This window comes from Mytilus galloprovincialis, chromosome 4, assembly GCF_965363235.1.
Source record: "Mytilus galloprovincialis chromosome 4, xbMytGall1.hap1.1, whole genome shotgun sequence".
Lineage (NCBI taxonomy): Eukaryota > Metazoa > Mollusca > Bivalvia > Mytilida > Mytilidae > Mytilus > Mytilus galloprovincialis.
Window position 1 is genome coordinate 95479324 of NC_134841.1, and position 72089 is coordinate 95551412.

Below are 72089 nucleotides of genomic sequence, written 5' to 3' on the forward strand. Positions count from 1 at the left end.
TAGCTGACTATGTGGAATGGGTTTTGCTTATTTTTAAAGGCCTTAAGGTGTCCTAGAGTTATAGCTGAGTCATTTTAATCTCTCTTGGAGAGTTATCTCATTGGCAATCATAACACATTTTCTTTTTTCTATTCAGGAATGTTAGATAAATTCGAGATCGATACATTTCATTTGGATATTTGTAATTTCAACTTTCTATATCGAATTGTATTGTACAAGTGGTGTGTTTGATTTCCTCAATAATATACAAAAGCCATACTCACATTTTCATCATATTATATTTTAATGGTATTTTGTTTTCTATTTTGAGGCGTACTTTGCACAATATCATCAATATCGTTAGCGTTGTTTTTTTAATTCAACAAAAGTTATGAGTTTGCAAAATGTTCGTAGTAACTACACCATTTTATATCATCAATACCTTTAGCGTTGTTTTTTTTAATTCAACAATAATTATGAGTTTGCAAAATGTTCTTAAACCATTTTTTATACAACATGAATACGATAATTATTGTAAAATGACAAAGAATTATTACTTACTAAAAGACCTATAGATAGTTTGCTTGTCATATAGTCAAAGATTTGTCAGTTCAGATATTTTTTCTATTAACATTTTTATATTTTTTGTGAATAGCTGTAGGTAAATTTATTATATTAACAGTGTAATAAATAACACTACACTGTATATATTGTGTGGAATAATCTGCTATGTTTTAAAAAAATAAATCATTTCCAATGTCAAATCTTGGATTTATTTGACAATAGAAGTGTAACCACATGTCGAATAAATGACAACTGTAATGATTACAATGATTTATATATAACCATCACCTGTAGGTTAATATAAGTAACGTTATGTTAATAATTAACCGTAATCTAAGCCATTTGTCTTATTACTGTGCGAATTCGGATCAGTAGTAACCGTTTATAGACACATTTTTATGACACACTTTATAGATACAATAAGCTCAGTCGAGTAATGCGCTGTCTAGTAACACAGAGATCCCGGGTTCAAGTGAAATTCACGCTCTCTGGTAAAAACCAACACATTTGTGTATGCATGTGAAATTCAAATAGAAAGAACTGATTACAAAAAACAACGAAAATAGTTTTAAATTGTAAGTTGTTTTTAGTCTCTTTGGTGTTTGTGACGTTGAATGAAGACTTTCAAGAGAAAACGTTAAGAAACAAATATAAAAAAACATAAAAAAAACTGCAATACTCTACACAAATACATAAAAAGGTTACAAAAGCTTTAACATAAAAAACCAAACCTGAGATTCGCCATTGATGTCAATAATGTTTGGGGTTTTGATGTCAAACAGTACGAATAAGCAAGGTTAAAAGGTACCTCTGCGATATATAAGTTACATGCACCTTGAGAAAATCGTGTATCTAATGACAAAAAGTATCAAAGCACCAGTGTTTTCAACATATGATATATGATTTTTTCAACCTTTGTAAGATAATGAAATTTTACAAACAAGTGCTAAGCGTAAGCAAATACTAAAGCGGCTAAGAAAAATACAAATCGATATCAAACAGACAGCATCGATCATTGCTAAAGATATTTGGCTGTCCATAAAAAACTTTACAGAAAAGGAAATTTTAATATACAAAAAAAAAAAAAAAAATAGAAAATTTAATATACAAGTATTAACAAAAATACCGAACTCGGCGGTAAAAAAAAAAAAACCCACCCTTGAACGGAACGACTGGATATCAACTATTATTAAAAGTGTGTCTTAAACCATGTTAAACCAATTAAAGCTTCCTATGGTACTTTATAAATTTTTAATTGAAATTTCTAAAATATCCAATCCCTTTTTTAAAAACATAAATTACCTTTTTAGTTTACGGCACAAAAGTGTACAAACCATATATACAGATATAAATCAATATACATGCAGTATCCTCTTGCTCCTATCAGCAACATTTAGTAATGTATGCTTTTGTTATTTAAACTTATGTGCCGTCTAAGGTTGTATCGTTTTATTTTTAGATTGCTTTGTTTTATTATTTATGCCTCATTTGATAAGTTTTTTTTTGTTTTTTTTTGTTTTTTTTTTTATCTTTTTCATTCCATTACCTAAGTAATCGACTCCTCAATCATATACGTATCTATCATACCTAAAGTTTTTATTTCAATTCATTCATTCGTAACATTATTTACGAGTAAACGCAGACAAAATTTGATAAATATTTATTTCTTGACAGATTGCATCTGCATCAGGTGACCCAAGCGAAAAAGTAGTTTGTAGAAATTTAGATTAGTTTATCCCCAAATGTGTGTTATCTGAAACAATTTCTAAAATTAATAATTTTAATAAACCCTACGTTTACACACCAAATTCATGTTATTCCCTGCGAAATGTGTTATCGAAGGTCCGAAATATCAATTGGAAATACTTAAAAATTTTGATGGATTCAGTCGAGGATTATGCCAGGCAAAGGGCTAAGCGCGAGAAGGAAGCCACAGACACTCTTTAAGAATGGATTAAGGCTGTGAGGTCGTTGATACAAATCAGAATTAGGAATTTGAATGTGTCTATCAATGCCCATGCTACGTCAATCTTCAAAGTCCAAAATGTGACAAAACACTTATCCCCCAGATAAAGCCACAAGCAAGATCGTTTTTGTGTGTAAAAATCATTACATGAACTATAAACGAATAAGGTATTGACAATTCACTTGGAAACTCAACATTTACCCTCACGACACTTACCAAAGAGAAAATTCTGGATAATCATATGTCTGTTTCATGTTACTTTGCAATTTCAACCAAAGGTGAAAAACTAGATCTTCCATCCCTGTATTTGATACCTAAACTACATAAGTGTCCTTACAAACAACGGTATATTTCTGGGTCTTCCATGTACTCTAACCTCTTTCTTAATCATTAACATCTATTTTATAAGCAATTAAAGCCGGGCTTTAAAGTTATTGTGAAAACTGCCTATTCTATAAGTGGCGTGAATCAGATGTGGATACTAAAAAATTCCAAAGATCTTTTAGAGTACATACGATCTAACTCTCTTTCATCTTGCAATAGTATTAAAAGATTTGACTTTCCTACACTTTACACAAGTATTCCACATTCCAAACTGAAAAACAAATTGCAAAAGTTGGTATTGCTTTGTTTCATAAAAAAATGGCCCACGTAGATACAAGTATCTTGTACTAGGAAGGGATAAATCCTACTTTGTAAAGGATCACTCTGATTCAAACAAAAAAATTCTCTGAAAATGATATTATCAAGATGCTTGATTTCTTGATTGACAACATATTTGTTACATTCGGATGACGTGTGTTTCAACAGACTGTCGGCATTCCAATGGGAACCAATTATGCCCCTCTTCTTGCCGAATTGTTTCTTAATTATGAGGCTGACTTCATACAGAAACTTCTGAGGAAGATAGATAAGAAGTTAGCAAAATAAATAATTCAAAATTTGGTGACTATGTTGAACGCGTCTATCTCATCGAACAAGAGATAATGGATACAACAAATGCAGTTAAGTCGGCCTCATATCTTGACTTACATCTAGATATTGACAATGAGGGTCGGTTGAAAATAAAACTTTACGATAAAAGAGATGATTTCAGCTTTCCAATTGTGAACTTTCTATTTCTAAGTAGCAACATTCCAACAGCACCTGCATACGGGGTATATATCTCCCAATTGATACGATATTCCCGGGCTTGTATTCCCTATAATTATTTTCTTGATAGAGGGTTGTTGCTTACAAGGAAACTATTAAACCAAGAGTTCAAAATGGTGCAGTTGAAATCATCCCTTCGTAAATTTTACGGACACCATCACGAGTTGGTTGACCGTTATGGAATAACCGTTTCATAGATGATATCGGATATGTTACTTACGTCGTAATTACAATCCCCTTCTTCTTCATGAATGTGACCTACCGATTTAGACTATTTACCGGATTTGTTATAACATGAGGAACAAGACGGGTGCTACATGTGAAGCAGGCTCTGCTAACTCTTCCTGGGCACATGAGATCACCAAAGTTTTTGGTGGGGTTCGTGTTTCTTATTCTTTTGTTTTCTATGTTGTGTCATGTGTACTATTGTTTGTCTGTCTGTCTCTTTCATTTTTAGCCATGGCGTTGTCGGTTTATTTCGATTTATGAGTTTGACTGTCCCTTCGGTATCTCTCGCCACTCTTTATGATCGATAAAACTGTTTTGTAGTGTTTGTTTTTTCTGTTTGTCATAAAATGATACTGTTATTGTCATTTTGATATCTAGTTACTTTTGAGTTGTTGCACAGCAAAGAAAGAAAAAAAGTCAATAAGTTGGTTTCAATAGTTTAAGCAAGTTTATTACATGTACACGTTTAAAGATATTTGTTTTGAATTGAATAAAAACACTTGTTGTTGGTAAAAAGTAAACACTTAATTGCCAACTCCTATAAAAACCTTCAAAGACCGAGAAACTGCAGAAAATTTAAGCCATCAATAACCAGGCGTCTATAAAATATGTAAAGTTCAAGCCAGTCATAAAACCTAATTATACCCACCATTTGTTTTAATGTCCTGTTCCAAGTCAGGAATACGGCATTTGTTGTCAAAAAAGTTCGTTTCTATATTTGTTGGCGTTTGTTTTTGATGAACTTATGTGTTCCTGTTGTTCCTTTGTTTTCCTCTTCCATCTGATGTGTTTTCCTTGGTTTTAGTTTGTTACCTAGATTTGCTTTCTCTCAATCGATTTATGACGTTTGATTTTGAACAGCGGTATACTACTGTTTCAAGATCATCTCGAAAAATTGCGAAACTATCCAATTTTGATATTTATACCTAATTTCGCTAATAGCTAAAAAGTTAAATGTGACTTTTGACGAGTGTTGTCGAGTTTCCTTGTATAGGCAAATGTGAATACAGTTGTTTAAGTTTTTTCCGATCTCCATTTTCGTATTTGATTCCGTTTAAAAAAAAAAAAAAGAAGGTAAAAATATCGACCTACAGAAAGATACAAGAAAATCATTTATACGGATAACAACTGAAACAATACTACACATTCAAACAGAAAACAACAGATAAATCGGATCAAAGAAGGCCAATGGTTACTGATGTGTGTTAAATGTTAAACAGACGGAATTCCAACAAAACAATGCCGATAGGAATATAGATGGCAACGTTCATACTTGAAAAATAACCAAATAAGTGTCTATACAAAATGAAGCCTGTTATTGTCCTTGACTTATTTGTTGTCATGTAATGACTGCATTAAAGTCATATGAAACGAGTTACTGGTGAAAAAAATATTTATCCAATTCTTGAACCAATGCATGTATGTATCATAAACTTAGTCTTCTGTGCACGACTTTATCATATTTTACGCACACATATCGTATAATTGTCATTTTTTTTCTCTGTCTGTTATGTTGTAAAAATATGGCTGCTCATATTACATGTCGTGTTTTGAAGCCGAATTTTCCCGAATGTCACCTTACAGTAAACAATCATCAAAGAAGCATGCATATTGAGCACGTGTTTAACATGTACAATCAGAAAATATTTTATTTCAGTAACAGTCCTTGCGTATTGCGATCCCCGGATTTTTACGAGAATTTTTTTAGAGAATTTTCTTTAGAAAAAAAGTATATGTACATAAGTTTGATAATGAAAACTATCAATTTTGTTATAAAAAAATATATGCATCATTTTTTTAATCTGAGGCTTCATATGACTTTAAGAAGAAACTAACAAATATATGCCAGGGCCTCACAACAACAAATATATGATTCCAACATATTGTTTTCAGCAGTCTATAACTTCTTTGCAAACTTAAAATAGATTTGATCCCCTCGGGTTCTTTTTAACCAACTTAATTATTTTCAAAGGATTTATGACATTTAAATATCGATGTTTGAAAATTGTTAGCTTATTTTTTTCCATAAAGAGCTGAGAAAACCTCACCGATATATTTTTCTGTTACTTAAAATGCCAATTTTCATGTATAAGAGGATGCGGTATGAGTTCCAATGAAATAACTCTCCATCTAAAATCTAAAGTCCCAATAAGTAAAAGTAAACCAGCCTTAAAGGGCCCCGAAAAGTTTTAGTGTTAAACCATTCAAACAGGAATACCAACGGTCTAATCTATTTTAAAAAAGGAAACGAGAAACGAGTAAAACGTATGAACTACAACAAACGACAACCACTGAAAATCAGGTTCCTGATTTAGGGCAGGTGCAAACAAATGCAGGAGGTTTAATAGTTTTAATAGTTACCAACCTGATACAACAGTGTTACATCGCAACATAAAAAGACACACTTTAAAATATCAATTTAATTACTATACTGGTGGAGCTGTGATTTAGAAAATATCTCTACAGTTACTTTCATAGAGCGATAGTATTAAACCGTTTGACATTTAGCTTTTTCAATGCCTTATCACTTGATAAAACTTATTCAGTATTGTTGGTTTGGTTAGTATTGCTCATTCCTTATTTTTCCGTGTTGTGATTTGTAAACTGTATTTATATTGGTAATGGCTCGTTTCATGCCATGAAATGGTCAGTATGTAGGCAAATACTAAGTTTAATTATACCTATGGTATCTTCCGTCAACCTTTTAAGACAAACTTTTAGACTACATTTTCGATTGAAAGGACTCAAAACTAGATACAAATATTTTGTTGTAGAATAGAACTATTCTTTTTTTCCCTCGGCTAACTTCATACAACAACATCCCAAGAAAACGTAACAAAAAATGTTCACAATGAGGTCATTTTGTATTGGGTCCTGAGAGAGAACTACGATTTTCGGTAGGTAAGCTTACAATCCTAGTCAATTAAGATTGGAGTCGAGCACAATTGCCACTTGCGGGACTTGCACTCAAACCCTCATTGTTGGCAATAGTTCAACTTCTTATAACACTATGTCCGAGAGGCTTCACCGACATAAAGACTCTTTTGACTGAATTATTCGAAGTTGTGATATGATTATTCTGACTGCATCTATCTCAATGACCTTGAAATTAAAAGAGAAACAAATATATAATTAGTTTTATTTTTATATACAGTAACTGTTAAATTAACTTCATAGCTTAAGCTTGAATTACGTATACAATTGACAATAACGGTCAGATGACAACTTAATTGTTAAAATAAATGGTTAAATTTGACCATCGTAACTCCACATTTATAATGTGTTACATTCCTATGGGTTTTATTTATCATTTGTGAGTTGTATAGTGACTTCTAGGTACAGTGGAGATCACTTCTAACCTCTGATTAGAACTGTCAGAATATTCTGTCATAGAACTGTTCTAACCTGTCCTAGAACAGTTCTACCTAGAACAGTTCTTTTCTAGAACTGTTCTAAGTAGAACTGTCAGAATCAGTTCTAGGTAGAACTGACTAAATCAGTTCTAGGTAGAACTGTCAGGATCAGTTCTAGGTAGAACTATCAGAATCAGTTCTAGGGTAGAACTGTCCAAATCACTTCTAACCGTAGAACTGTCAGCAGAACTGACTAAATCAGTCAGGACTGTAGAACAGTTCTAAATGACGTTACTGCAGTAAGGGCAATATAGAATTTAGAAGAAATAAATCACTTCCAATTACTTTGCTATATAATAGCAGATTTTCTATATTTTTTACTGATCAAACGTTACATGTACAAATATCGAAGTGAATAGAAGGTTATCCAACTCATCGGAGAAATATTTTTATAAGATTGCATACGGAAACATCATTGTTTACGTTTCTTCGGTCCCCGTTTTTAACAGTCTCTTCCTAAATATAACTCTGGTCCGAGACCACAATTATTTCGTAGTGCATTTCTTTTAGAACATAAATAAAAAAATAAAAAAAATCTCACCTGCGCTTTCTCAAAGAAACTTTTACAGTGTGTTGTACTACTTTTGGGACAAATTATATCAAAATTATAGAAAACTTCATCGTCTCTAACTCAAAATATGGATAATTTTATGTTTAGGGCGTCTTTGACAGTTTCCGAAGTGCTAATTTTAAACCTTTTTCAGCTGGACCAAATCACTACTTTTCTTTAAAATTCTGGACCCAAATAATTTCAGCCCCCTACTTGCAATTTGAGGCATTAAACATAGAGAAATAAATTTGGAAGGGGTATAAAAATTAATGGCACGTAACCCACTGTCAACACTAGGGACTATATTTGTATACAACGAAAATCAAGGGACGACAATGGTGGTCTCGGACCCTCTGCATTGCATTTAATTCATGGAATTTTAATTGTAATTTACCTTGTTTGCCTTGGATTTACATTCATTTAAGATTCTGTTTTGACAAATGTTCAAACGAAAATTGTACAGTGAATGAATTATCGGATATTAATGAAAAAAGTGTTGTATAACGTAAAAAAACTATGTATACATTTGCACCATCTCGTCAATTTAGCCAGACTTATCCATAACGATTATAAATGATATCTGGGAGTCTGGAACTCAGAAAAATATACTCGATCTGAACATGAATGAATCATTTGCCTCTGGACGTTCGGCTACAAACAAAATCATGCATTTTTCTTTGCTTTCTTCAAATTATATTAACAGTTACTGTATACTATTCCAAGAAGAGAACTTCCCATACATGTACTTTTTATTTTATTTTTAAAATAAAGTATATGAATCAGTCATGTGAGTGTTGGATGACGCCGTTAAATATTTTTGTTCAACAAAAACCATCACAAACTACTGACTTAAAAAGTCACTTTAGTGACGGTTCATTATTATGGATACAGAGAGGAAATAACGGCGCGCTTAATTCTTAGATATGGTATAAATACACCTTGTCGCTATTTGTCTGCCATTACTGGATATCACACAGGTTTCCGTAAAATGTTGACGTCATAAAACAAAATATCTGACGCCATAATGGAAAAGTGATTGTTGTATGCTTCAAAAGTTCAAGAGGCCGGGTCAGCCAGGATAAGCGAAAAGGTGTATTGTGTTTCAAAGTTGGCGTCATTTTTATCATACGATCCGTCCTCAAATAGAAATATTATTGGTTTACAATGAGGCCATATATATTTACATGATAAAGTGTAAATAAGTTCAGTTTTGGTTGATGCGGTCAAATAATTTTGTTAAAACAACTCTGTAACTCAGTCTGATATATCGAAACTACTGAAATTTGTTTACAATTCAATATTTTGAATAAAAAGAGGACTTGCTGATACTCTAAATTGATGTGGAAATATTTTTTGTAGCCAATGTGTTCCAATATTCATTGATATTGCTGTCATTTGAATTATACAACCCATCGTAATATGTATTACTATAAGTGATTTAGTATGCGGCTATATATATATTAAGATTTACATAACAAAGTGTAAATATGGTCAGTTTTGGTTGATGCTGTCACATATGGTCAGTTTTGGTTGATGCTGTCAAATATGGTCAGTTTTGGTTGATGCGGACAAATAATTTTGTTTTATTCATGAGTCAGTCTGAGATATCAAAACTACTGAAATTAGTTTACGATTCAAAATTTTGATAAAAAAAGAGGACATGCTGGCACTATAAACTGATGTGAGCATAATTTTGTTTTCCAATATTGCTTTCATTTATATTAAACAATCCATCCTGATATAAAAATATAAGTGATTTACTTTGCGGCTATTAAGATTGACATCATGTACATAATAAAGTGCAAATATGGTCAGTTTTGGTTGATGCGGACAAATTATTGTGTTATACCAGTCAGTCTGAGGTATGAAAACTACCTATATTTGTTTATGATGCAATATTTTGAATAAAAAGAGGACATGCTGGCATTCTAAATTGATGCAAATGAAATTAGGTAGCATTGTGTTCCAATATTTCTATCATTTGTATTTTCATGATTTTAAAATCCATCCTTACATAAAAATATTAAAGATTTGCTATGCGACTATAAGAGTGACATAAAAAAAGAGCAAATATGGTCAGTTTTGGTTTATGCGGTAAAATATGGTCAGTTTTGGTTGATGCTGTAAAATATGGTCAGTTTTGATTGATGCAGACAAATAATTTTGTTACATGAGTCAGTCTGAGGTATGAAAACTACTGATATTTGTTTCTGATGCGATATTTTGAAAAAAATAGGAAATGCTGGCACTCTCAATTGATGCGAGAGAAAAAATTGTGGTCATTGATTTCCAATATTGTAGTTATTTATATACTACAGTCCCTCTTGACCAAACATTATAACTGAATTACTGTGCAGCTATTTAGATTTAAATAAAAAAGCTTACACGACTCAGTCTGAAGTATGAAAACTACTGATATTTGTTTATGATTCAATATTTTGAATTTGTTTTCCAATATTGCTGTTACTTGTATAGTACGGTCCCTCTTGACCTAAAATCAAAACTGAAGTACTGTGCAGCTATATAGATTTGCAGAAAGATTGAGCAAATAATGTCAGTTTAGATTGCTGTGGTCAAAAGATTTTTGTTAACCAGGTCCGTCCGAGGTATGAAAACCACTCGTAAACAGATATTACATTTGGTTAATGAGGTCAGATAATATTGACTCCCGGAATAACAAATGTAAAACAATTCAAATAATAACACCCCCTCAACCACCACCACCACCACCATAATACTAACGGCCTAATTTATGTACAAAAAATGAAAGAAAAACAAATAATTTATGTAACACATCATCAAAAGAAAATCACTGAATTACGGGCTCCTGACTTGGAACAGGCACATACATGCAGAATGGTAAGAATATGGCGGGGTTAAACATGTTCTCTTGCCGATTATAAATCTGAAATAAAACCGGCAAAAATAGTAAAACTTTAAATATTAATCGCTATTTTGCCGAAGCCTTTATATTTAGACAAAGATTTCTTAAAACTTATAAATCAATTCTAGCCGTAGAATTTATAAATCAATTTTAGCCGTAGAATTTATAAATCAATTCTGGCCGTAGAATTTATAAATCAATTCTAGCCGTAGAATTTGAAATCAATTCTAACCGTAGAACTGTTCTAGCTAGAACTGTCTAAAACTGTTCTAGGGTAGAACTGTCAGGATCAGTTCTAGGTTAGAACTGTTCTAAGCTAGAACTGACTAAAAGGTGTCAGGCTGACAGTTCTACGTACTGTCCTAGAACAGTTCTCCTGACAGATTCTGACAGATTTAATGAGAGGTTAGAAGTGATCTCCACTGCATGTTCAATTGTCTGTACTAAGTAAGGAAAATGACAGTGGTTTTCCCGTTCCATTAGCTGTTATTGTCTAACGACTGATATTGTCAGTTTGTATGTGGTTTACTCAGTTTGGAAATTATCATGGTGTGTTTTTGCACCTAGTCCCTGGTCTTTGGTTGATATTCATCTTATTCGTAACTGTCAAAATATTAACCTAATTTTTAAATAAGTAAGTTAGCATAGGTATAAACCATACTTTTTTTTTTTTGCTTTTAAAATTATGCAAACCAATTGCACCTTTGTTTTCTCTTCGATCACATAAACATTTAAAGCTGTACATTTACGCATCAATTTTGGAATAAACAAAGTCACAATCCGTCATTTTTATATTCTATCCCTACTATTCATCACATTAATAGTTTAATTAATGTTTAAAAATAAGTATAAAAGGGTTAAAGTTTTTATATTTTTCACCAGTCAGACCATTCCTCCAAAGACAAGGTAAGCTTCTTCTGTAACTTGGTTAGCTTATTGCTTTCGTTTCATTTTATTTTTGTAAATCGTTAAAAATGTTAAAAACATCTTAATTGGTAACAACTTAAAGGAGAAATAATCATTCTATAACGGTTTAAGGGATCCAAGTTTATTGATTTTACTATGCGGTGCAAAATATTGATTTGTGTAAAATTTGGTAAAAAGTAGTTTTATTTCTAAAAATGACATAATATTATGATCAGGTGTTAAATAACTTCTTCTCCAATCACTGAAATCCTGTGCTGATCATTGGTTGTTGTGAACAATGATTTTGGTCGTGTTATTGTCATTAAATAAACAGACTGCTTACTTTTTCTTCTTTTGTATTGTTTCACATTCTGTTATTCAAGTTACCTTTTATACTTATATGCGGCCAAGCTTAGCGAAAGGTAGTGCGACGTAATCAGTCAAACAAACTTTATTAGATTAACTCGTAAAGGAACGATCGTTTTCATTGGCCAATTCAAACCTTCGCCCTCAAACCTGCGAAAATAGAACACGCGTACTATAAGTTGAATGGGCTGATCAGTATTCACGTAGCCGGTCAAGGTTGTTATAACCTCCATCGTAGTATTCACGTACATTATTGTGTTCTTGATTATCCCATAGCAATTCTAACTTTTCAATGATACATGTATGTGCATGTAAAATTCATTGAATTTATAATTTTGTGCACTAGTAAAATTTTAAACTTTAAAATCTTAAGGTTTCACATCTAAATATTTAATTCAACTGTCTCCTCTCAGTTGTTTCTTGATTAAGAGATCTACCATTTTATTTTGATGGGAGAGTGAACTTTGATGAAACAGACAATTCTTTGTTCTAAGTTGTATTCTCTGTCCTGTCTTTTTATTTTTAGTCTATTTGGTCCTGCCATTTAAGCTTTTATTAGTTTGTCCAGTTTTTTTTTTTTTTTGTTTGTTTTTTTTTTTTTTTTTTTTACATAAATCGTAATTCGGCCTTTTTGCCAAGTTGCTCATCCTGCATTTTTATATCTTTCGCAAGTTTTAGGTATTCGACTAAGAATAATGTGATTTTTTTTTTGTAATTCAGTTTACTTAATTTTGAGAAAAAAATCCCGAAATTCTGAGTAAATTCAGAACATGTAACCAACCATACTTTGTTAAGAGAAAAATATACTTTATAAACTCCAGCGATATACTTAATGAATTTCATTCTTACCTGTTTTGCTATTATCGGTTGAAATTCGAACGTAGATTGTATATTTGTAAATATCTAAATAGTTACAGAGAAAAACGACCAGTTTTTAAAAGCGTGTTTATTCTTTAAATGTATTGATAAAGTGGTTGACCCCTTCTAGTACATGCATTCAGTCATACTTATTAATAATTTCTTAATATTTCGTTTATCAGTCTATCTTACATGTATGATTTTGTATTTCATTTTAAATACGCATGCATACTTCACTTCACTTTGGCGGATAGTTCAACAATGTTATGCATATCACTTTCTTACGGTATTAAATTAAAGGAGAGGTTTTTAGCCAATTTAAATCGAAAACAGTAAATTTATATTGTTCCTTATAAACTACGATAAGTTATTTTTTTTAGTTCCACACACACAAAAGAAAAAAATCTTCGCCGATGTAACATTTCAATCCTTTTTACACCAAAATGCCTTCAATGAATTCATTTGAATTTCGTGGTGATCATGATAGTACATTGCATACTACGTCTCGATTCACGTGCACAAATGATATGATTATTGTTTTTTTTTTGTTTCTATATTTCGGGGACAATTTGCTCCGTTCATGATACGTAAATTCTTAAACCAAACGCTTAGCTCCTGTGTAACTTTCTGTATCTTCGTTTTATAGCATGAAAACACTAAAAGAGGAATATGCAACCCATCATAACTTTTTGCAATTATTATAATGAATCAGCATTATAAAATCCTTATTAAGTTATAAGTAACTACGACATTGAAAGAAATTAAAAGTGGTTACTTAATCATGTATAAAAGCGGCACATGTATTTTATTTTATCCTTATATGTTTCATAATGCGGGACATTATGCATGTACACGATAATTATGTTGCTGCAGTATACTATTTCGACACAACAATTTGAAATACACAAAACATTTATTTAATTCTTTTGACCAAAGATTTGTAAACTATACATTGTCAAATCCTTGTTTTTACATTCGTAGTAACATAGTACATTCCATAGTCAGTCACCTGTGTCAATTCACGTGCAAACTACAAATATTGTTGTATTTGAATCTTTCGGCCAATGAAATGAGACGTTACAAGTTGTTTGTTTGTGATACGCCAGAATGTTATCAATGAACTATCAAACGCTAAAGTTGACTGCATTTCAGTGTACATTGTTCATTAACGTTAAAGATTCGTTCACTGTTGCAGGCCATTTGTTGTCCTATGATTTTACACATCTTTGTTCTCTTTTCTTAATAGATAAGTGTTTCTTTTGACATTACTGTTGTATAATGTGAAACGATTTGCAAAATGTTCAAATTGCAAAAGTTTTAGTTCCAACTTTTAAATTAAAATGTCCGTCTCATTTATTTGTATACATTTTGGGGTTACTTTGCAATATATGCATCATGGTATCTGGGAATCTTACGAAGTAATTTCCGTTAATTTTATTCTGTATATGATACAAAATCTGTCCCTTTAAACAATTCAGGATAAGCGTGATGTGTTATATATACCAACTCTTTTTTTTTCTTTCCCATAAGTGGAAGTATTTTATAAATATGTCATATCGTGTCCTAGCGTTTAAACGTATTCTCTGGCTTTCAAGTGTCAAGGTCGGAGCTTCTGTTTTTTACCCTAAATCCAGTCAATTGCTTCGACGCATGAAAGTAGTTCCGTGTTATTTTCATTTCAAGCCCGTAGTCTGCTTAGGACTCAAGAAAACGAGGCTTTTAATTCCCTCAGGCAGAGTTAACCTTTGATTAATTGGGCTACTGTTTTGAGACCCCTTTTGATCAAATATGTCCTTAAGATTCTACGTATTGATATATCCCTGGCTAAAGCATCCATCATGAACGTATATCTAGAAGAAAACAATATTTATTCTTGCGTCATTAGTATTGCTATTCAAACGTTTTTTTATATCTTGAACGGGATGGTTTAATTTTTTTTCTGCAATGACTTTAGATGTTTGACACAGCTTTTTTTATCACTGTTTCTACTATTAGCTAAGTTTATTAAAACTCATTTGGTATTGGAGAAAAGCATCAATGTTATCAAAGCATATCTTTCCCGATACAGTCGATGCAAATCTTTAATATTCCATTTAGATATCTAGTATATGTCAATAGTGTTGAATGACTTTCTCCCTTAATTTTCAAAGAAATTTAACTTTTTGTCACGTCACTCTCTATACCATTTATATAGGAATAAGAAACACACCCCAACCGCGTTTTGTAAGATTCTGAAGGTAGTTGAACTCTCGAGATTTGAGAGCACATAAAAGTGTGTATTAAATTATGCATATATGACCAAGTGGCTTTTTATGCTATTGTAAACACAAAATCTTATTCGTAAAATACATAGATTAAGAAGTGCAAATTGGCAATATATTAGTAATATTTTGTGACAGTATCTACAAATATTTCGGTGCACACCGGTTCAGAAGTAGTTTCTACAAAATGCTGTATGCAATCATTTTCATGAGCAGTATCTACAAAATACTGTGCATGTGCAAACCGGATCATGGGCAGTATCTATAAAATACTGTATGCACACTAGTTCAAGGACAGTAGCAAATAAAAAGAGAAGATGAACAGCCAAATTGATTGACATCGCCGTAAAAAGATATCATGTGCTTAAAAAAAAAATCGTGAGTTTAAAGAATAGAATAAAATAAAATAAAAACATTTTGTTGCTTTTAACACTTTTCAATCTTCCATATGCAGTTATATTTTTTTGGTTTTTGCAGATGAAGTTATCCATTTGCGTCCTTATTGCCATTTTCGGCTGTGCCTATGGACATGGAAAGGGTGGTGGTGGTGGTGGTGCCATCATTGTAGGAGGTGGAAGTGGCGGTGGAGGTTATGGTGGATATGGTGATGGAGGTTATGGTGGATACGGCAGTGGAGGTGGCGGTGGCGGTGGATATGGAGGTTATGGAGGTTATGGTGGCTACGGAGGTGGAAATGGTGGTGGTGTCATCCTTGTAGGAGGCGGAAGTGGCGGTGGAGGTGGATATGGAGGTTATGGTGGTTATGGAGGTGGAAAAGGATACGGTGGAGGAAGCGGATATGGTGTAGTCGTCAGTGGAGGATATGGTGGATACGGTGGTGGAAACGGCGGAGGATATGGTGGATACGGTGGATATGGTGGTGGAAACGGCGGAGGATATGGTGGATACGGTGGATATGGTGGTGGAAACGGCGGAGGATATGGTGGATACGGTGGAGGAAACGGCGGAGGATATGTAAGCTATGGCGGAGGATACGGCGGTGGAAAAGGATACGGTGGATATGGTGGTGGTAACGGTGGATATGGTGTTCAACTCGTCAGTTTAGGTAACCTCGGAGGAGGAGGTGGATATGGTGGATACGGTGGTGGAAACGGAGGAGGATACGGAGGATACGGTGGTGGAAACGGAGGGTATGTAAGCTATGGTGGTTATGGTGGTGGAAATGGAGGAGGATACGGAGGATACGGTGGATACGGAGGAGGAAATGGTGGAGGATACGGATATGGAGGTTACGGCAAAAAATGTAAGATTAATATATGATTCGACAAGGCAAACCAAGATAATTCTTCTTGTCTGTTACCAATAGTATATGATCTGTTTGTGTGAAAATATCCAACAAAAACACAACAGAAGTAATACACCTAAAATTAAAAAAAGAAAGAGTTCATGAAATATTCCAAACTAGAACATCTTTGTTGATTAATGCAATAATTTGTTATTGGTCTGTTATAGTTATAGATGGTAAAATTTTAGAAATATAGATTCCTACATTGCAACAAGTGTATTACGATATTTCTCCACTCGAGACAGTTACATTTTATTATTTAAAGCGCAAGGCTTGCCGAACTTTTTAAATAATTAAAATTTAACTGTTGAGAGTGGAGAAATATCGTAATACACGAGTTACAGTGGTGAAATCTGATTCTCTAATGGTTTTTATCCTTCCTTTTCAAAGATTTGAGGACAGTTGTGTACTTTTGATGGAACGTCATCAGGCACAGGCGCCTTTTTTCATGACGTCACAATAAGAAAATTTAGAAGAAAACAAGAAAATTGCACGTCATAATTAAATTTCAACCAATCATTTGCCGAGAACAGATTTTTCACTAGTGAGGAGAAACATTTTTCTCACACCGGTCAGGAAATGTGAAAATAGCACAAGAATTAGAGAATAAGTTTTTAAACAAGACTTCTATATTGTTAACAACTCTAATAACAGCATTATAAAAAAACCTGCTGTTTTAGATCTGCTGTCGACATTTTAAGATCTAATAGGAAAATACCTCTTATAAGTATCCTGTATTTCAATTGGTTCATAACAAGTATATGCCTCATGCCTTTAACTTGTAATATTTGTTTCGTTCATATTCTCTCTTAACCTTGATATATCAAAAAAGTTTATTCTTTTATTGTCTGAAGTGGTATTTCCCAAAACTAACGGCAACAGTAGTGTACCGCTATTCGAAATTCATAAATTGATTGAGAAAAAAACAAATCCGGGTTACAAACTAAAACTGAAGGAAACGCATCAAACATAAAAGAACTACGACACAACAGAAAAACAACATTAAAATGAAACACACACAGAAACAAACTATAACATACCAATGGCCATTTTCCTTACTTGGTGCAGGATATTTTTTGCACTACAAGAAGACGCTTGGTGCTTTGTAACAAAATAAAACTACATTGCAAATAATGCGTTTTACAGTCTCTTTTAATATTCGATTTAATTCAGCTCATGATCGGGAAAAACTTAATTATTGAGAAGAAATTTCGTTCCTTTTGGCTCATCGAATATTTCACTTCCCTCGACTGGTATTGATCAACAACTCACCACCATATACATAAACATTGATTGTTTAGTATTATCACAAGAATATTTGGTCATTATACTGTTTATTTGTAGATTGCCTCAAAATACTACTACTACTACTACTACTACTACTACTACTACTACTACTTATAATAATAATAATAATAATAATAATAATAATAATAATAATAATAATAATAATAATCTTTTTATTATTCTTTTCCAGCCTACTAAAGTCAGAACCGTTATAAAAGACATTGATACCATTTGTATATAGTTCCAAATAAATATTTTTTTTTGCATTGAAATCATGTGTTTTACTTACAAGAAATCTAAATTAATAAAAGAGGTTATCAGAAACAATATAAGAAAAAAAAATATAAGTTGTAACATGAAACAAGAAATGTGACGACAAATACATCGATCATACATGAATCTAAAAACGGATACACAAGAAGTCTGACATTCTATGTTTGCAATGCATACATAAGAAAATGGAATTCTTCAAATAACAAAACTACAAAAATCTTTTTACCCTTAGAACCCATGTCTTTTGAAATAATTCCGATGGAATAGTCATAGATACATATATTTTCTTATTAGATGTTATATAGGATTAAATACATTTTTTCTAGGGGTTATTGATGTGTAAACCGGGGCGATTAACTCACAACCTGAATAAAAGTCAGAAGGACTTTTATGTTAAGTTTGTGAGTAAGAGACCCGGTTACACATCAATAACCTCTAGAAAAAATGTGTTTAATCCTTATAATTCTTCAGTCAAACATGCGCCATTATTAATTTATATTATTTGTTTGACGGCTACTATATTTACCATCAAAAGCGCAATGGCATGTCGTAACTAAGGAGTACGCCGCCATCTTGACTTTCTAAAAAACATAAATGTCCGATAAATGCATCAGAATCTAAAATGAAATAGCACCTACCTCAAAAATTTCATTTTGATTAAACATTATCCGAATTTGAAGCGTACACGTAACGAAATAATCTTTCCTTTGAAAATTTTCATTCGTGTGACGTCGTGTTTTGCCATGACGTAAATTCGCCAAATCCTTCATGAAATTTCGCGTAATTTTATTAAAATTTTATTTTATACATTTTCGAAACTTAAGGGCATTTATTTATTTTTTTTATTTTTTTGTTATATATGCATTCGAATGGAAACAACTGTTATGCAAATTGTTTTATAATCTCAATTTGCTGAAAGTCCCAGTATCCTTGCAAGAATGTGTATCGCGCATGAATTGATTACGAAAGTAGTTTCGGAAACATGGTTTATCGAAGTGTAAACCAAGAGAAAAATTCTAATTGACCAATCCAATTCAAGTATTTATAGATATGCAAATGATATAAGAATTATTGGCCTTTGCATTATCATTGTTTCGCCGTTATCCAATGTATTGGGGAACGTTTAGCGCCAGCAAAAATGTTTAACCATTATATATGTGCATACTTAAGATCAAGAGTCAGTAATTTAATCATTGTCATTTATTGTTGTAAATAATTTGTTTCTCCTTTATCGTCTTGTTCATAAATCGGGCCGAAATTTGTTATTCTAGACCTTATATATAAAAAAGAAGATGTGGTATGATTGCCAATGAGACAACTATCCACAAAAGACCAAAATGACACAGACATTAACAAATATAGGTCACCGTACGGCCTTCAACAATGAGCAAAGCCCATACCGCATAGTCAGCTATAAAAGGCCCTGATAAGACAATGTAAAACAATTCAAACGAGAAAACTAAAGGCCTTATTTATGTAAAAAAATTGAACGAAAATCAAATATGAAACATATAAACAAACGACAACCACTGAATTACAGGCGCGCCTTTTATAGCTTACTGTAGAGTAATGGTTTGCTCATTGCTGAAGGTCATACGGCGATCTAAATCAAATTAGTTGATACAATATTTGTTTTTTGTTGGATAATTGTCTCATTGGCAATAATACTGATCTTCTATTTCTATATGCACTAGATCACACCCACGAAATCGCGGGTATTTAGAGGTTGGTTGAAAGTATGAAAACGGTTGTAGGGTGAATTTTGTAATCCTGTAATGTTATGTTGCATTTTAATGTTATATTTAACATTGTCATTAAAGCGGGAAGTTTGGCATGCCACAAAACCAGGTTCAACCCACCAGTTTTGTCTTTAAAAAATGCACTGTACTAAGTCAGGAAATTGGCCATTGCTATATTTTAGTTTGTTTCTGTGTGTGTTACATTTTAATGTTGTGTTTCTGTTGTGTCGTTGTTCTCCTCTTATATTTAATGTGTTTACCTCAGTTTTAGTTTGTAACCCGGATTTGTTTTTTTCTGTCGATTTATGAGTTTCGAACAGTGGTATACTACTGTTGCCTTTATTTGTAAAAGATTTTATGAATGCAGAATTTCAGGAAAGGTATTAAAAGTCAAAGGTACTTGGTGGCAATGCAATTTATTTTAGCCTCCCCCTTTTTTTCCAAATCCGTTGATTGTTTTTTTAATTTTCTACTAATTTCCCATCTATTGTGGACACACATATGTTATAATCTCTATATAACAGAAGAAGAAGAAGATATTTTTTCCCAATTATGGGCCCAAAATGATATAAACATGACAACATCATTATTTTCATTACAGTACAAACAATGAGATAAAAAAAGGACTTTTTAAGATCTTAAAGAATATGTAGATAAATGAATCTATAATATTTTTTTTTTAAATATCTACTTCATTTTAATGCAGGTGTAGTTGATATTGATAACACACAGACACAAGCAGCCCCAAAAGAGAGTACAATAATAATAGATATCCATAAAAATTATATGTATACTGTGGGTTCATTTATTTTCGTTGGAACCAATTTTTGTGGATTGAACAAAACTTACACGTTCGTGGACATTTAATTTCGTGGTTCTGTCAGAGTCTGCAAGCAAGCCTATGGAAAATTTGTAATTCGTTGGACATTTAAATTCGTGGTTCACCTGTACCACGGAAATCCACGAAAAGTGGTATCCAACGAAAAATAATGAATACACAGTAGTACACAATAAGGCGGATCAAATAAACATATAATATATAATAAGTAGCCAAAAAGAAAGTAAAAGTAAAGCTTGTAATATATGACCGCCGTTGATGGTAAACTTGGAATGATATTAAATAACAGATGCAATGTACACTTTATCTATAGTATATGTGTAGGACTCGGAGGTGCGATGGGGACGCTGAAGTGCGATGGTCACGCTGAAGTGCGATGGTGCACGCCGAAGTACGATGGTCCTTTCGCTGAAGTGCGATGGTTTTGTGTATGACGTTTGAATAATATGACGTTTTCAAAATACAACATGGATTCGCAGGCAGGATAATAGGGTTTTGTAGATGAAGGTTTCATGCTAACAAAGAAAAGTAAAGAAATAAGAAAGAAACAAACAATTCAAGTCCCGAACAGTTTTAAGCATTACATGTTGAGGTTAAAAAAATATGTTAAAACATTTTAGGCAGCAAAGCGGCTGAAAGATGAACTTGGTCACCAAATGGGCTAACCATTATTCTGAATTATGCCGCAGACTTTTTGTACGATAGATACAGTATACTAATCTAAATATTAATCTTAATTTATCTTACGGTAAGCGTCACATGATTTTATGTGGGCAATTTAAAAATAAAAAAAAAATATGATAGTATTAGCAATGTTTCAATGATTTTGCTATATCAAGTTCATATAATGTTGTTTTGTTCCCGAGATTTTTTTGTTTTGTTTTGAAAGAACACCGTCGTTCTTGGTTTTTTTATGGTTTCAGTCTAAAACATGTCAGACAGAAATTAACCTGACTAAACCCTACGTGTACTTCCCAATTTATCATCCTCATCTTTGTTTTTCGTGAAATAATTGACAAGCTTCGCTATTAGTAAAGCATGAATTTACTTGTCGGTATTTTTACTTCGTGGATACTGTTCCGACATTCAAGGTACAACATGTATATATAAATTGAAGAAGAATGTGAGCAATTACTAAGTTTTATCATAATATTTAAGTAAATGAGATGGACACTTCTTAGTACTATTATAAAGACCTACACGCTGAATCTTTTTTTTTATTTCGCCTTTGAACACCTTATTCCATACTCTTGCGTGCTAAAAGAATAATTGGAGACTTGGAAAATTAGATTAAAACAAAAATTAAAGTCTTTTGTTTGATCTGAACAGAAGTTATAACATCTTCAAAATAAGAGGCTAGCAGCCAAATATTAATGGTGTTATTTTATTACAACAGCCCATGTGCATTTTGCTTTTACTCAAAGTCTTAAGTTGGCCATCGCACTACAGCGTATCCACCATCGCACTTCAGCGTAAATACCAACAAGTTAACGTCACAATGTTACCATCGGACTTCAGCGTGTTAACCATCGCACTTCAGTGTAGACCATCGCACTTCAGCGTGACCATTGCGGTTCGGAGTACCATCGCGGTTCCGAGTCCTACATATGTATGTTCATAGTATACAGATAAAGCGAAAAAAAAAACCATGCCCTATCCCCCAAGCACCCATGAAAGAGGTTAGTAATGCCCTTGAACGTCAGGGAATGTGAATATGGTTGTTTTTTTTCTATCTCCATTTTCGTATTTGATTACGTTGTAACAAAGGAAAAATGACGACCTATCGCAGTACACAATCAGTCTAGTTATGTGCCTTAATCTGCAAATTTCTACACAGATCTGCAATTTTATTGGTTATACTATTTATTTTTATGAAGAAAACTTGCTGATTCGTCGCATTTTTCAAAATATTTAAACAAATACCAAAATTTGAGTTTTAGAATCAATTTTTCAACTAAGCCATTTAAGGGTAGATAACTGTTTTAATAAAAAAAAAAAGATATACTGGACCGGTAGGGAAAGTCATAATTTGTATAAGTAAACCAGTATAGGTCAAAGTACGGTCTTCAACACGGTGCCTTCGATCGAGCAAAGCGAGGTAGAACATAATAAAACGCATATTCTTGTCGACATGAAGTTAGAAAAAGACATCTGAGAAGTATTTTGATTCGAATATTAAGAAATGAAGCGATGATGCGGACCTTTGGTTTTAGGAAGCCTAAAACAGTCTGGAAAACAACTAACATATAATTCCAACATATTGTTTCCACCAGTCATTAACGTTTTTCATTGCAAACTTAAAATAGATTTAAAACCCTCGGGGAAAGAATGCATCTTTCATAAGTGTTTATGACATTTAAATATCGATGTTGGAAATTGTTTAGCTCTTCCTTTTTCCACATAAAGAGCTAGTCTGATTGGTCTGTTGAGCTAGGTGTCACTTATTGTCATTAGTATGTTACAACGCGTTTTAATGTATTTTTGTATCACAATTACATAGTTTCTTAGCCAGCAACTTTTTGTTGCTGGAACAGCGAAAAGCTCTTTATAGGTGTTCATGTTACTTAAAATGTCAATTTGTAGTAATAAGAGGATGCCGCACGAATTCCAATGAGCCTAATCTCCATCCAAGTATCAATTTGTAAAAGTAAACCAGTTTAGGTAAAAGTACGGCTTTAATACAGATCATTGGCTTACACGTGCACCGTACAGCAAAATATAAAGGGCACCACAAATCACTAGTGTAAACCATTCAAACAGGAAAACAAACCAACTGTCTAGTCTATACAATAAACGAGAAACACTCATGAACCACATCATTAAAACAACAACTGAACATTAGGTTCCTCACTTAGGCCAGGTTCAAACAAATGCAGTGGGTTTAGTCGATCCTTCACCCTTACCTTAAACATTTTTGTGTAATCACAACATAGGAAGACACCCTAAAAATATCAATTGAAATGGCTTAACTCAATCAAAAGACATACTAAAATCCGACATCAGACTTTCTGTATTGGTGAAGCTGTTAATAAAAAAATATATTTATAAATTCCTTTCATAGAACTATAAAAGTATAAAAACATTTGACTTTAAATGCGGACGCATGATGTCTTATCCCTTGATTTAACTTATTCAGTATTCTTTGTTGGGTCACTGTTGCCTCGTCTTTATTTTCCGTGTTGCGTTTTGTTAATTGTATACTAGTCAACAAAAGAAATGATACACGACTTTGAAATAAAATTTATCAAAAAGTATTAAATATAAAACAAAATGAGATACACAATTTTAAAAAGCTTTCATTTGCAATGTATGCCCATGTGTTAATGAAAATCAAAACTTGTCAGAAAGTATCTAAATTCCGTGTGAACGATTATAGGGTGCCAATTAGTTTTGCGGAAAGTTGAAGAAAAATTGACACGTAATTTTCTAAGTACTAAATAAAATTTCAAATTTGTTTAAAACTATTCAATATGCTTATCAAGTTGTATTTCATGTTGTAACTAATGGGTTAAAATATTGTTTTTTCAAATTTTGGGGAAAGAAAGGGTTTTTTTGAAATCTCAAAAAATGCAAAAAAAAAAACCACACAGTAAATTTGGAACCTTTCGGTTAGTTTCAAGATTGTGACCGCTTTTTGAATATCACTTTACACATACTGTCTATGGTAAATCAGTTGATAATGTATACATTTTAACGATTTCTCGTAGGGCCGAACTTTGCTTAACAAATAAACGAAGAAACTGTATGATTTTTAAAAACAATTTTGGGCAAACATTGTCTTTACCTTTAAATGAGAGGTTGGCATCATTAGTTCGAACTTCTGTTTTTCAAATTGTCGTTTTATATGAATTTTGTAAAAAAAAAGAGTTTTTTTCACGTTATGTCATTCCTGTGTCTGTTATAGTTTTCTGAGTGATTTGGGTTATATTAATCATTTGTAGACCGTCTATTGTCTTTTATGTGTACCATTGTTTGTACTGAGTAAGGAATATGACAGTGGTATTTCGTTTGTTTCATTAGCTATTATAGTCTCACGACTGATATTGTTAGTGTTTTAATGGAATTAACCAAGTTTTACATTTATCATGGAGTTTTTACACCTAGTTTCTTGAACTTTGGTAGATATTATTTCTCATTCGTAACCGTTAACATAACCTCAATTTCAAATAAGTAATTTAGCATTGATATCAACCGTATTTTTTTTTTATAATTATGCAAACTAAACTAATTTCACCTTTGTTTTCTCTTCGATCATTCACACTTTTAAAGCTATACAATTTAAACATCTATTTTAGAATAACAAAGTCACAATCCGTCATTTTTTATATCCTATCTTTACTATTCATCACCTTAATAGTTTAATTTATGTTTACGAATAAGTATAAAATGGTCAAAGTTTTTATATTTTTCACCAGTCAGACCATTCCTCCAAAGACAAGGTAAGTCATCTCAGTATTCTGGTTAACATTTTGTTTCGTTTCATTTTATTTATGTTAATCGTAGGGTAAAAGTATCATACTTTTTTTTTGGTAAGAACTCAAAGTCGAGAGAATTATTCCATAACGGTTTAAGGGATTGAAATTAGTGTTTTTGCAATGCAGTTCAAAATATTGATCAGTGTAAAATTTGGTTAAATACATACTTTTATTTCAAAAAATGACACATTATCAGGTTTTAAATCATGAACTGATCTTTGGTTGTTGTCCGCAATATTTGTTATCATGTTTTTTTCGTAGATAGAAATAAGCAGACACCTGTAATTCAGTGGTTGTCGTTTGTTTATGTGTTACATATTAGTTTTTTGTTAATTTTTTTTATATAAATAAGGCCGTTAGTTTTCTCTTTTGAATTGTTTTACATTGTCATATCGGGGCCTTTTATAGCTGACTATGCGGTATGGGCTTTGCTCATTGTTGAAGGTCATACGTTGACCTATAGCTGTTAATGTCTGTGTCATTTTGGTCTCTTGTGGACAGTTGTCTCATTGGCAATCATACCACATCTTCTTTTTTATATAGACAGTTTTCTTTTTCCTCTTTTGTATTGTTTCACATTCGGTTATTCAAGTTACCTTTTATATTGGACTATAGTGTATGAAATTTGTTTATTGTTGCAGACCATACGTTGTTCTATAATTTTCAAATCGTCGTTTTTTTTTCTCAATTGTAAGGTGTTTCTTTCAAATGTCATTACTGTTGTATGATTTGATAAATTTTTGCAAAAGGTTAAAAAGACATCCTATTATAGTTCATATTTTTGCCTTATAATGTCCTTCTCATTTTGTTTACTATTTTTTGGTTACGATGCAATATTTGCATCATGGTTGAAGTTTTTTCCCCATTTATTCTATTCTTAATTGGATAAAAAAATATTTTCTTTTTAAACAATTCAGGATAAGCATGATGTGTTACATATCAATCCTTTTTTTCCATATAAAGTGAAAGTATTCTATAAATATGTCATATCGTATCCTAACATAAAAACGTATTCTCTGGCTTTCAAGTGTCAAGGTCGGAGCTTCTTTTTATTTTTATCCTAAATCCATCATATTGCTTCGACGCACAAAAGTCGTTCAGTGTTATTTATATTTTCAAGCACGTGATCTGCTTAGGGCTGTTAGTTCCCAAAGGCTTCATCAGCTCAGTAGTCTGTACTTCTGTGTTGACATGCTTTGTTAGGTTTTAAATCCCTTGTTAATAGTTAAGATATTGTTAAGAAAACGAACTTTTAAATTGCCTCAGGCAAAATTTACCTTTGATTCGGTAATGGAGAAAAACATCAATTTTATCAAAGTGTATCTTTCCCGATGCAGTAGGTGCAATTCTTTAATCCTCCATTCAGATATTAAGTATATGTCAATAATATCGAATTTATTTCCCCCTTAATTTACAATGCAAGCAAACGTTTTGTCACGTCACTCTCTATTTGAAAAAATAAATAAAGTGGGAAGCGTGATATAAGATTAAGACTTCCTTCCAAACTTTTTGTAAGAATCTAGTTGAACTCTGGATTGAGATTTGAGAGTTACATAACAATGTGTATTATATTATGCAAATATGACCAAGTCACTTTTTATGTTATTGTAAACACAAAAAAACTCATTTGGAGGAATACATTAGTAAGATTTTGTGACAGTATCTACAAAATATTTCGGGTGCACATCGGTTTAGAAGTAGTTTCTACAAAATGCTGTGTGCATGCCAGTTTAAAAGTAGTTTCCACAAAATGTTAGTGCAATCATGTTCAGAAGCAGTATCTACAATATACTGTGCATGTGCAAACCGGTTTATGAGCAGTTTCTACAAAATACTCTATGCACACTGGTTCAAGGTCAGTAGAAAATAAGAAGAGAATATGAAAAGCCAAATTGATTGACACCGCCGTCGATGTATCATGTCCTTAAAAAAAATTGCGAGTTTAAAAAATAGAAAAAAAAATAAAATGAAAACATTTTGTTGCTTTTAACACTTTTCAATCTTCCATACGCAGTTAGTTTTCTATTTTTGCAGATGAAGTTATCCATTTGCGTTCTCATTGCCATTTTCGGCTGTGCCTATGGAAATGGAAAGGGTGGTGGTGGTGGTGGTGCCATCATTGTAAGAGGTGGAGGCTATGGTGGATACGGTGATGGAGGATATGGTGGATACGGCAGTGGAGGTGGCGGTGGAGGTGGATATGGTGGATACGGCAGTGGAGGTGGCGGTGGAGGTGGATATGGTGGTGGTCTCATCCTTGTAGGAGGCGGAAGAGGAAGTGGAGGTTATGGTGGTTATGGAGGTGGAAAAGGATACGGTGGAGGAAATGGAGGTTATGGTGGCTACGGAGGTGGAAATGGTGGTGGTGTCATCCTTGTAGGAAGCGGAAGTGGGAGTGGAGGTGGATATGGAGGTTATGGTGGTTATGGAGGTGGAAAAGGATACGGTGGAGGAAGCGGATATGGTGTAGTCGTCAGTGGAGGATATGGTGGATACGGTAGTGGAAACGGTGGAGGATACGGGGGATATGGTAACTACGGTGGTGGAAACGGTGGAGGATATGTAAGCTATGGCGGAGGATACGGCGGTGGAAAAGGATACGGTGGCGGATATGATGGAGGTTACGGTGGATATGGTGGAGGAAGCGGATACGGTGTACAACTCGTCAGTTTAGGTAACCTCGGTGGAGGAGGTGGATATGGTGGTTACGGTGGTGGAAATGGAGGATATGTAAGCTATGGTGGAGGAAACGGAGGAGGATACGGAGGATATGGATACGGTGGATATGGTGGTGGAAACGGAGGAGGATACGGATATGGAGGTTACGGCAAAAAATGTAAGATTTTTATTTGATTCGTCCGAGAAAGTCGACAAGGCAAACCAATATAATTTACGTGTCTGTTACCGATAGTATATGATCTGTTTGTGTGATAATATAACATAAAAACAGAAATATCACACAATAAGCAAATTGCCTTAGAAAATTCAAAAACAGAAAGTTCATGAAATATTCCGAACAAAAATATCTTGTTGAATATGGCATTAATTTGTAATTGATCTGTAATAGATGGGTAAAATTTTAGAATAGTTTTTAAAACAAGACTCCTATATTGTTAACAAATAACATTTTATAAAAAAAACCTGCTGTTTGGGATCAGCTGTCGACATTTTAAGTTCTAATAGAAGTACACCTTTTATAAGTATCCTGTATTTCAATTGGTTCATAACAAGTATATGCCTCATGCCTTTAACTTGAAATATTTCTTTCGTTCATATTCCACCTCAACCTTTATATATATAAAAAAAAGTTTATTTTTATATTGTCTGAAGTGGTATTTCCCAAACCCTTTTCATTTTTACCCTACAAGAAGACGCTTTATCCTTTGTCACATAATAAAATTACATAACAAATAACGAACTTTACAGTCTCTTTTAATATTCGATTTAATTCAGCTCATGATCGGGGAAAACTTAATTATTGAGATTAAATTCGTTCCTATTGGCTCATGGAATAATTTACTTCCCTCGACTTGTATTGATCAACAACACATAACCTTAAACATATACATTGATTGTTTTAAAAGAATTTTTGCTTGTTTTTTTGTATATTGCCTCAAAATAATAGTAATAATATTTTTTTTTCTTATTCTTTTTCAGCCTACTAAAGTATGGACCGTTATAAAAGACAATTATATCATTTGTACATACTAAGTAGTTTCAAACTAAATATTTTTTTGCATTGAAATCATGTGTTTTACTTACAAGAAATCTAAATTAATAAAAGAGGTTATCAAAAACAATATTAGAAAAAAATATAAGTTGTGAAATGAAACAAATGTGACGACAAATAACAACGAGTATACATTAATCTAAGAATGGAAACACAAGAAGTCGAACATTCTATATTTGCAAATTCATACATAAGAAAATGGTATTCTTCAAAAAACGAGACTACAAAAACCATCTAACCCTATGAACGTATGTGTTTTTAAATAATTCTGAGAGACTAGTCATAGAATCATATATTTATTAGTAGATGTTATGGCCTCTGAATTATCATGTTGTTCTGTTCCGCCGTTGTCCAATATATTCGGGAACGTTTGTCGCCAGCAAATATTATATATGTGCATACTTAAGGCCAAGAGGCAGTAATTTAGTCATTGTCATTTATTGCTTTAAATAATATATTTCCCCTTTATTGCATTACTCATAAATCTTGCCGAAAGTTTTCTTATTTCAATTGTTTCACATTTGTTATTCTAGATCTTGCCTTTTATAGCTTACTGTACAGTAAGGGTTTTGCTCATTGCTGAAGGTAATACGGAAATCTTAATCAAATTAGTTAATACATTTTGTGGTTTCTGCTGGATAATTCTCATTGACAATGATACTGATCTTATTTTTTATACGTACAAAAATTGTGTCTCCCATTCATTGAAATGAGTGTGCCAAGTCAGGAATGTGACAGTTGATTTCTATTTATTTGATCTGTTTGAGCATTTGATTTTGTCATTTGATAAAGATGTTTCCGTTTGAAATTTTCCTTGGAGTTTTTGTTATTTTACTTTTTAATATGTGGCGCTTTCATATCTTGTCGAAACAAGACATATGCATGATGAACTTCTAGCTATGTTTACCATAAAAAATCTTAAAATAAATGAGGCTCTTAAAGGGAACATGTGAAACAAGTCAAGCGAAAAAGTACATACTTGGTTTACTTTTATAAATTGTTATTTGGATGGAGAGTTGTATCATTGTCAATAACACCGTATCTTCCTATATCTATTGATAATGTTGCAAAACAATACATTGGTTAAAAATGTCTTGAATGGCCATCTGATCTTTAAATCATCTGAAACAAAACAAAATATTCAGTCATGTTCAATCTTTTGAATACAAAAATGAAGATATGATATGATTGCTAATGAGAAAACTCTCCACAAGAGACCAAATAACACAGAAATTAACATCTATGGGTCATCATACGGCCTATAGCAATGAGCAAAGCACACTTTAGTCTATTTGCACACTTATTCATTGCGGTAAATTCTGTACCGCTTAAACAATTTGCAAATAGTCAATTCAGTACTGTTCAGTAGCTTTTCAGAAATTCAGTTTGGTGTTGATGTGTTGATGTGTATAGGTAAACAAAAATCACTGAACAGCCTAAATATAGACTAAACAGATGAAAAGGTTTTTTTTTATACCTATGAACAGATTCTCATTGACTGCAAGCGATGTGTCTGAAAAAGGCAGAATGTATCGCAGTGGATAAGTCTTAACTTGAGAGATGGAAAATTACTAAATAATACATGTATATAGTTCAATCTTCTACGAGACTACAAAAAACAATCACAACCGTTAGTTAAATATCTACTTTGTAAAAAGCAACCCTTTATCAGAAAAATCATGATAAGAAAGGAGAGCCTAGAAATATCGTATCAACTGTATATCTAACGAGTAGTCTTGAGCGCTGTTCACAGTGCAGGCGGTTTTGTTCGATATCCAATTGCAAGAGCTCGAATCCTAGCGAAGGTTGAACATAAGAATGTTTTGCAAATTCGAAGATTTAACATTGTGGTGCTGATATTTAATATACTACATATGCAGACACTGCTGTTAAATTTGCTTCATATTAATGGAAAATTTACATTTGAAGTGCTAAAAGCAATGTCGTAAAAGTGAAGCTAAGGATACAAAAGTTGATAAACTTAAAACAAACAATATATGCAGTACCGAAGCAAAATCAAAAATTTTTGAAAAAATCAAAAAAATCAAAAGACAAACAGTTTGCAAAACACAACATAAAAACTAAATCTAAGAAATACAAGGGCTGACTTTAGGATTGTGTAAAGAGTAAACAGATCTTGCTGGACAGTGTTTACGCGTCGAACGTTTTGTGTGAATATTAATCCGGTTATACGTCTAAAACTAACACCACCAACGCACGACGGCATTAACAAAATTACTCCAGAGTGCTTTCAACTCTTTTGGATGAAAAAAGTAAAATAACAACAATACCGAACTCCAAGGAAAGTTTAAATTGAAAAGTTTCGTACCAAAAGGCAAAATCAACAGCTAAACACACATAAGAAAAATGAAAAACAACTGTCATATTCCTAAATAGTCCAGGCATTTCCATGTGTAAAAATTGGTTGATTAAACCAGGTTGTATAGCTAGCTAAACATCGCACTTGTTTGCTAGTCGATAACAACTGTATTTTTTTGCTAGGCTCTTTATAATCAACAACCCTCTATCAATCAAACCCTATAAAAAAATGCCAGAAAACTGGGAGATAAATTCTCAATAAGCTGGAATATTGCTATAGTCAAATAAAAAGTTCTTCATTGAGAAACTGAAATTGCCTCTTTCGTCTATCAACAAACTCATCATAGATTACAGGATTGAAATTTTGTATTCGAGCGTTTCGTCTACAAAAGACTCATCAATGAATCTAGAATAAAGAAAAGTTGAAAAAGCCAAGTAAAGTACAAAGTTGAAGAGTATTGAAGGCCAAAAGTTCCTACAATTTTTGCAGAAACAGCAAAGATCATCTATTCCTGAGGTAGAAAGTCTTAGAATTTACAGCATTTAAGGTTTTGTAAACAGTTAATTTATGATGATGACCATACCAATAATTCATGTCAACACAAAAGTGCTTACTACTGGGCTGGTGCTACCCTAGGGGATAAAAACTCCACCAGCAGGGGCATCGACCAATGGTTGTTAATAAACTAATCATATATACAAGGATTGAAGTTTTGTATTTGAGTCAGACGCGTGTTTCGTTTATCTACAAAGACTCATCAGTGACGCTACAGTAAAAAAAGTTGAATAGGCCAAATAAAGTACGAAGTTGAAGAGCAATGAGGGCCAAAAATTCAAAAACAAAAATTGAATAATGTAAGTGAATCAAGTGGTATCATATTAACAACTTAGATCTTGTAACATGAGTTATGCTTCATAATCAAATTATGTTTTTGATTGATATATTAATTGAAATGTTTAGAAATTTCTACATTATGATAATGGCGTCTCACCAAATGTATTTGAGAGCCTTTTAAAACATTTTTGAGTTACGGATATGAATCCGTCAAATGCAATATATATTAGGTAAGAAAACCACATTTATTAACTAAAATATCATAAGCATATGTCCGTTCAAGGTCTCAAATGGAATTTAAACATCTCTACTGTGTATAGGCTACCTCATGTACACAATAAAAACTTATCGAATAAGAATTCGAGTATGTTTTATGTGTATCTGTTGCAGTCCACAGAAACGTTTAAGGGAGAAGAATAGCAAACCAAACTTCAATGTAACGTCGCGATCTTTCTAAGTAGTTCAGGCAAACTGTTCAAAAGGTTAAGATCATTTAACAAGATATGAAGTATTTAAACTTATTAAATTTGTAACTTTGCATTATTTAGGTAGCTAGCAAATGCTATGAAACTGGCAATGCTTACCTTAATATATAATACATTTCTATAACTGGTAATGTGTGCTATGAATTAGTATATCCAAATAAAGTAAGTTTTGTTTTGTTAAAATATGTGGTGATAATAGAGGGACGAAAGATACCAAAGGGACAGTCGATAACCTATGTCTTATTAAATAATAGTTTTGAAACCCATTGCTTTATTGATATTTTAGTACATTGACTCTCAGTAAGCTAATAAGTGCACATTTGTTTTATATCAAATGATTAGGTTCTCATCTTGGTCTAAATATTTAGTAAGGTATACATACAATAGAAATTCAAAACTAAACATAACATTTCAGATTCAAGCAACACGGATACCGTTCAAATACTATATTCGAACGAATCTGAAATATTAATTGACAATCATGAGATTTAACATGTGCATTGAAAGGAAAATGTTATAAAATGAAAATGTATGAAATGACTCACTCTTTTACTAAAGACTCCTCAGTGCATACTACTTCACCAGCCATATCTCAGATGGAGGTCGTACAAATGTATGTCAAGTGTTCATTCACCTGAAAATCGTATACAAATGTTTCATTATTGTTGTTATTTTGACGAAATTTAAATACAAAATCTTGTTATTGCATTATATATACTGAGCAGCATTCAGGTTAAGAGTTCAATCATTGGTAACATTCTGGCGTATCACACACTAACCATTTTATAGTTCAAATTCGTTGGCCGAAAGATACATTTGAAACAACAATAGTGTTGCGCATGTGAATTGACATATGTGACTGACAATGAAATAGTTTGTTCTTATGTTACACTGTTACGCTACTATCCCATTTTAAAGGTGAGTGCTCACCAACATGTTTAACCCGCCACAATCCTTTTGTTACTATCACAAGCGATTGTCAGTTGTTTTTGTTGGTTCATATATCATATTCGTTTTTCTTTAATTTTTAGTCATACTCAGTTTAATCCTCCATTTTCTACATTATAAAATGTCTGTACCAAATCAGAAATATGACAGTTGTTATACATTCGTTTGATGTGTTTTAGCTTTTGATTTTGTCGTATGATTATGGACTTTCCTTTTTGAATTTTACTTTTTAGGTCGTCAATGTTTTCAATTGCATGTTAAATATTGTTTTCACTTCGAAACCTTTTGAAAAAGACTATACTCTATATTTTTTTTCTCATCTTTGAAGATCGTACAGTTACCTATAATTGCTTACATGCAGTTTATGTGAACTTGTCGGCAATCATACCAAATTTCCCTATTTATTTTAAGTTTCAACGAAAATGAAATGAATTGAATGGAATGACTGTTTACGTTAAGTTGTGTTATGCCTGATTTTCGAATACAAGGTCGAAAGTCATACTTGCTAGGTTTATTTTAAGTGGCCATGTTCCTTATGCAACACATATGTACTGGACTAAGAAAAATATAAGCTTCAATACATACGCCACTTTCATTTACTTTCACACTGACGGGATACAATCGCACAAAATATTGAAGTCAAGAAGACAGGACAATTAAATATATGTTGTCATTGGATTAGAGATATTCAATGCCGATATTCAATGGCGTAACATCATTATCGAAGAATGATCTCTATAACTTAAAACAAATGGAATGAAAAAAATACCAAACTCCAATGAAAAAGTTCAAATCGAAAAGTATATTAATGGTAAAAACTCGAATGGTAAATTAAAATCAAAAGCTCAAACACATCAAACGAATGGAACACAGGTGTCACATTCCTGACTTAGAACATGAATTTCCTTATGGAGAAAATGGTTAATTACACTTGATTTTATTACTATCTTCACCTCTCACTTTTATGGCAGTCGCATTTAATTATATTATATTGACAACAATATGTGGGTAAAAAAAGCTAACATAATATCATAAATAGGGGTACAGCAGTCAAATGATTATCAAAAGTACCAGGATAATAAGCCAGACGCGCGTTTCGTCTACATAAGACTAATCAGTGACGCTCACATCAAAATAGTTAAAAAGCCAAACTAGTATAAAGTTGAAGAGCATTGAGGATTCAAAAATCCAAAAAGCCAAACTCATAAATCGAAAAAAAATACGACAACGCCATGGCTAAAAAAAAGACAAACAGACAAACAATTATACAAAAGACACAACATAGAAAACTAAAGAGTAAGCAACATGAATCCCACTAAAAACCGTGGGTGATCTCAGTTGCTTCGGAAGGACGAGCAGATCCTGCTCCACATGTGGCATCCGTCATATTCAGATAAAGTACAAAGACATAATGAAGACGAATAAAAGCACATCGATATGCATGAATGGTGTGCATACATATAAGGGCACAAAATCAATCTAAGAAATCTTAAAAAGGTTCTTCTAATAGAAAAATCAAACACAACGTTATTGCACCAGCGAGAACAATTATGTCTGTTTTAAAGTGCAACATTGACTAATTCAAAATTATATGACATTTTTAAACTGAAAAAAATCAGCCTTTTTCTACAGCTTACATGAAAACCCTTTTCCATACATGTTAGGATCTGCTATAAATAAATACCTTCAAAGAAATTATATTTATTATCTTGATTTGTTAAAACAGGCGGCGATAAGCTATTCCGTATGAAACTTTTTTCAGATCCATACATTTGATTGGTAATTTAGAACGTTAAATTCTCGTCAATTTAACTCGGGTCATACTTGATTTTGTATCCAAAAAAGTTCCTTTCCAAACTCACTGTATTATATTATATTAATGCATCCTAAAATAATGGTACATTATATATAATCATGTTTGAATACTTACCATCAAATTTGATTTAAAAGCGAATGCTTTTCCTACACTATATTCGAACTCATAAAAAAAGTATTAATCAACAATTTCTAAATTAAGGATACTACTGATACTAGAAGGACTGCTTCATACCTTGATCTTTTCCTCAATATTGACGTAGATGGACGACTTCACACGAAAATCTATGATAAACGGGACGATTTCAACTTCCCAATTATCAATTTTCCATTTCTTAGCAGTTTTCACTTGTGCTAAAATTTAGAACCAAACAAAAATTAAATCAAGTTTTTCAAATTTTCAATTTCCATCCATCAAACGGTGTTAAATACAATTTAATTTTAATACAATCAATTTCCAAAATCGATTAAAAAAATTATAAATTATAAAGTTTAAATATTTTATATTCACAGTTCAAATGTTCATGCACTTGTATTGTTTATTTTTCAATGACAATAAATTACAAATGTATATCATTTCAGAATTACATTGACATTCCCTTTAAATGAAAAAAAACCATATTATGAAGACAAAGAAACTACAGATTCCTCCATAGAAAAAAAAACAAGAAACACACCAATAAGAACAACCTCAGTAACTCCGAAACCCACAATGTTAAATGTTAGTGAATTCGTATTACTATAAGACGTGTTTCTGTACTTGTTTATCCCAAATTCATGTATTTAGTTTACATGTTTAATGTTATTTTTGTAATTCTCATTTTGTCAAATGTGTTGATGTCTTTTTATTATATTTAGGTGTTACGGATGGAAAAATTAATCACCGCCTTTATTTATTATATTTAATTTTGTACGATTAATTACGTTTGAAGTTGGATTCATAACAAACTGGACATATATATATTACAGTTAATTGCTATTAATAAGTATTGCAATATGCATTTTGTTTTAATAAATTATCAGTATTTAGTTCTAATATAATCTTAAAGCAATCCTAATTCTATCTCACTTTTGAATTATAGTTTTTCATGTGTGACGTCATGCTGTTTCTAAATTTCATAAATTCAAATGTGGCATAACGTTTGCCTTTTCGCCATCGTATGTGACGTCATATTTTTTTTTTTAATTGCGTTGACGCCTGGACTGATTCGGGTGTGTCTATGCTGTATTGAACTTGGCATCATGTATTCGGGTTTAGTTTTCTGTAATAAGTTAATACTTCAGTTTCATTATGAATATATCTTTCACATTCATGTGTTAAAATTTACTGTTTGCAATAGCATGAATCGTTCTATATAAAAGTGTTCTTATCCCGGGCATAAAAACAATGCCGTATTTGGCAAAACCTTTTCAACTTTTGATCTTCAGTGCTGTACAACTTTGTACTTTTTTCACTTTCGATCTTTTATATCTGGGCGTTATGTATTCGGGTTTAGTTTTCTGTAATTAGTTAATACTTCAGTTTCATTATGTATATCTCTTTCATATTCATTTGTTAAAATTTACTGTTTGCAATAGCATGAATTGTTCTATATAATAAGAATGTTCTTATCCCGGGCATACAAACAATGCCGTATTTGGCAAAACCTTTTCAACTTTTGATCTTCAGTGCTGTACAACTTTGTACTTTTTTCACTTTCGATCTTTTATATCTGGGCGTCACTAGTGAGTCTTGTGTGGACAAGACGCGTTTTTGGCGTATTGAATTTTAAACCTGATGCTTTTTGTTATCTATTAATCATGCTTTTCTTTGTCTAATATGGTCTCCTTTTTATTTGTATTGTAGTCCTGTAATATTATGTTGTCATTTCAATGTTATATTTAACTTTGCCATTAAAGTGCGAGGTTTGGCATGCTATAAAACCAGGGTCAACCCACCACTTTTATTCCCCTTTAAAAGTGTCCTGTACCAAGTCAGGAAGATGGCCATTGTTATAATATTGTTCGTTTCTGTGTGTGTTGCATTTTAACGTTGAGTCGTTTGTGTTTTCTCTTATTTTTGAGATAAGACGTGGCACGGTACTTGTCTATCCCAAATTCATGTATTTGGTTTTGATGTTATATTTGTTATTCTCGTGGTGTTTTGTCTGTTGCTTGGTCCGTTTCTGTGTGTGTTGCGTTTCGGTGTTGTGTCGTTGTTCTCCTCTTATATTTAATGCGTTTCCCTCGGTTTTAGTTTGTTACCCCGATTTTGTTTTTTGTCCATGGATTTATGAGTTTTGAACAGCGGTATACTACTGTTGCCTTTATTGAGATAACAATAATGACAAGCAAATGAAAAATGTATATAGATAGTAAGAAAAAAACTATTGAGATGAAAAGAAAGTGAAAAACATATTTAAAGACTCACCCCGTTATTAAACACTCTACACTTTACACTTCTTCTACTGCATTGTGTACGAATGGGGAAGTGCAAATGTATGTCTGAAGGTCATTCACGTGACAAAACATTCATCAATATTTCTATTATGTAGTGCTTTTCACGTGGTTACTATTCAAAATCATTGAACATTAGCATGTTTAACGTCGTCATGTTTTCATTGACTAATTTGTTAACGTCGTGTTATGATATAAAGCTACAAAATGAAAGCGCTGTAGTTTTATTGTTTTATGTGCATTTGAGAAGATAATTGAATGAGGATCGACACCCTTTTAATTTGAAAAATGTAGTGTTAATTATAAAATCAACACTTAACTATACCTAATACCTATTGTTATTCTTTTACTTTTCTACATTGGCTAGAGGTATAGGGGGAGGGTTGAGATCTCATAAACATGTTTAACCCCGCCGCAATTTTGCGCCTGTCCCAAGTCAGGAGCCTCTGGCCTTTGTTAGTCTTGTATGATTTTAAATTTTAGTTTCTTGTGTATAATTCGGAGTTTAGTATGACGTCCATTATCACTGTACTATTATGCATATTTTAGGGGCCAGCTGAAGGACACCTACGGGTGCGGGAATTCTCGCTACATTGAAGACCCATTGGTTGCCTTCGGCTGTTGTTTGCTCTATGGTCGGGTGGTTGTCGCTTTGACATATTCACCATTTCCTTTCTCAATTTTACTAAATATTCTGAAGATCACTACACATCTTACTCCGGTTAAATAAACCTTTCATACTTCACATGTTGGTTATAGTATTAAAGTTTGAGAAGAATTTCCTCAAGGATAAATAAAAGAAAGGCGACAGGGAAATTTAAACTCATAAGTCAAAAGTAAACAAACGTTGACATCAATAAAAAAAAAAACAAAATACAATTGGTCTTTGATGAAAAGTTGTCTTCTTGGCAAGCATCGGAAATCTTGTTTACTAGTCTATACTTAATATACAAGAGTTTGTATGTAATACTGTGTTTGCTTCTATTGGAAAAAAAAAATCACACGACTTTATGCTATGTACGGTATTGTCATATGAGTTTATTTTTTTATTGTCATTTTTAAACTCGTATTGGTCTGTTATCACTTTGGTTAAACAGTTATTGCTAATTTTGTTATCGTTGGGCTTCATATCAGTTACCCCTTTTCCTATTTCAAAAGCTACACGTAAACGCGACAAAATTTGGAGACTATGTGCTGAAATGTAGACTCTACTTCTCTGTGTATTCGTCCAAGCTGTACATGTTGATTTTACCCTGAAATCTTTTGTTCTTGCAAATTTCTCATTCGTCAAAATATTCTCCAAAGTATACTTCGTTACATTTGACTATTCATAGTATTGCACAGATTTGACTCAATATCTCAAGATCGAATACAGTATATTCTAATGAAGAAAAAAAGACAGATTAGCGATTCAAAGATGTGTATGTTGTAACTTTAAATATCATAACTATATATTACTATTTTCAAACAAAACTTATTCCGATAAAACAAGGGCAAAAGATACCAGAGAAACAGTCAAATTCAAAGATCGAAAATTAACTGACCACGCCATGTAGAAACGTGATTGACTTCGTGTGGAAGATTCATAATTTGGAATCCAGGTTAACACAATAACCTTTATGCAAATATTGCTTTGCTGTCATCTTCAACTTATACTTTATATCTAACATACTTAATTGTCTCTTCAATTATATGCAACATGTCACACTTTTGTGTTTAGATGATTAAACTTCCAGTAAAAATGTAGGTTAAAAGTCACAAAGGAATATATAAAGTTACAATTCAAAAGTAGTTATGTTTATGTATTAGAATTGTAAAGTACATACATATTAATGTTCGATTATTCAAATGTTTTGAGGCTTTAAATTATGAAAATCTTTGTAAAATTACATGCATATCATTCGCCTATTAATTGTCTCTGTATTTTATTATCTTATCTTGATTGTACTTTTTTATCTTATGATTGTCATTTAAGTACTTATATTATTTTCTCTTTCTTAAAATGTATAAATATCTGTTTTAAGGTAAAATTGAGAATGGAAACGAGGAATGTGTCAAAACGACAACAACCCGACCAAAGAAAGAAAAAAAAAAAAAAAAAACACCAGCCGAATTCCATCAATCGTAATACAGCGAGAAAAAAAAAACACACACCCGTATGTGGGATTCATCTGGCTCCTAAACAAAAATGTGTAATACTTCAGTGATAATAGACGCCATACTTAACTCAGAAATATTTAATGAACTAAAATTGGAAATCATACAAGACTAGCAGAGGTCAGGGGCTTCTAACTTTGGACAGTTACAAAAATGAGGCGGGGTTAAACATGTTTTTGGAGATCTCAACCCTCCCCTATACGTCTTGCCAATGTAAAATAAACAAACAACACATCTATACGCAAAGTAAAACTCAGATTAAAAGAAGTCCGAGTCCGATGTCAGAATAAGCAAAAATAAAGAAACTAAACAAAATGACAATGATACATAAGTTAAAAATTTACTACTAGCAGTTACTGATATGCACGTTCCAGACCTCAATTAAATTGAGGGAAAGATTATGTCCTTATCATACGAATAATAAACACAATTCCTCTTGTGAAAGGTTTAGTGTCATATCATCATAAAATATATTAGAAGAACATAACCTGTATCATTCAAACAGCTGGTTTAGGCGTAAATATAAAATTTAATCCTGGTATCTATGATGAGTTTATTTAGAATAACTGTGTTTAATTCGATGCAAAGACCCTATAAGTGAATCAATATTTAAGCTAACATATGCCATCTTTAATGACATACCTGACAACAGTATTGTTATTTCCTTCTTAATAAGTCTGTTTGAATTTTGTTGTGACGTCGTTCTATTGTGTTACCCGTCTTTATTTCAGGGTATGGACTATCATTTACCTGTAAGAAACCATTATATTACCTTAAGCTGTCAAATATTTTTAAGACTATCCCTCCTCTTTCTTAAATATATTGGACAGCTAAAGGTAGCATAAGTGATTTTTATAGGTAAATGATAGTTCAATCACTGAAATAATTTGTTTTTATTAATCATCCCAATTGTTTTCATCATGTAAATGTTCCGGATCATACGATTATTTAGACCATACGCGTATGGTCATGACTATATGCGTATACTCATATGGTCCGACCGTACGCGTATGTTTGGACCATATGAGTATAATACTCGTTTTGTTATTAACGGGCCGGACCATATGAGCATTAAGACCAAATAAGTATTACTTTTTTTTAATTTCATTATAAAAGTTTCAACAATACAAAAACTTTATCTAAAAGACCAATGATGGTTACATGACATTTTATAATTCAAATACTACGTAAAAATTAAATGTTGATGTCATAGTTAGTTTTCATCGCGAATTATATTCTTGCATGTAGCTAGGCTAGGGGTGACATTTACTTCCACACAGTATCGCTTTTATTTGCATTTGCAAGTTTTGGTTGTGCACGATCCTTTTCATTTACACTTTTTGTTTGCGAGTGAAAAGCTGGCCTTTTTGTAGCTGTGTACAGTGATATTGAGATCTTGGGCAATTCCGATATGCCTACGGTGTTTTTAAGAAGCTCTAGATCTCAAATATCGTAACATGACTGCAATACACCATATTCACATATTGTATATTTGGAAACTTAAATCAACTATGTTACTTTACAGTGACTTCTTATGTAACAGTTCATTAATAAATTTTAGAAATCTATTTTTTTAAGTCGACATATTGCCATTCACTCGTAATAACAAATCAGTAATGACCATCGGTATAAAATGTGTTTATCATAGTTTTGACAAATAAGTAAAATTGACTATGTGGAACTTCTTACTTGTATTTAGATTATCTTTTTACTTTAAAATAATAATAAAATTACCTATATGACAGCGTCTTTTTAATGAACGGTCATACCATATGAAGAGTTTAGAAGTATTAAAAGTAAACTGTAACAGAGTGTAAATAAACTCATCATAGATACCAGGACTGAATTTAGTATAATCGCCAGACGCGCGTTTCGTCTACAAAAGACTCATCAGTGACGCTCGAATTCAAAAAAGTTAAAAAGGCCAAATAAAGTACGAAGTTGAAGAGCATTGAGAACCAAAATTCCTAAAAGTTTTGCCAAATACAGCTAAGGTGATCTATACCCGAGGTAGAAAAGCCTAAGTAATTCAAAAAATTCAAAAATGTGTAAACAGTAAATTTATAAATATAACCATATCAATGACAATTCATTCAAATTACCCTGACCAAACGCGTACGGTCGGACCTTACGCGTATGGTCGGACCATATGAGTATATACCAATATGGTCATGACCATACGCGTATTGTCCAAATACTCATATGGTCCGGAACATAAACACAAATACAACCAAAAACATATGACAATTAGAAAAATACTATTTTATTAAAGTCACTTTCCAATACAATAATTTTGTCACTCATCAAAACGGTTTCTTGAGGAAAAATAATCAAATTGATTTTTAATACTACCAATACTTATATCACATCCCTTTTTCTCGTGTAATTTGTTGTCTCTTTTAGCACAAATTCAATAAGATGATTATGCTCATTATAAGTCTTGTTTTTTGTTGCTTTTATCCATTTCTTTTTTCAAAAGATTTATTCTCGTCTGTCTTTAGCTTATCAAAATTGACCTCTGGTGTTGCTCATAGTCTCCTATCATCATTTTCAACTACAATTGAAATGAAAAAAAGCAATAAAGTTATAGTTTCTAAAATTTGCTAGATCATTCCGCAATACAAGGTTCATGAACATCATAAACCTTATCCTGTATCCTGTGCGAATCTACAACTTCCTTCATGAACTAGGAGACTAATAGTTATTATTATTTTCAGGTTTCAGCGTTGATTTACATGTTGTTGCTTTTTAAGTCTGATATATATTAGCCTAAATATGAATATAATGCAACACTTTTCGTATGAACGAAGATGAATATGGAAAACAGAATAAAGGAAGACATTACCGCATTTTATCTGTCAAACAAACCAATCGTGTGTCCGATTCGGACTGAATAGATTCTGAATACACTTTGATTTTTAAAGTTTTTGAAGTTTAAAGCAACACAATCACTAATAATGACATCTCGTTCTTCGTTTTTGCATTAAGAATATATTTTCATCACTTTATCCATTTTGAAACTCAAAACGCATGTTAAGGTATTCCAGGAAACTATCAGCGGAAAATATGAGTAGTCCTTTCGCACGCAAAAAGTAAATATACGCATACCCTGTGTCTTATTTTTCATAGAGCAATACAAGTTGTTTACATTCAGAGGTACTTTCTTTTTGTATATTTTTAAAAGTTGAGCTACTGTTTAAAGGGGCCAGCATGTAGGATATATTTTAATGTAAAAAAAGTTGATTCACAAAACAATTTTCATTTTGATGAAAATAAATCATTCTTGCGTTTTCTTTTGTTTTACCTTTTTTCGACGTGTTAAACAATGTTTTAAATAAGATATAAGCCTCTAAATGTCCATTCTGTAAAAAATTGAACAGGTCTGAGGCCTCAGACCTGTCCAATATTTTACAGAATGGGCTGTTAGCTTTTGATGTGAATGCCGACATGTATGTGCTTTGTAAAGAAATACATGAAAAATATTAAAAAAAAAATATTATATTTTCATATCAATTTATATATTTTTTAAATCGTCTTGCAGGTTTATATTCAGACTCTTGGTACTCGACAAATAAGTACAAACATTGAAAAAAAATGAAATGAATGTTACGAAAAATTTAAATCCATTTTCATATGGCAAAATCAAAAGCTCAAACACATCTAAGGAATCAAAAACAAACTGACATATGTCTAACTTGATACAGGCATTATCTTATGTAGGAAATAGTGAATCAAACTTAAAGCTAAAATATATTTTTATATCAATCTGACAACAATATCTGAACAAACCAAACAGTTATAATAAGTAAAATGTAAAAATAGGGGCACCGCAGTCACCATTGGGTCATAATCTTTATCAATAGAAAAAAAAAACGAACAAATACGTCAACAAAGAAAAACAAAATGGCATAAAGACAAAGCACATATTAAGCAAAAATGAAGGACAATAATACGAAATATGACCACATCAAAACAAACATTGGCGGTATGCGTAAGCAGCAAGCAACGCCCAAACGATGGATTAAATAGTAAGGTTAATAATCAACAGACAAGTAAAAGAACTCTTTAAAAACGTAATAGAGATGATAATCAACGTCAGTACCTAGCATCTATACTTCCTGGCCGCACGATGACCTATAGTTGTTAATTTGTGTGTCATTTTGGTCTCTTGTGGAGAGATGTCACATTTGCAATCATGAGCGTCATTGATGAGTCTTATGTAGACGAAACGCGCGTCTGGAGTACTAAATTATAATCCTGGTACCTTTGATAACTATACCACATCTTCTTTTTCATGCCAACCAAATGATCATATGCAGCCATAACCTTTAGACGTTATATCTTTGTAAAGCTGTTGTCCTTAAAACTGAGTTACCTTTCAAGAATGATACTAAAGATAGAGTAAAGTGAATATATTTCGAATATATTTCGAATATACATTTGGAAAGAAAGTTGGCTAAAAAACTTTCTTTTTTTGAAAAACATGCCAATTAAAGTAACCTGATGTTAAGAGAGGATTTTCAAACCATATAATAATACACATTGATGTATATATATATAAACCTTGAAGAAGCCGGATTAACAGATTCAGATACTGACACCAATGAAGAAGTCACGCCCATCCCAAAATTTAGGAAAAAAAGTTCATGGACACCACCAAAGAGCAAAAATGATAACTTGGAGTCATTCATTAACTACGTGAGGTCTGATATAAAGTCCTGTATAACAAATACAAGAAATTATAATTTATCCAAGTCAGAAAGTATAGCTTTGAAAGCGTTAAAAGATCAAGAGGATATTGTAATAAAACCTGCCGACAAAGGGGGCGCTGTGGTTGTCATGGATAAAACAGATTATATAGCAGAGGGGAATCGACAACTTTCTAACTCTATTTTTTATAAACAATTAACCACAGATCCAACGCTTAATACTATTCGAAGGATCAACACCATCCTTCAAGAGATGTTCGACAAAAAGCATATAGACAATGACACCTTTGATTATCTCCGACCTCTTGAGAACGAAGCAAAGGCCGGACGATTCTATATGTTGCCTAAAATACACAAAACGGGCAATCCAGGTCGACCAATTGTGTCAGCGAATAGTCATCCAACTGAAAAGATATCAGAATTTGTAGACCATCATCTAAGACCTCATGTGAAAGAACTACCATCATTCATTCAAGATACAACTGATTATCTCAAGAAAATGGAAAGCCTCAATCCTTTACCAAGCAATACTATACTTGCATCCATGGACGTGTCTTCTTTATATACCAACATTCCACAAGACGAAGGAATAGCAGCCTGTGAAGAGGCATGGAACACTCGTAGTGAAAAAAATCCTCCTACTGAGTGCCTTGTTACACTCCTGAAACTAGTACTGGAGAATAACAACTTCTCTTTCAATGAAAAACACTATCTCCAGATAGACGGTACTAGTATGGGCACAAAAATGGCCCCGTCATATGCCAACATATTTATGGGCCAACTTGAAAAACGCCTCTTGGCTAATGCTCCATATCAGCCCTTATCATGGTTCCGATTCATTGACGATATTGATTTCAAATGGACAGATTCACAAGAACATCTTAATGAATTTCTAGAACACTGCAACTCTTTCCACCATTCAATAAAATTTACATATGAATCATCTATGGAGAAAATAAACTTCCTCGATACTACGAGTTACATCAAGAACGGAACCATTATAACGGACCTTCATACCAAACAAACGGACAAACATCAATTCCTTTCTCCTATAAGTTGCCATCCTAAACACTGCTCCCGTGGTATCCCATTCAGCCAGGCATTGCGAATCAAGAGAATATGCTCTACTGAAAATACGAAAAATGCTAGACTTGGACAACTTCGTAAACATCTAGTTGTTCGAGGATACAATAACAACATTATTGATAGCGCTTTCGAAAGAGCAAACAAAACTAGTCGCCAAGAACTTCTTGAGTACAAAGATAAGAATAAAGCAGCTAACAGAACACCCCTTGTACTCACTTACCATCCTGATTTTAAAAATGTGTCATCCATTGTTCAGAAGCATTGGAAAATTATAGAAAATGATTTAAATCTAAAAAAAGTATTTTCTTCAACACCAGTCATGGCCTTCAGAAGATCTAAAAACATCCGTGACAAATTAGTGACATCTGTATTAACCAAGCAGCCTAATCCATCGCCCGGTTGCTACAAACAATGTGGTCGAAGGAATTGTTTGTGTTGTAAAGCTGCCAATACAAGCAGTTCTTTCATCAGCTCCGTTACTAAACAAAATTATACCATCTATTCTAATTCCAACTGTAAAACGGAGAACTCAATTTATATTTTAACATGTGACACTTGTGGCATTCAGTATGTGGGAGAAACAATGGACAAATTTAATATTCGGCTCAATAACCATCGTTCATCGTACAAAACTAACAAAAACTGTCCTCTTACAAGACATCTTCGCTCAACGAAACATCCTTTTGATAATGTCACTTTCCAAATTATAGAAGTCAACACCGAATGGGACACCACGGCGAGAAGGAGAAGAGAAAACTTTTGGATCCACCAACTCCACACTTTAGAACCTGATGGTCTTAACGAAAAAGACGAAAAAAGATACAGGAAAGATAAATAATAATTTAAAACAAAGCATCGTCCTTTTTATCCCGTAATATTGGCCAATGGACGTTGCTAACTTCAACTAACAATTATGTATTTTTAAGGTAGCTAAATCCAAGTGCAACATGTACATTGAGCTGCAAAATTTTCTTATTTTCAAAGCAGCTAAATGCAAGAGGTCATATACATTGAGCTGCAAAATTTTCTTATTTTGAAGGCAGTTCAGTGCAATATAGACGTTGAGCTGCAAAAGTTTCTTATCATCTACATCCGATTTCACCTGGATAGATGCACGCTTGATAAAGCTAGTTGGTCTAGCGAAATATTGCGTTTATTTTCATCATTTGTAAATATTTTAAACATTCTTATATTTACATACTAAATAGTGTGTTAAAATTACATTGTTAGGCAATCTATATATATATATATATATATATATAGATTGCCTAACAATGTAATTTTAACACATATATATAATAGCATTTAATGACACTGTCATACAAGTGAGAGTTTTAGCTAGCTATAAAACCATGTTTAATCCACCATTTTCTACACAAGAAAATATCTGTAACGAGTCAGGATTATGACAGTTGTTATCCATTCGTTTGATGTGCTTGATCTTTTGATTTTGCCTTTGATCAGGGACTTTCCGTTTTTAATTTTCGATATTAAAAGCATACTTAAAAAATAATGCAATTCCAATTACCTTGGTTGTGGTTTACTGCAGTGACATTTTTCTGAAAGTATTTGAATATTTCTCAAATAACATAGTTTCATAGATTTAACTAAGAGATGAGATAAGATTGTTAATGATACAACTATCCACAAGAGTCCAAAATGACGTAGATTCCATCAACAAGAGATGACAGTACGGTGCTCAACAACGAATAATGTTGTACTCTTCAGCTTTTAAACACACTCTGGTATATTTAGAAATATGTAACAGTATTTTACCTCTAATGGTTTACTTTTACAAATTGTGACTTAGATTGTCTCATTGGTTCTTAAACCACATCTTCTCATGTTTATTTGTCATTTCATTTATCTTTTTAAACTTTTTACACATACAATCTAAACATCACATCAAACATTTCTATTTTCAGTTGTACAGGTAGGTCAAACATTGGAAACAGCAGTAAACCTAATGTTATGATCTAAAACACTATACAAATGTGTGTAAACAAAGAGAAACAAAAAGTCAGGTATATACTCTATAGACAAACCCCACTAAAAGAAAAGACAAGAACACAAAACTGACAAATAAAAGAACACGATAACACGTAACTAAGATGATATACAACGTGAGTACTAAGATGATATACTTGATGAATGCCACCATGTACCATTTTTGAAATAACAGGTCACGGCGAAATAAATCGACAGTTAATTTATTTTAACTACATTTATAGATATTTACAAAGAACAGACTACGGGAAATCTTATCTCCCTTGAAAACCAAACGTACATGTATGCTTCTATAAAAGAGGAGATATAATAGGCATATCTTTTTGGCCATGAAACTAAAACATAATAAAAGGATTAAAACCTGTCAAAGTTATGTTCTATTGATCGACTAAACAAGTATATATATCCCGGACACTTTTATTGTAAAATATTCAATTGTAATGTCACTATAATGTCATAACTATGTCAAAATTGACGTGTTTGAACTACAATTGTCATTTAACATGTATCAAAGAACAGGCATTAATATACTTCAAGATCATATTTGACAGAAAGTTATGATTTAGGGGCAAAAATATTACCTTGAAGGATCTTGGAAAAACTCAAACAAATACTACATTCGAAAATCTGATGTTCAAAATCAGAGAGATTGTACCTTCATAATTGGAACATGAGTATTGATTAATGTATATAACATCTTCTTCAGCATCATCATAAATACCTACGTCATTGTCACAAAACTGTATTTTTCCTCTCTTATTTTTTTTTCTTCTGTTTTATAGGTCGCAAATGAAATGAACTCTTTTCAGTCATAAGAATATTGCATTCTATATACGACTTTATTATACACAAAAAAAGATATGTTTTTTAATATAATAACTAGCTAACAGAGTCATGATGATTTGGATTAGAAAAATAGGAGATAAATGTATGGCCTTCAAAAATGAGCAAACCTCATAACGTAAAATCAGCTTCTCATAAGTATTTGTGTTTAGAACAAAGTTTATAAAAAAGCCCCACATTTTTGACAGCTGTATCCCAAATTTTGACAATTTTACCTATTATTTCTGTTTGTTTTTGTTTACTTTCGTGAATATAGCTGAATTCTATACACATGACAGGTTTAGCTAGCTATCAAACCAATTTTTATCCAACATTTCATACATCAGAAAATGCCTGTTCCGAGTCAGGAATATGACAGTCGTTTTTCATTCGTTTAATGTGTTTTAGCTTTTGGTTTTGTCATTTGAAAAAGGACTATGGAGTTCGGTATTTTAAAAATATTCCTTGTTACAATATTTGACGAAAAAAAAAAAACCCACCAACAAGTGAAAAGTAATTGGGCATTCAAAATACGGTGTTCAACGAATTTTCACCAACTTTCGAAAATGTATATACCTATTTATATTGGTATAAGTAGATTAGTAGTCATACGAAAACCTTTGAAAAATGAGTAATATTATAAAACAAAAATGATAATTGAAATGGGGAGTGTACCAAAGAGACAACAACCCAACCAATTCACAGAAAAATTACCCAAAGTCACCAAAGGGTCTGAAACACATCGGGAAACTTCTGCACCCGGAAACTGGCTTCAGTTGCCCATTAAAAATATGTGTACTAGTTAAATGGAAATAGACGTCATACCAAACTCTAAAACATAGAAATGATCATAATTTTTTAAAAAAATACAAACATACATACATAATTGATTTACTTGATTACTGTCAGATGTAACACCTAGAGGAGCTTGAACGCCTCAAGAATATTGTAACAAGCCAGAAATTGAAATAAAGATTTAATTCTGTTATTAAAAAAACAAAATAAACTTTTATGAATAATAAGGTTAGTATAGAATGCATAGTTGCTTTGTTATATTGAATATTATATGGGAACTCATCCATAGAGGGAACATTCAAAAAATGTCGTGGGATAAAATATTATTGATTTGAATTTCAGGATTGTGAAAAGACAATAGGATAAAAAACATAGTTCCAGAAAAAAATTGTTTACATCGTAAATGTAAGAAATATCAAACCGCTTTTCACTAACAACAAAACTAAACAATTTGTCTTTTCATGATTTGCCCCTATGCACGCCTTTCAACATAGCTAAGTGTATCAAAATATACACAATACGTTTACGGTATATACCAACAGTTGCAGTGCAGACTGAACAAAGTAAATATTTGAAAAAATAAAACAAAAGATCTGTTTTATTTTTAAAAGATGTGCATTTTCAGAATTTAAGCATGGATGCAATATTGTTACTCATTCCAAATCATGGATCTTTTGTAGGTCTGTTCAAATAAGTTTTTTCTATGATTAAATATGGACTCAATTTATTTGGTGGAACCATATAAAAAAATGATACATCAACATAAAAACACAGACTAGTTAATATTGTCTAGATCGTAAATGAATGTAGTATTACGTAAACACATTTTTCTGAATATGTTCTATGTCAGTATCCTCATGTTATCCTAACAATACATAATCCAAACCCCTGTTAAATCATAACAGAAACACCTGCACAGAGCTACCATTATGGTTTAATAGATATTGATGTATTCCTCAATACTCGCACCTGTTTTTTCACTGGTTTTGGAGAGGTTATGGCACCAGAAAAACATGTGCTCCACTCCAAATTTTGTATTTTTCTGGCCTATGTCAAGAGCCTGTTATTTATTTGTTGTCGTAGGTTGCTGTTAATAATATGTATTTTTGGTTAATTGTTTTGATCGTTTACGTAATATTGCCATTAGTCTTCTCGTTTGACCTGCTTTACAATTCAGATTCCTGGGCTTTTTATAAGTTGCTATGTGGTATAAGATTTTCGCAGTGTTGAAGACTGTATTGTGATCTAAGTTAGTGGCTTGTCACCTTCTCCATTGCAGAAGAAGAGCAAATAAATCAAGGCAATAGTTGAATGCCGCTGTTCAAAAGACATAAATCGATTGGGAGAACAAATACTACAAGATCTAGAAGGAAGATGTAACAAGTCATGCCTTTCAGTGCGTTAACTTAAAAACTATTTCTTGGTTTTATGAATTACATATACATGTATCATGTGAAAATTTGTGGAAGATTTTTTAAAGCCTCGTAAACGTTGTTTTTACATTTATAATTAGCATGTCTTGCACAGCAATGAGGTAAATATTAACAACAATTAAATTGCACTAGCCTTGTAATATGTTTTACAGATGTTAGGTGAAAATAAGATAAGAATTGAAAAAAAACGAAAAATCATAAATACAAGGATTAATTGTTTTACTTGCAATTCTGTACGTATTTTGTACGCTTATATAGATGTACATCTATAATGATGATAGTCTTACCGAAATGTATACAAAACAAGCAATCAATATACCAGCATGGATTTTAAGACTCATTTGTTTATCCTCAAAGTATAAATCACATATATAGAAATATTTCCATAACTTGCAACAATTCTATATATGTAGAAAATATTTCAGGTTTCATGTAGTTTGAGTAGCAAATACATTTTAATTGATGAAAGAGAGATAACTGCTGCATGACAGAATCACACAGTGACTTAGTTTCAGTTAATTCTATAAATTCCATGGTAATACATGTGAATATTTCGCTTTATTTGCATACATATCTTTATCAGGATAAATGATTCAAGATCATAAAAAGACAGACCATAAGAGGACGATATTTGTTAAGATTTAACATTTGTAATTATTATATCTTGTCGCGTTTTGTTTGTTTTTATTGTTTTTATCTACAACACTTTTGATGTGTTTTCCTAATAATAGATAGAATTGGTGTAAGGGAGACAACAAATATAGACTGACATCTATAAAACCAACCACACTTTCAAAACAGCTATTAATATTGATAACTACATGAATGATGATCTACAACGATAATTGTCACTACAAAGCACGACAATAGGGCGAGGAATATTTACTTGGTATGTTTCCTTGTACGCTGAATTTGCTCTTTCGTAGCGGAATTTCTAGAAGGAAATACACCAAAAAATCTGCGAAAAATTTTATCGTTTCTTTTTACAACATGTGTAAAGCATCTTGATAAACTGGTATAAGTGAGTTTCATCTTTCTTTGATCATGATCCGTGGCGAGAACACATAATTTAAATGTTACCCAACAATGTATGTACATTATTTTTTATCATAATATATAGGACAAAATAAAGATTCTAGCATTTTTTTTATTTCTTCATGTAAGTTTTAGTTGCTCTTTAACTTGAATATTGGTTCTATTTATTCTAGAGATTATGGTTAGTCTAATGACACGGCACAAATATTTCAACATCTAATTTTTACTTTTCTTTGTCAACGGCGCTGAAGTACGTCAATTGTTCATTTTTCATTATTCGAAATTCAATAATGAATAATGAAATAGTTCTATATTCACTATTCAGCGTTTATTGAAGAATGATGAAATAGTTTATATATCTGTTTTCAAGTTAAAAAACTTAATAATAAATAATGGAATGGATATTTTGAATAATAAACTGCTGCAGCCCTGCACCCCTAATAATTGAATTACGGAGGACCTAAATATCACAATTACGCTAAAAATTAAGAAATACCTTACTTTGAATAACGGAACTGACAGCTGCCATAAAAGGTTTTTCTGTAACGTTTCCTAAAAGGTCACATCAGTCCATTTCAATATTTAAAATGTCCATTCCATTATTTATAATATCCATTCCATTATTTATAATATCCATTCCATTATTCAAAATATCCATTCCATTATTCAAAATTGTTTTTCTTAATTTTAACGCGTGTTTTGGCATTTAGATCATATGTAATGACATCCATACAATATAGATGAATTTCCTTTCATGTGACATAAGCGATTAGCGTAATATGTTTGGAATGGAATTGGAGTAGCGCCTCTTTTTACTAATATATATGAAAACAGAATCATCAAAGGTAAAAAAATGTCCTTTTTGTCTCGAGTAAATATTTAAACTATATGTAAAAGTAAAATCACAAAAGTACTGAACTTCGAGAAAAATTCAAAACGGAAAGTCCCTAACAAATGGCAAAATCAAATGATAAAACTCATCAAACGAATGGACAACAACTGTCATATTCCTGACCTGGTACAGGCATTTTCAAATGTAGAAAATGGTGGATTAAATATGGTTACAGAAGTCATCACTGTGTTGCAATCTCAAAACAAACAAACAGTTACAAAAAAACACTGAAAGCATCTATCAAATTTAAAAACACACTCAGTATTTCGAGTGTTTGGCGTCAGAAAATGCAAACGTCACATGGGAAGACATTTTGTCGTTCAATGTATATTCAAAAAGATTATAATTTCACATTGGGAATGGTGGTATGCAGGGTTAGAAATAAAATTTATGTTAGAATTAATTTCAGAAACAGACTGTGATTAAAAATTATCCAGAAGTTCTTTAGTATTTTTAAGAATCCATTCATGGTTAATACTACTACGCGAGTAAAATAATTTTGGCGTATGTCGTTCAAAGTACATGTATTATCAAATTTATAATAGAACAATAACGAAATGACAAATAATTGAACAATGCCATAATGACGGGCTCTTTAAAAGTACAGAGTCAAGGAAACACAAAAAGTCGCATATACAAAGCACACCAGCAATAATGAAATATAATACAAACACATTGACGGGATGTATAAGTACCGAACCACGTCAATTGAATATCACATAAAACAGATCAAACAGCAAAAGTAATATTAATAATGGAACAAAATCATACAAAAGAACAATATAACACGTATTTAAAAGATGATTAAAAACGTCAGTACGCAGAATCTATACATTAAGACAGGAGATTAACGCCTGGACTTTTTACCATTAATTCTATAACGTTTCGTTTTTCTGTTGTTTTTTTTTTATTTAAAATTTCATCAGATATAATACAATTTTTTTTTACATACATTCAGGGTTTTATTAGAGATTTTATATATCATAATTGCAGCAAAGTTTGAATCCCTAATCTGCCTTAAGGGCACCTGATGATATAGCACTATCAGATAATGATACAACATCTTATTAAATAGTAAATTTGTTTTGCCTCCCTTTGCACAGAAGCTTAAGTTTAATACACAATTGGAACTTGACTTTGCTTAAAAGCTAAAATAGACATTCCTGTTTTATATAAGGCCACACACAAATGTGCACTTCCACAAGCGTTGTTAAATTACACAACAAATATATTCTCACCAAAGAATTCTAAAATACAATTTTGTCTTCTCAGTGTTTCTGTTGTTTATATAAAAAAGAAGATGTGGTATGATTGCCAATGAGACAACTGTCCACAAGAGACCAAAATGACACAGACATTAACAACTATAAGTCATCGTACGGCCTTCAATAATGAACAAAGTCCATACCGCATAGTCAGCTATAAAAGGCCCCAATATGACAATGTAAAATAATTCAAAGAAGAAAACTAACGGCCTTATTTATATATATATATATATATAAATTTCCTCTTATAGTTGATGCGTTAACCTTACTAATGTTGTGTTTATTCAAACTTACTTATTTTACATTACTTTGTCAGAATTTATTTTGAATAATCATTTTCAAAATATAAGTATTTCTATTTTGGTTTATAGAAACCTTTAAATTTATATAGTATGTAATCTATAAGCTAACACACTAAAATGTAAATCCAAATATTTTTTTTATAAATGGGTAATTATTGCCCTGCCATATGGAATGAATGATGTAATGGTCTGGATGGGATGTTTATATAATAGAGAATAATGGACAAATTCCACAGAAAGGACAAAATGTACACAAAAGAATAGAAAAATAAAAAAGATCAAATAAGTGTGTGCTTAATTTTAAGAGTAGAGAAAAATAGAAAATAAAATTATAAATAGAAAAAAAAACCCTTGCTGCTAACCAACGACTGATTAGTGTTTTCTTCACGAAACTTCTTCGCAAAAAGTCTATATCGCAGAATATACAATAGAGAAAACACAGACCTTAGGAAGCTAAACTTGCAATCCTAATCAAATAAGATTGAAGTGCAACCCACTTCCAATCAATTTTATTTAATTAAATTAAAAAGTAATTTATTACATTAATTTTTCAATTTGAAATCTGTAAATGTACAAAAGGAAACAATTTAAGTTGTTCTACTAGGAGCAAAAATGGCAGATTAATGGTTAAAGATTGACAGGTGTCGTATCAGCAGATTGGTGCTCTAGATTCGTCCCAATAATTGTATTTTTAAGATTTAAATACAACACCTTGGATATCTGTACTCACAGTAACTTTACAAATTTTCAAATAATGTACAAATAACTTAAATGCTATATACAAGGTTATTATTCATCTTTAAGAATAATTATTGACTACAACATTACCTCCCCAAAACGTAGTACGTTCTTATTTTATTGTTGAAATATATACAACAGGAATGAACTCTTCTACAATATAGATATTGTTAGATGTAGAGTATGCATACTCATATGCATAAGACAAAACAGTAAGACATCTAGAGGTCAACACAGTAATAGACAAGTCTCTTTACAATATGTTAATATCTAAAATGGGATCTATTACCAATCTTATCAATGTTGATCGGGCGGAGCTTATGTTTTAATTTGCATAAGGATAGTCCATTTGAAGATGTGTGCGATAAGGTTGATTCCCGTTATAATTAATATTGATTAGTGTCACTGACACTTCATTGATGAAATTATCCCAAAACTCTGTCTACAGATGAACTGGTCTATAAAAAGCGAACCGGTTAAACACCGCCCAGTCAAGTGTAATAAATCAAGTAATCACGGGTAGTAAGGTTGTCATATCGAAGAACGTTTAGTGCAGTGATTTTGTCATAGTTTGGTTAAGTTTGTCGTGGATAAGTTATGTTAAATTCCAAAACGATTGCCTCGGTTCTTTTCAAACGAGCAAATAAAAAGCAAACAACATGTTTGAACCTATATTGTAAGTCAAACGATCTAAATTGAAATTGTTGTTTTTTAGAAATCAACGCAGGATAACCAAAATATCGAAATTGGTATGGTTTTGTTAAGCGATTGACATCGTTCAGTTAAGAGTATTGAAATTGGTCATGGTTTAGATCCAAATAAATACATATTTGTTACACCTTAATATTGATAGTTTATTTGAAGCCGATGTTAAAAATTCAAGTAACGCCATTTACTAATAAACAACACGAACCCCACCAAAAAACTAGGGGTGATCTCAGGTGCTCCGGAAGGGTAAGCAGATCCTGCTCCACATGTGGCACCCGTCGTGTTGCTTATGTGATAACAAATCCGGTAAATTGTCTAATTCGGTAGGTCACATTCATAAAAGGAAAGGGGATTGTAGTTACGACGTAAGGAACATATCCGATATCATTTGTGAAACGGTTACTCCATAACGGTCAACCAACTCGTGATGGCGTCCGTAAAATTTACGAAGGGATGATTTCAACTTCACTATTTGGAACTCTTGGTTTAATAGGTTCCTTGTGAGCAGTAACCCTCTATCAAGAAAATCATGATAGGAAATGCAAGCACGGGAATATCGTATCAATTGGGAGATATATACCCCGTATGCAGGTGCTGCTGGAATGTTACTACTTAGAAATGGAAAGTTCACAATTGGAAAGCTGAAATCATCTCTTTTATCGTAAAGTTTTGTTTTCAACCGACCCTCATTGTCAATTTCTAGGTGTAAGTCAAGATATGAGTCCGACTTAACTGTATCTGTAATATCCTTTATCTCTAGCTCGATGGAATAGATGCGTTCCACATAGTCACCAAATTTAGAATTATTTAGTGAAAGAACATCATCTATATAGCGGAAAGTAGAGTTACATCTTTCTTCCTAAGAAGTTCCTGCATGAAGTCAGCCTCATAGATATAAAGAAACAAGTCGGCAAGAAGAGGGGCACAGTTTGTTCCCATTGGAATGCCGACAGTCTGTTGAAAAACACGTCCTCCGAACGTAACAAATGTGTTTTCAATCAAGAAATCAAGCATCTTGATAATATCAGTTTCAGAGAATGTTTGGTTTGAATCAGAGTGATCCTTTACAAAGTAGGATTTATCCCTCCCTCAGACAAGATACTTGTATCTACGTTGGCCATTCTTTTTTATGAAGCAAAGCAATACCAACTCTTCCCATGTGTCTCTTAGTTTGGAATGTGAAATACTAGTGTAAAGAGTACAAAAGTCAAATGTTTTCATACTGTTACAATATGAGAGAGAGTTAGATTGTATGTACTCTAAACGATCGTTGGAATTTTTAAGTATCCACATCTGATTCACGTCCCCTCTAGAATAGGCAGTTTCACAATAACTTTGAAGTCCGTCTTTGATAGTTATGTCCTTTGGAAATATAATTATATGAAAAACTGCATTGTAAGCGTTCTCCTATGTACAATTCATGTCCAAGATTTTATGAAACTTAAATCATAGGTTGATATCAGCAATGTTTATGATTGGTATGAAAATTAGTACCGATCAGTTATTTATCAGCGAGTTAAGCTCCTTGGGAATATTAAGTATTTTTTAAATTGTCATATGAGCGCTTTAATATGTTTTTTTTTTATCATCAATGTACTGAAAGAGTTCAAAAATCAGTACCGATCAATAAAGAGTTATGCACTTGAGTATATTGATTATATGAAACATTAAAAAAATGTGATCGCTCTCATATGTTCAATTCTAGTTAGAATATGATGAATCTTAAATCGAAGATTTATATCAGAAATGTATTTGACACTTTCGAAAATAAATGCTGATCAAATATTTTTAAGAGTTATGTTCCTTAAAAATATAATCATAACCATTATCTCTGAAGCTTTTACTTTTGTAAAGATATTATGGAAAGTTTTAAAAAAGAACGGAATTTCGTTTTGCTATTGCCCTTGTAACTTTGAAAAATAAGTTATGTCCACCTGGAGGGAAGGGGGGGGGGGGGAATTAGAACTCTGTTATTTTTTCGTTTTGGTGTGTTCCTAAAAAACATATAAATACAATATATATAACCACTTCTTTTATTAATTGGCATTCGATATATAAAATTACAAAATCAGAAAGCGTTGATTCTGTTTCACCTTGACTCTTTTTTTCATATGTCCATGATGCTGGGATACCTATCGTGAGAAAAGTAATCCTACTATAAAATTAAACAAACGATATCGAGAGGACACCATGTATAGTCTTCAATCCTCCACGGAACAAAATGTTAACACGGACTACAGTTTAAATTAAACTTATTTATTTCGTGAATTCAATATGAAAATAACTTTTAAAGTGTCTAATTTAAATGTATGAAAGATTCCAATTTCGAATAAGAAATAGGTCCATAATGTCTTTTTTTACGAGTGAATAAAAATTATTATGTTTTTGCCATATTGTATAAGTGTAGAATGAAATTCAAAACAGTGTGGCTGTGGCCATTGATTGACACATTAAATTCATCCATTGACTGGGACAATTTAGGTGAACGTTTGTATGTAACGACCACTGCTCACTATGTACTTTTTAAAGACACTTAACCAAAGGTTCTCAACACCTTAATAAAGTAATTCGAAAAATTAATCAGAAATAACACGATGTTTTGATTTATATCAATTATATAAATCAAAACATAAAGGTTATTCCTGATTAATTTTTCGAATTATTTTATAATTAAAGGCGTTAAGAAACGTTTGGTGACCCACAGTTTAAATGTCCATCGTAGGTACGTCGTGAACAGTGGTCGTTACAGACAAACGTTCACGTAAATTGTCCCAGTCAATGGATGAACTGAGACGACATGATTCATTTATCAGTTGCAATTTGCTTTTAACTGCTAGTATTCTGAATATACTTAGGTGTAATACAATCATTTATTTCCCCCCTCTCAGTCTTTGTTAATTTGCACTTTTCAAAACAATATGCAGAATTCATCTTTGTTTCAAATACTACGCATTAATAAAGTTTTATCCTGTCCCGCACAATAGACATCTTCGCTAGCCAAGGGTTACGATCCACTCCCGTTCTCTTCACCCTTGGCAGATTGTGATAAAATTTCGGAGACACAAGGTAAGGATTTTTATTGGTTGCAGTCGAAACTCGCTGCATCCAATCAAAAAGCGCCTATAACATGATCACGTGTAAATGTAGAAAGTGTTTGTAAACAATTGCCACGTGTTTATTGTGCAACAAGTCTTTACATTCTATAATCATACGACTATATTTAGTGACAACTTGAATGTTTTTAATAAAAAAGAAGAAGTTCCTGTGTATGTTTCATGCACAAAAGCATGAATGTTGACGTATATTTTCGTTTTCGGCTTTATCAAGCGTGTAGGTTCTAGACGCTACCGTGTTTTTACCTCCAAATTGAAAAGTTCAAGTGCTACCATTGGTCAAGAATAATGTATTCGGAATGGGCGTGACTTTAATCTTCCGATAGGTGGCGCAACATTACTTTCACAAATGTTGGCTCAATCTGCCAAGGGTGAAAAGAACGGGAGTGGATCGTAACCCTTGGCTAGCGAAGATGCACAATAGAAAACAATTCACATAATGTTTCATTTCATAGCAGAAAATAACCATCACTGTAATTAAACCAATCAAATTTTCACCCTTTTTATTCATGTGTAGAAGCCTTAGTAACCATGTAACCTCAAGTTTCCAAACTATTCTATAGAAATCCCAAATAAAACAACTATGGTGCTTAGAAATACCCAAGATATGTGTTCATGACCAAGAAATGTTCTACTGCAATTAACTGTAGGCTTAATTACCTACAACTGTCAAATTCAAGAGAAAATTTGTAAACCTATTTTCGTATGCAACCGGATTTGACGTACTATGATTTGGTGGTATAACACCTAAATATATCTTTTGTGGCTAATAGTTTTATGTAAGTTATATTATGCTTCGAATCTATTGATTGAGCTAGGCCATCTTTACCTGATCCTAACAGTTTCCTCTAATGTTTTGCCGTTATACCACTGTCCGAGATTAAAGTAAGGGTTAATCACTCAAATAAATGCTTCTTATTTTGATATTCACCCTGAACTTGTATAGGTTGGTTCTGAGTAAGAAGCATGTAAGTCTTTGGTTGTCGTCTATTCAATTTATGTTTGAAAATTTTGTTTTTCATCATTTCCTTTTTCAATAATTAATCTGTTACTTTTCCCGGTTGAGTTGTTCGTATTTTTCGGGACATTTTTTTTTTATTATTTTGTATGGTTTTTTTATCTAGTGTCGCTGCACGATGACATATAATAACATTATATCCACATTATTTGAGCTCAGGGTGATAGTTGTCTCATTTGCGACCATACGGCATATCCTGATATTTATATTGGACTCATTTCCCCTTTACTGCAGAATTTTATTCTTAAATAAAAGTTATTATGAATTACATCTCTCAATTTTAAGAATATATAAACACAATTGAGTACCATACGACTGATATAAAGCATGTATTTACTACAACATCAGTATATATTTTACAAGTATATAGATATCGGAAGATGTGGTATGAGTGCTAATGAGAGAACTCTCCATCCAAGTAACTATTTATAAAAGTTAACCATTATAGGTAAAAGTACGGCCTTCGACACGGAGCCGTGGCTCACACCAAATAATAAGCTATAAAAAGCCCCAAAAATTGCTAGTGTAAAACAAGTATATTTCATCTATTTGAACAACATATACACTATATAACACATAAGAAGATCCCTTAATCTCCTTAATACGAAAAAATACTGTAAAAGACTGAAACGATAACATATTGTCTTTCTTTACGTTTCTATCATTTTTCTTCCATATTGACAAAAAGGTAAAAACCTTATACTGCTACCCTTAGTTTAAGTATACACATTACTATTTATGATCTGGGAGGAAACCACGTCAATGGTGTTACGATTTATATTAAATTTAATCTGTACTATCTCATCAAATTTTGATTTAGTGTTCATCCCTTTTAAGGCAGTCTTGCCACTCTTTTATTATGTTAATGACTGTATAGCTCATTATAATTGGTTAAAATGCATGCTGAAATGTGTGTTTTATGATAGAAAAACAAGTCTGTATGCCAATCCTTAATATTTCCATCTTTTACTCTGATTCGATTCCACTGATCTCAAATCTCAATCATTTATATATATATCTTTCATTATGTTTTCCAGCTGCCTCCCTAACAATCAAAGTTACCTTTGATTTTCTCTTCTAGATGGTTTTTTGATTTTAGTGCCAACCCCCAATAAAAAATCCTCACATGGTGGTTTTCATTATGGTATAGTTCCATTTTCTTGGGTCCATTCAGTTTCGATATCCAGAGTGGACTATGTTACCATGGTAACGGTAGCCATTTTGATAATTCCGAAGCCAAATTTCATCTCCACACATGGCAGTCACCATTTTCTTTAAGGTTTCATTTAGTTCGGAACTCTTTCTCTTTATTTTTACATTTTTGCTGTTTCCATGGTAACAGCGGCCATTTTGAAAATTGCAAAGTCAATCTTCAACTCTCCACATGGCAGGTACCATTTCTGTAAAGTTTCTATAAGTTTGAAACACATTTCCTTTTTTCGCATTTTTGCTGTTTCATGGTAACAGCGGCCATCTTGAAGTGCCAACATTGATATTGTAAATGTTGTAAAATTACGCATTATTTTAAATGTATGCATATTCTATTGACAAATGACTAGGTTACATTACAGGACATTTAAGTACATATAGTTATCAAAGGTTTCGTCTTCATAAGACTCATCAGTGACGCTCATATCAAAATATTTAAAAAGCCAAACAATTACAAAGTTAAAGAGCATTATGGATCCAAAATTCCAAAAAAAAATCGTACCAAATATGGCTAAGGTAATCTATGCCTTAATGGGATTAAAAAAAAATCATTAGTTTTTCGTAAATTCAAAGTTTTGTTACAGAAAATTTATAAAAATGACCACATTATTGATATCCATGTCAACACCGAAGTGTTGACTACTAGGCAGGTGATAAACACGGGGACGAAACAAAAAGATACCTTGTGATATCATAAACAGGTTCAAATTAACATATTGAACTAAAACAATTTACAACAAAAAGGATATGTGCAGCAGTTTTATCTAGAAATGTTTTATACAAAAATTGTGACTTGGACGGAGAGTTGTCTCATTGGCACTTATACCACATCTTCCTAGATCGAACTATATCTTTGTAAAAATGAAATGGTAGGCATATATTTTCTGGAGTAAAACTAAAAGAAGTTTGAAGATCCAATGAAGATATGCAAAACATATCTTTAAGATATAAATACTGATGTAAGACAGATTAATGCCTTATGATTACCTAAAAGATGTCATTCTGTAAAACTATGATATTTTGTTATAGTCGAATCCGAAAGCCAAGTAATTGGTCCTTTCATACCTACCATTCCATTGGTTTATTCAATTTAATTGATTCGGCACTGTTCAAAGTCAACGCTTGCAGTCAATATATAACTGTTCAGTCTATTTTCAGACTGTTGAGTCTTTGATATTAACCTGCAAAACATGAGAAAATACTGAATTTTATTAACTGCTACTTATCAGTACAGGATTGACTGCAAACATACTGCCTTCACAACATAGAAATATATATTTTTTACAAATATTTGAAAAATGACTTAAAATCATAACAAGTTTTACCGATTTGAGATTCAGACTACTGATCGTAATTGAATTGCAGTCTGATACGGTCATTTTCATTTTAAAAGTACCTTAAAAATCTGAATCTAACTAGGTACAATGTAATTTCGTATTGTAATTTTTCGGAAGTTGGCTTGCAACTTCTGTTTTCATAAATAAGGATATACGACAGCTGTTGTTTTTCCTTAGAATTACAAGCAAAGTTAATTTATTCAATCCTTTCAAATGATGTTTGTTTTTATTATAATCAAGACAAGATGAAAAAGTGTCATTAAAATGTCAACTTTATGCCGAAATTGGCATATATAGCCAGCAATAACCATCTGACATGTAATTGTGGATTGTAAATAAGACTTTTGTTGTATATATTAATATACTTGTGAATTTTTCGAAATAATTGGGCGCGAGGTTTGATAATAATTGTCATGAAAGGTTTTGACATAAGTTGTTATTTATAACTGTGGGTAAGTTTATGTGCATCAAGTTCGTGTATTGTTTCTTCACATTTCTTCACAATCATATCTTCAGGGAACAATTACGTCAGGACCTTGTAACCAATAGTATTTTTAAGATAAAATGTATATATAAAATCCAGAGTATTCCATTTTATAAATTTAGTTTTGACTGACCAGTACTATCCATTCTAACAAACAATTTATGTTTTAACTGACCATAACATCTGATATTCATATATTCTCTAGAAATAGCAAAAATGTTTTACAACAGGGATTACGCAAAAAGTGTCCGTTCGGAGAAGGGACGGTAAATTCGATGCCCCGTTGTGACAATTTTTCTCTCTTTCCTGGTATACCCCTCTTGCAGTAACAACATAATTGTATTAGTTAGTTATTGTTTTACAAGCTTCATTTCATTATATATTTGCCACTGGACATATGCGTAGTTAAAGGTTCAGTATCCGAAAACACGACCACGCGATCACCCAAATTTCAAAATGACATTTTATCACGCATGGTGAAAAGCACGTACACAAATAATGATGATCAATTCCCGAATAATTTATTCAACACGTGAACTTAAAGAAGTCATTTATTTATTTTGTTTTTCTAAATCTGGAATATTAGATTGATATGTGTGTACTTTGAGTATCTATAAAAAAAATTATCGTTGTCTGAAAATTTCACTGAGGTATGAATGCTTTAAATAAAGGCAACAGTAATATACCGCTGTTCAAAACTCGTAAATCTATGGACAAAAACAAAATTGGGATAACAAACCAAAACTGAGGGAAACGCATTAAATATAAGAGGAGAACAACGACACAACATTAAAATGTAACACACACAGAAACGGACTAAGCGTTAGACAAAATCCGATGAGAATAACAAATATAGCATCAAAACCAAATACATGAATTTGGGACAGAAAAGTACCGTGACACGTCTCATAGTAATGTGAATTCACACTAAAATATAAGAGAAAACAAAAGACACAACGTAAAAATGTTACACACACAGAAACGGACTATGATATAACAATGGCCATTTCCCTGACTTGGTACAGGACATTTTTAAAGAAAAAAATGGTGGGTTGAACCTGGTTTTGTGGCATGCCAAACCTCGCACTTTAATGGCATTGTTAAATATAACATTAAAATGACAACATAATATTACAGGACTACAATACAAATAAATAGGAGAACGTACTAGTATTAGGCAAAGAAACACATGAATAATAGATAACAAAAGGCATCAGGTTTAAAATTCAATACGCCAAAAACGCGCCTCGTCCACACAAGACTTACCAGTGACGCCTAGATATAAAAGTTCGAAAGTCAAAAAAGGTACAAAATTGTACTGCACTGAGGATCAAAAGTTGAAAAAGGTTGTGCCAAATACGGCTAGGGTTTTCTGCTTGTGATAAGAACATCCTTATTATTTAGAACAATTTATGCTATTGCAAACAGTAAATTTTATCAAATGAATATAAAAGATATACATGATAAGACTGAATTCTTAACTAATTACAGAAAACAAAACCCGAATACATAATACAAAGACAAAAAAAAAATACAAAAAAATAGACACACCCTCCAGGCCTCGACGCAAAAATTCATAAAAATGACGTCACATACGAAGTGGTGAAAAGGCACAATAATTACGTCACATTTGAATTTCTGAAAGAGCACATAAATGACGTCACATTTGGGAAACTATATCTCAAAAATAAGATAGAATTAGGATTGATTTAAGATTATAATAGAACTAAATACTGATATTACATTTAAATATAATGCACATTGCAATACTTATTAATAGCAATTAACTATATTATATATATGTCCGGTTTGTTTTGAATCTAACTTCAAACGTAAAACATCGTTCAGATTACGTTGAACAAAATCAAATCTAATAAATGAAGGCAGTGATTAATTTTCTTTACCATAACATATGAATATAATAGAAAAGATGTCAACAAATTTAACAAAATCGGATAAGAATTACAAATATAAGATCAAACTAAATACATAAATTTGGGATAGATAAGTACCGTAACACGTCTTATAGTAATGCGAAAACAGTCACAATCGGGAATAAGTCACGCTCGGTAATTAAAAGATTAGACGACGTAATGACAAACCACAATCTACCATGTGGTAAAAATGTCTTTAGCTAGTTTGGTCAAAGACACATCGTAGATTGCACATACACATTTTACATAAACGAATAATAAGTGCAAATCTATGGTTATTCCATCTGAACTGACATTTGGTAACATGCAACTTTTGAACATTAAAATATCTTATCAGTATATTTTTTAGACAAATTAAATTTAATATTCCATTCGGGTTCATAGACTTTCAAAATTTGATAATGTGAGTAACACAATACTTGCAAATCCGACCTTTTTAAAATCAAAACTTAAAACAAGTATCATAAGGGTATCATCAATTTTGTTGATGGTGCTATCGTGAATCAAAACATACCTAATTTTCTTATTTGTTTATTGGAAACAGCTTGCCTAGACGAGTGCAAGCAAAGTTTCATTATCTAATAATACAAATTTAATCAAATCACTTTGCCAGCACACTAACAGACTCCTGCAGCAAACATGTCTTTCAGACATATATATATATATATATATATACATTGAAAAATAATGGAATATAATCTTTCATATCACAATCAATATTTACATAAATGTTCTTTTTTAAATCTGCAGAAAAAAAATATTGCATTTACAATAATTAGATAACAAATAAAATTATACAAAACATGTTCACAAGGGGGAGGGGAAACTTTTACTGCAATAAGACTGAACTTCGAATGGTCAAGCTACGCAAACGTATTTTCAATGTAAACTTTTACCGTGAATGACCAGTCGGTGCTATCATACAAAGAACTTTAAACTCTAAACTTTGTTATGGTGACTAATTGTTATTCTAAAATAATTTAAATATTATTGTTAACACATTACCCCAATACAACAACAAACCCATGTGCTATCGATGGTTGATCAATACATTTTTGTACATCCTTTGTTGAAAAATTATTAATAGAATAGGTTAATACTGAGGCTCAAGTAGGCCATTTAGCTCATAACGTACTCAAGTACATGTCAAAATGATTTGGTGGCACATTCCTGATACAGGTAAATTGAGAAAAGTGCTACTATACACAAAATTAGTTTCATTTTTTTAATGGTGTGTGTATGTGCATGTTTTTTTTACCCAAATCCATGTTTCACAAAATGTGAAACTGTAACATATACCCCTGGATGTATTTTTTATAATTATTTTATATTTGCGTCATTATTTTTTATTTAGAAACACACATTTCTTTTATTAGATGATTAACCACAGCTTTCTACATTTGTTTTATCTTAACAATGAATTAAAATAACAAGGAGGCAATAAAACATCATAAACCAGAGAAGAAAACATACCATCACGTCAAATGACAAGACGATAAACAACAGTCGACTAACCCCTTCAGAATAAAATAAACATCGGAAGTGATCTAATATGCTGCAGAAGAGTAAGAATGTCCTGCTTGCTTCAGTGTCATCAGACATGCAACTCAGAAAACTTCAATGTGTCACAAAGCACCGTGCAATAGTGGATTTGTTGATATATCTTAATAAAGGCAAAGACATCGATATCAACAAACTAATAGGAATGAATACATTTTGCAATATCTGAGACTTTCCCCGACTGAGAAAATTAAACCAGGTGCTGAATTCCGTTCCCTTTTTACAAAAGTGGCCTACCATATTAGACTATTTACCGGGTTTATAATAAAATGGGCAACACGATCTGTCTACCCATCCAGAGCACCTGAGATCCCCCACATTTTTGTATGGGGTTCGTGTTTCTTAGTCTTTAGTTTTCTTTGTTACTTACGAGAACGAAATGTATCGTGATATATTATGTCAACAGTTTACAACATTGCCGTTACAGTTTAGGCAACAGTTAACGTACTTTCATCGTGTTGTAGAGCAACTGTCAAACTTCTCAAATAACGACAATGCATGTTTGTATTCCATTTGTCACCAGCTCATTGTAACGGAAAATTTTATGATAATCGCATTAATGCCAAAATGATCGAGGTAACGAGAACGGGACTGTGTCTACTGTAAAAGCAAAACACATGTAATGTCTCCCATAACATTTTCATGAAGATGATTTCACTTAGGGACGACATCAAAAGATCGATGTAGGATAAAAAAAACTTCAAATAGTTTGGGGGTGAAAGGGGGGGATCAACATTGCTGCAAGTTTTGTTAATCTAAAATCGATTTTACATATATCCCTATTGGTCAATCAATTTTTCCCAAATTAAGTTAAGAGGAGGAGGAGGGGGGGAGGGGGTGAGGGTCAGTGAAAAAACTATGTGAATTAAATTTTTTTATCCTTCATTGAACTTTTGATGTCGTCCCTTGATCATTTAATTCATTAAGTTAACTTATATGCACGAGGAATCTTTATTAAGGAAAATGTGATAGGAATACCATAACAATTTCAAGATGCGTTCTCCCTTATAGGTATATTTAGTATTTATTGTATGCAGTTTAATATAAGTTTCGTGATAATAGAGAATATTTCATATATGATATATATATATAGGACCTGTAGTAAACAATGGACGTTGATCAATTCCATATTTGGCATATCATAAGAATTCGCTATATCAGAGCTACTGACTGATTATGGCAATTTAAACGTTTTGATTGTTTTAAAGTGAAAACAACACTTTGTTAATGTCATGCATCCGAAACTGTTTACTTGAATTACACCCAACAGGAACGTCCAAAGACCTTATATGTGAATTCCAAGATGTAAAAGAAACGAATCAGTTGAACAGCTTGATGACCAGACAGACTCTTGAAATAAAAGCAAAATCTACACTTAATTCAGAGTTAATAGTATAATGTTTATGTACATATTTAATGTTTATGTATTTTTCTTATTTTAACTGAAACAGTTTTAACAGTGACGGCAAATAGTATGATCAAATTTTATATTTGATGAAATCAGTTTTTTTAGCTGGACTTGAGATACACGGTATAAAGTTTAAGTTGGCATAGCTCATGGCAATACATATTATTTATTGATAATTCATTATTGAATTGTTTGAACAATGATACAGTTGTTTTAACTATAAAGCATTGTTTTCTATCATGTATATATCAAATAATTTCTGTTGTTTATGTTTTCCTAATTATGGATCTTCATTTGACATTAATGTGCATGTTAACATCAGCGATTGTAATATTTTTATTAAGTTTATTTGTTTCTCTACAAATAACACTATGTATTTTCTAATTTTTGTAAAGCGACTATGTTATTTGAAAATATGACATGACATTAGATAACAAGCTTTGATTGGAATTTTTATTTTGATTCGTTTGATTCCCTTACTTCCTTCTAATTCATTGTCGTTGGCAATGGATGTAGATAAACATGTGAATTATCAATATGGACAACAGGGCGTTAACTGTTAGAAGGACCGAAAAACGAATAGCTAAAACGTCAATTCTAATAGATTTAATATGAATGTGTTTTGAAATCATAAAAAGATCATCGTGGAACCAAATGAAACAAAATGTCCAATCAATCATTAACATTTATAACTGCAATTAAAAATTTACAAAATTGAATTTATTTTATTTTCAGCAACATTTAAGTTAACATAATCAAAGTATGTAAGAAAAATATGCATTCAACAGTTGTAGGCGTGAAAACTTTGCGGTTTAATTCATTATTTTACTGAATCTAAATATTTTGTGGACGTAAATGTAGAAGAGGAACGAAAGAAACGTTCATCATCGAAGTGTTCATCATCGATCTCTAAGGCTTGGTTATAATTCTAACGAAATACTTGTCGTACCAGAAATATACACTCAGGAACAATACAGAATGATTAAGGAAAATTTGTCACAATAAACTACATGACGTCGTAACACATTACCATTAATTCGTTGAATACAACATGTATTGTCTTTGAAAATCATATTCAAACCAGTGCAATTATTAATCGATCGATAGATTATGTTGAATTGGCAAACAGTATTATTTAAGAAGAAAAGGGGAACAACACATCATAAAGCATACAAGGACAACACAGGTATTTTTTTGGTCAGGCTTATATTAAACAAAAAATAAAAAATATCTTTCAAACACATCCATAGAAATTTGAAAATATAAGGACCATGACAATAATTTTCGAATCGTTCTGTTAGTCGATGAATGCTGAAAATTAAAGTCACAAAAAAGAGAATACCGAGGAAAATAAGAAAAAAGGAAAGTCACTAATTCAATTTTAAAATCAAAAGTGCAAACACATCAAACAAATGGATAATAATTGTCATATCTCGGACTTGGAACGGGCATTTTTTATGTAGAAAATGTTGGAATTACCCAGATTGTAAAGCTAACTAAACCTCTCACTATTATTACCGGCATTCACTTCAATACAGAAGGACAGATTTAACATTATTGTTATATAGCCTGATCTTTGTTTTCCTGTTGTATTGTTTGGACTTCCAATTGGGTCGTAGTCTTTGAAATGCAGATCTTGCCTTGGCTAGCCTACTTTTAATATCTTAAAGTGTTGGATCTTCTGTACTAACCACAGTTCCTAGATAAGTAAATTTATCTACTTGTTGGATGTTTAGTCTCAAGTTGGATGTTGTGTTAGGTCGCATTTCGTGGGTCTTTTTACGTTCAATTCTAGTTCAATTTTGCAAGCAAAATGGCTGAACCGATCTGTCTTTTCCTGCATATGATCTTGATTTGATGACAGGAGTGCTATATCATCAGCAAAGTCAAGGTCCTCTAGGGTTGTTTACATTGACCAGGTGATGCCTCTGTTTTTGTCACTTGTGGTCTTCAGCATCACCCAGTCAATGACAACCAGGAGTAAATTGGGTGCGATGATGCAGCCCTGTCGTACTCAAGATTTTACTTCAAACCAGTCAGTTTCATTGTGTGAACTCGCATTACTATAAGACGTGGTACGGTACTTGTCTATCCCAAATTCATGTATTTAGTTTAAATGTTTAATGTTATATTTGTAATTCTCATCGGATTTTGTCAAATGTGTTGACGTCTTTTCTATTATATTTATGTGTTATGGTAAAGAAAATTAATCACCGCCTTCATTTATCAGATTTGATTTCGTTCAACGTAATCAGTACGATTTTTTACGTTTGAAGTTAGATTCAAAACAAACCGGACATAGTTTTATAATAGAGTTAGTTGCTACCTTAGTTTGATATTAATAAGTATTAAAATGTGCATTGTTGTTAAATGCAATATCAGTATTTAGTTCAAATATATAATCTTAAATCAATCCTAATTCTATCTTATTCATTGTTATGTGACGTCATTTTTCATTTTTTGATGATCTGTTTTACAAATTCAAATGACGTCATTTTTTCGTCATTTTTCAGTTTCAAATAGGACGTCACTTGGCGTAGAGGTTTAAACTTATTCGGATGTGTCTACTCTTGTGTTGCAAATGTCTGGTTATGTAAATGTATTTCAGTTGTTTCCTGTAATTAATTAATACTTCAGTTTTATCATGTATATCTTTTGAATATTCATTTTATAAATTTACTGTTTGCAAAAGTATTAATTATTCTAAATTATAGGGATTTTCTGGTAACTAACAGAAAACCCTTGCCGTTTTTGTCACAACCTTTTTGATCTTTTGGTCCTCGATGCTGTTCAACTTTGTACTCGTTTCGGCTTTCAAACTTTTGTATCTGGGCGTCACACGTAGGTCTTGTGTGGACAAAATACACTTCTGGCGTATTAAAATTTTGAACTTGTTGCCTTTTGTTGGCTGTTGTTCGTGTGATTCTTTGTCAATTGTGTTCTCCAATTTATTTATATTGTAGTTCTGTGTTGTCATTTTGATGTTATATTTCACATGGCCATAAAAGTGCGAGGTTTGGCATGCCACAAAACCAGGTTCAACCCACCATTTTTTCCTTTAAAAATGCCCTGTACCAAGTCAGGAATATGGCCATTGTTATATTATACTTCGTTTCTGTGTGTATTACATTATAACGTTGTGTCGTTTGTTTTCTCTTATTTTTGAGTGTAAATTCACATTGCGATAAGACGTGTCACGGTACTTGTCTATCCCAAATTCATATATTTGGTTTTGATGTTATATATATATGTTATATTTGTTCTTCTCGTTAGATTTTGTCTATGTGTGTTACATTTTAGTGTTATGTCGTTGTTCTCCTCTTATATTTAATGCGTTTCCCTCGGTTTTAGTTTGTTACCCCGATTTTTTTTTGTCCATGGATTTATGAGTTTTTAACAGTGGTATACTACTGTTGCCTTTATTTGTTGAGTCTTAATCTTAATCTAAGAAGGGCTTTTAGATTTAAGTCGAATTCATTGCAGTTTCTGCTTATTTTAATATATAAAAAACGACATGGGATATGCATTCCAATCAGAAACCTATCAACAGAATCCAAATGAAGTAGATTTGAGAAGCTGTATGTCACATGTTGTCGTGAACTATTGGTCTTATAGTATGCGTGTTTGTACAATGAGTAGTATTGCACCTGAATATAGCAATCAAAGGTACCAGGCTTATAATTTAATACGCCAGATGCGCTTTTCGTCTACATAGACTCGCCAGTGTCGCTAAGTCCACAAAAGTTATAGAGCCGAACAAAAACAAAGTTGAAGAGCATTGAGGACTTAAAATTACCCAAAAATGTGTCAAAGACGACAAAGGTAACCTGGTGATACTCTCGTGGACGAAACGTCCACCAGCAGTGACATCGACCAAGTGTTGTAAATAGTTACCAGACTTTCAATTTAATACGTCAGACGAGCGTTTCGTCTACATAAGACTCAAAATATAACGAAAAAAGTAAAACAACAAATATAACTTACCTTGATTTCGTGTATTCCATTCATCTGTTTGTCAGTTAAATTAAATAAGAATAAAAGCGAATAAAAAAGTAAGTTAGCTTGGCTACTTAAATGGTTTAGAGCATAATATAATCTTCAATTCTCCGTTCATATTGTGAATTTTTTGTTAGGAAGCTTAGGTTTTCATTATCTGGTAAAATTTACCTAGAGTGCATTTGACAATTGTTGCGAACTTTTTAAACAACGTACTTTCGCATCCATGATTTTTAAATGATAAGCTGTAAACGTTCATTATTCATTATTAAGGCAATCCAGAAAACCGTTTCGAATATACGACATTTATAGAATGTTATATTATTTTATTAACTAGCAATTGCAGATATCGCTGCTGATTGAAAATTAGTTTAGTTCCCGAGGGTTTTATCCACTCAGTGGATAGTGCGTTGATACTGGTATGATTAATAATATACATATATTTTTTTTTCATTTCAGGGTTCTAAA

At 32.1% G+C, this 72089-nt stretch overlaps 1 protein-coding gene and 2 long non-coding RNA genes across 3 annotated transcripts; 2 read left to right on the top strand and 1 right to left on the bottom strand.

The window, feature by feature from the left end:
- Positions 1-6764: 6764 nt before the first annotated feature.
- On the bottom strand, positions 6765-37711 carry LOC143073488 (uncharacterized). The gene is made up of 4 exons (XR_012977514.1): positions 37588-37711; positions 32960-33048; positions 29755-29897; positions 6765-6991 (listed from the first exon to the last, which is right to left on the bottom strand). It is a non-coding gene; the product is annotated as an uncharacterized LOC143073488 (long non-coding RNA).
- Positions 11620-27697, top strand: LOC143070942 (uncharacterized; the record flags this gene model as incomplete). Its single annotated transcript, XM_076245043.1, has 4 exons — positions 11620-11642; positions 15605-15710; positions 27174-27227; positions 27279-27697. Coding segments are annotated over exons 2-4 (579 nt in total), but the record flags the coding sequence as incomplete, so codon positions are not given.
- On the top strand, positions 27741-28790 carry LOC143073487 (uncharacterized). Its single transcript, XR_012977513.1, has 2 exons — positions 27741-27881; positions 28703-28790. It is a non-coding gene; the product is annotated as an uncharacterized LOC143073487 (long non-coding RNA).
- Positions 37712-72089: the final 34378 nt, after the last annotated feature.